This window comes from Rhincodon typus, chromosome 2, assembly GCF_021869965.1.
Source record: "Rhincodon typus isolate 14 chromosome 2, sRhiTyp1.1, whole genome shotgun sequence".
Taxonomy (NCBI): domain Eukaryota; kingdom Metazoa; phylum Chordata; class Chondrichthyes; order Orectolobiformes; family Rhincodontidae; genus Rhincodon; species Rhincodon typus.
Genome location: NC_063333.1, coordinates 73176097 through 73248185, shown reverse-complemented (window position 1 = coordinate 73248185; position 72089 = coordinate 73176097). Strand labels below are relative to the sequence as shown.

At 40.5% G+C, this 72089-nt stretch overlaps 2 protein-coding genes across 5 annotated transcripts in view; one reads left to right on the top strand and one right to left on the bottom strand.

The window, feature by feature from the left end:
- Positions 1-5575, top strand: part of col28a1a (collagen, type XXVIII, alpha 1a) — a 209970-nt gene extending 204395 nt beyond the window's left edge. Inside the window, exon 37 of the mRNA XM_048613944.1 lies at positions 1741-5575. The gene's annotated coding sequence lies outside the window, so the exon portion shown is untranslated. The remainder of the gene's footprint in view (positions 1-1740) is intronic.
- A 23947-nt stretch (positions 5576-29522) lies between these two features.
- Positions 29523-60550, bottom strand: LOC109910639 (glycoprotein-N-acetylgalactosamine 3-beta-galactosyltransferase 1). Of its 4 annotated transcripts, none has more exons than XR_007265100.1 (5): positions 60277-60550; positions 43024-43269; positions 41211-41878; positions 36511-36808; positions 29523-30371 (listed from the first exon to the last, which is right to left on the bottom strand). XR_007265100.1 is itself a non-coding variant. In XM_048613960.1 (5 exons), exons 3-5 carry the CDS (start codon positions 43250-43252, stop codon positions 36659-36661), a joined length of 1047 nt encoding a protein of 348 aa, XP_048469917.1. In that variant the 5' UTR covers positions 43253-43269; positions 47510-47645; positions 60277-60550; the 3' UTR covers positions 34721-36658. The 4 variants fall into 4 exon arrangements, 3 of the variants coding, with proteins under 3 accessions (XP_048469917.1, XP_020365443.1, XP_048469920.1); XM_048613960.1 differs by lacking the exon at positions 29523-30371 and adding an exon at positions 47510-47645 and having other exon boundaries at positions 34721-36808; XM_020509854.2 differs by lacking the exon at positions 29523-30371 and having other exon boundaries at positions 34721-36808.
- Between the last annotated feature and the right edge of the window lie 11539 nt (positions 60551-72089).

Sequence of the window (72089 nt, the reverse complement as noted above, 5' to 3'; positions counted from 1 at the left end):
TTGGGTACCGTGTCCCTATCAGAGGCCTGCCAAATTGTAATGTACTTCCTGCTTCCTGAGGTGTGACATTTCACATCTACCCCCGTCACCTCACCTCCCACATTCTCCCTTGACCTAGTCAGTAGTCACACGACACCAGGATATAGTCCAACAGGTTTATTTGAAATCACAAGCTTTCACAGTGCAGCCCCTTCGTCAGGTGCAGTGAGAGAGCATAGCACAAAGACAGAGAGTTTATAGGCAGACAGATCAAGGGCTGAGAAATCAAAAGATCATACAAATGGTGTGAGTGCCCACTCTCTAGAGGACACAACAACGCAGAATCGCCAAGCAGAGACTGATAGCTAAGTTCTATACCTATGAAGAGAGCCTTAACCGTGATCTTGGGTTCATGTCACCCTACATGTGATCCCACCACACTGTTCTGTATCTGTAAAATCTTCCTTACTGTCCTGTTTTCGCACCATCACCTTGATAAATTATTATGATTTCTGTACCTTAATTAGTTTGTACAGTTTTGAATTACTTATTACTTTGGTTAGACCCTTGGCATGTGACTCTTATAGCTATCATGTTATTCCAGTCATTTAGTTTGTCTCCAGCACCATCCTATTTTTAATTTTTTGTAAAGATCTCCTCACTTAATTGGATTGTAGGTCATCGCTTCACTGGTTATTCAGCTGCTGACACTTTACTCACCGTCTAACAGTCTTGGTCACTTGCAGAGACTTATCATCTGACACTCCACTCACACCAGTTGTATGATCTTTTGATCTCTCAGCCCTTGATCTACCTGCCTAAAAACTCTGTGTCTGTGTGCTCTTCTCTCTCACTGTACCTGACAAAGGGGCTGCATCCGAAAGCTTGTGATTTCAAATAAACTGGTTGGACGTGATTTATGACTTTGTCCACCCCAGTCCAACACCAGCACCTCCACATCATGGTTCCCTTGACCTGTCACACTTGGCACTGCCTTCTGCTGGAGCCTACCAGAATGCTAATCCTAAAACCTCGTCTTTCATCCTGGCTCCATCACAGTTCACTTCCATCAGGGCCTACTCACAGTCTCAGCAGTGATGCTCCCAGGACAAGGGAGCTCCCAGCCATTTGATTGACAACTGCTGTTACAAGTGGGGCTTCCTCTTGGATCAAAGCTGAAATCATGCCACAAGCCGATAAATGTCTTGATAGCTATCAAAAGGATGCAGATTGAGCTAGCCAAGCAGAGGTGGGCTCACCTTGCCCTTATTACACTGGGGTGAGGACCTTGACCCCAGTGTAAAATCCAGCCCAACATTTGTAAATAAGAACCTGCAGAAACAGAGAAGCACCTCAGCAGGAGCACCCACTGCTGAGTTGAACTATTCATCTGCCAATTTCCATAGAGCTAAACTACCACTATCATTTCACATTCAGCATTAATCCATAAAATTGATATATTTTTGAAATTCCACTGAATCTCCTAATGCAATCAATCCCTCAGTAATGACTGATACATACTGATTAATTTTCTGATTAGCAAATATTAATTGATTCTTATTAAGTAGACTAAGAGTTCCCTCTGTCTGCTGTGGGTTTTAATGCTGTTAATTTATTTGCATAATTATTTTCTGTCACTAATTCTAGCAAAGGTTTAACCATTCTTTCAGAACAAAATACATTTCATAGTGCACTTTGTTTCCAAGAATGAACTTTTCATCTGATCTGAATTAACATTTTGTTACTTTTTCCTTTTGAAAGTCCTCCTACCACAGACTTGACACATCCTCCTACCATTACTTGGTGTAAGTACAGATATCATGGGTACCTGGAGCTGACTTTTAAAAGAGAAACCCAAAATGTATCTGGACTGGAAGGCAGCAAAGCCCATTGAGGAAGAATCAGCACATCTCAGACTCGGGTAGAACAAATTGCTAAGAGTTGGACTATCATGTCATCTAATCAAACCATTTAACCTCATGAAGAAAAGTAAATTGAGCAAAAGTTCAAAATGCATATGTCAAATGTGTTCAATATTATGTAGTTCAGACAACTTGCCTTCTGTTGCATGACACCCTTGTTGTCTTAGTCATTCAGTTACTAGCTTGTTCTGCTTTGTTTTCCTCCATCCTTTTAACCTTCAGCCTTCTATAGGATTAATACTTTTCAAGTCTTTGTTGAAAAGTTTTCCTGAATACAACATTCATTTTTGTTAATCTCAGAGTTTATCCATATTATTAAATGAAAAGATGATATGGTCTTAGTTCTTCTTTAAGCCTTGTTCATCAATATCTTTGTCATTTACTTCCTCAGTCTGACAAAATTTAATAACCTGCTCATTCATATCTCAAAATCTGAAACCAAGTCGAATTTACCAGGTTGCCACTCTGAGTGGGGATACTTGCAACTCATTCCCCAACTCATTCCCACTGAAGCTCACAACATAGAAAAATGCCACTTAGTCCAGTCTGTCTGCATTTGCTTTTTGCCAAAGAAATCTTTCACTGTATCTCTGCCCAATTCCAGGTCTTCCTGCGGTTCAAATATTTATCTCAATCATCCCTCTCAAGTCAACTCCTAGCCGAAGCGAAAGAATGAAGAAAAATCTCCCAAACTCTGGTGCCTGCCTTAATTGTAATTTAAATTGATAATCTTCTGTTACTCACTTCCCCATCAAAGGAAATGGTAATTCTTTATTCACCCTACCAAAGCCTTTTGTTAATTGAAAAAAAATCAAATTAATTTCCTCTTAGCCTATTCCAGTGAAAACAACATTTTATGTCAAGTCCCTTGAACAATTTTTTTACCTCAGTATATACATTAATGGCAGGGCTGTTGTGGTGCACTGGCAGTGTCCCTACTTCTGGGCCAAGCAGTGCAGGTTTATGTAATACCATCTCTGGACATGTTGATTTTTATTCCAGGTATTCATTCTGGACATTTTCTAAATTGAGAAAAAGATGTTTCAAAGCCTTTGTTAGATCACATCTGGAGTTCTGAATTCAGTTTTGGGCACTGAATCCCAGGAAAGATATGTATTTGTCTCAGAAATAGCACAGCACAGATTCACTAAAGTAGTAGAATTAAGTTATGAGGACAAATTGTATATGTTTGTTCTGTATTCTCTCATATTACACGGCTGATGGCTAATCTAACTGACAGTTTAAAATTATAAAGAACCCAAAAAGGCAGATTTACTCTCGTGGCAGAATTCAGAACAAGAGGGCATAATCATAAAATTAGACTTAGGCCTTAAAGTGTGGAGAAAGAAAAATATTTCACACAAAATGTAGTGGAGATCTGAAATTAACTCGCCTAAAGACTTTGAATATTGATTCAGTTGAAACTTTCAACACTAATGCTGGCAGATGTTTTCTAGATAAAGGTACCAAAGGATATAGTACAAATGTCGGTGACTGGAACTCCGATACAGATCAGCCATGATAGGTTGAACAGTCTCAAGGAGATGAATGGCTTTTCCTGTACCTATGTCTTTATGAAAATTGGCATGTTACTGAATCTGCAATCAGTGATTTTTTATTAAAACTGAGTCCATATATTCATTTAAAACATAATTAGATAATTGAGTTCAAAAGAGAAAAAATAATGAATACTGGAAGTGAATAGTAGGGTGGGGTTAGACTAGGTAGAACGTTGAAGAGAAAAACACCTTGCAGACTTGATGGACCAAATGGGCTACTATAATTTTCAGTAATTCAATAAGATTCACATTGAGGTAATTTTAGGAGTTTAATGGATAAATGGAAGATAATACAATTGGGGTGATTCTGAGATTGAAGCCTCCAGAGGCAAGCAACATCCTGAGAAATTACAAGTGCCTGCACACCCATGATTTTCTGTCCATTGATTTTAGTAGGTGGAAAATATCACATTATTTTGTCTGCAGTTTCCTGAAATGTGCTCCCTTGAGTTCTGACCTGCTCACGGAATGGTTTGTAGAAAAAGGTTCACTATGATTAGCTCTCAAGTTTGATCCCTTTGACACGCTCTAGCAAATTGATCCAAGATTGAAATGCAGGATGGGATCTGCCTTCAGTAGTACAGGACTTGTGTGTTCCCCATATTATCAAAATTCTGCCACTAAAAATCAGTCCCCCACTACTCCCTCATTTGTATCTCAGTAAAAATCAGGGCCTAAAGGTCAGCTTGACTCAGTAGTATTCTTCTCTCTGGGTTGAAGGTTTGACACGTGTCACACATCTGACATGGAGCATGTCAGTTAATCTAACACATTGGCGCAGCACTGCGAATGTGCTAGACAAAAAAATAGATGATGCTGGTACAGGTGGATGATAAAGGTCTCATATCATTGTTCAAAGAAGAGAACTTTCCAAGCATCCAAGGCCAGTATTCTTCCTGTAATCTACAAAGCCATTCAAATGTTCCATTGGCTTTCAGTTATTGCTAAATGCTGGCATTATTCTATGCAAACAGCAGAACACTAGGAACTACGCAATGCACTTAATTCTGTGCGAACAGTTTTGGAGCATAAATGGCAAACATGATAAAGTACTAGATAAATATAATTTTCTTTCTTTTAGAATTACATGGTTAACATATTTAACCTTTAACGTCTGGGTGAAAAGGCACTTTAATGTGTACAAAGACAAATTCTGTAGCTAATAATTAATATTTGAAAATGAAGAGAAGACAGAAATGCTGTTCAGAAAAATTCTTTACTAAGCCTGAATAATATTCCATATTTAGGAGCCAAGCCATACGTTAGAATGTTAAGAGATTGATGTGGTTTAAAGTTGCAGGATGTAATGTACCTTGTCAAAATAAATCCAGAGATTTATGAGGCACTGAAAAGTCCCTGTTTTATGCTAACTGTACTTTCTATGGACTGTCTAACACAGAACAAAAACAATGGATTGAAAATGCTAAAGAAATTCAGTCATTTTGACAGGTCAAATGTAGCAATCTAGCTCTCTAGAATCCTTTGATGATAGTGAAGTTCATATTGTGCTGCAATTGTTCAAACTCAGAAGTGTGCTGTTTTCTGGCCCAGGTAATCGTTGTGTTCCAAACTTACTATGCGAAGAGGTCTACATCTTGCTAACTCTTTCTAAACTTTGAATATGGTTAATATAGTGTGTACTTGATGAACAAAATTGAAATTCCTTGGAAGATCTTTTTACCAAGTTTTTGTTTTTTTATAAACAGTTCTGCTCTGGCAGTTTTAGAAATCAGTCATGATATTTGGATTTGTTGCACTCATGCCAAAGAAGCTGTTTCAGTTAGCACATTTCATCAGTACATCAGTGTTATAATTCAGCAAGAGAGAAATGTCTTTCCAGTACCTTTTAACATTCATTCTGAATGAAGTTTGGTGCAATTATCCTGCTGAGTAAGGATCACTAACACAAAATTATACATTAGTACTCAAGATGTTAAAGTGCTGTTTCAGTCTTTTCAAGAATTGCAATTTTTTTTTTGTTCAATGCTTTTTGGGATATATTAGCCCAGAAATTTGCTTTCCAACAAGGACTTTCTGCTGAAGTGCACTCATTGTGCCAAAGAGTGATTCATTAATCATTAAACAGAGATAATAGTGGGCAAATCAACTTAGATACATAATTTCTGTGTACTCCTTATTGAGTCAATAAAATTTAAAACTGTGTGAAAGAAAGTCTGTGCTCTAACTGGTTTACAACACATTGACAAACCTCAAGGTAAATACAGTTCACAGGAAGGCAATTTGACATGGTGGTAGAGGTGACAGGAAATGGCTGTTTCATAAGATGCTGCATAGCAATTTTGGAAGTTGTAGTTTACTTAGAGTTTAACTACTGTACGCCAACATTTTCAGCCTGACGTTTTGCAGTTTCATCTCAGTTTCCATTCAATGCAATTGAAATGTAATTTTAAAATGGTGGTCGAACAGATGGAATGACTTACCAGAAGCACCATACCACTAATAATTCATAAACTTTGAAAGCATCAATTATTCATAAAAACCATTTGATAAACTGTAAGATTTGCTTCATTTGTGCTATTTTTATTCACCATCTTAACACATTTCTATAGAACTGCCATAAAAAATCATTTACTTGGATCAGAGTAAGTTAAAAAATGTAAAGTTTTAGTTAATTTCAGAATTTAATTTGAGACTTTAATAAAATCTCAAAAACACCTTAACTTTCATATATTTAGATAATAATAAAATATGTCCATATATATCACATCGCTTTTTTCCATTATATATAACTGTCCATGTTTGTAATGGAAATTACCTTCATAAATTGTTTACTGTAAGCAAACATCTCATTCCAGCCTTCCAACCCTCAATATGTCAGACCTTCTGCCCCTCTTTAACAATGCTGATTTTAATCACTTCAGCTACAAAGGCCCCTAAAATCTGGAATTCTTCCTCTAAATCTTCCATCTCGCTACCTCTCTATCCTCCTTTAAGACACTCTCCAAAACCTGCCTTGTTTAACAAGCTTTTGGCTACCTTTATATTTGCTTTTATGACTCAGGGTTCAAATGTCATTTTCTGCCACTCCTTTGAAACACCTTGGCATGTTTCACTATGTTAAGGGCATTATATAAATATTTCTTGTTAACTAGGAGGCCACCGGCCTTTCAATGACTGGAAAGTGTAATTACAGCACAATTTGATATGTACAGTTTTTATTATACATGTGGACATGGATATTGGAGGACAGGATGATGGACATGTGGACATAGGAATTTATAATGGCAGTGTAAAAAGGAAATATAAGCACATCAATTTATATGGGAGCTGAACTGTGTCTACATGAATTGGCCAATCTCTAACTTCAATTCAGTTCCAGAACATGCCAAGGGAACTGACCAGTCTAAAGGTAAATTTTACAAATTTATATTCATGGCACAGAGCTTTGGCATTTATTAGAATTCGCCACTGAGGTCATTGAATTCTGCAAGAATTATCACCAACAAAATGGAAGATGTAAAATGTAAACATGAATCTATCTGATCTCTCAAACTGCACTCTTGATCTGTACTTTCAATGGGAAAAACTACAGTGTGAAGTTCAAATTATAAAATAACTTGTAGTATTCAAAAGCAAACCAAAAAGGTGCATCACTCACTAATCTTAAGTTTAAAACTTGATATCTAATCTGATCATTGTGTTGCACATTTTATGAGTAAACACTGAAATCTATACTGCCTGTTTAAGTGGGCACCATGATCCAGATTCATAGAATCATACAGGATAGAAACAAGCCCTTCAGCGCACTATGTCTATCTGACCAACAAACACAAAGCTACACTAATCCCATTTACTTGCACTTGGTCCATAGTCTACTATGCCCTGGCAGACAAAGTGCTTGTCCAGATGCTTCTTAAATGTTATGAGAGTATCTGCCTCTACCACTCTCTCAAGCAGCACATTCCATATTTCTATCACCCTCTGGGTGAAAAAAAATTTCCCTTAGATCTCTTTCAAATCATTTGCTCCTCATCTTAAACTCATGCCCTCTGGTCTTAGACACATCAGCCATAGAGAACAGACTCTCACCATCTACCCTATTTATGCCTTTCATAATTTTGTATACCTCAATCAGATGCCCCCTCAGCCTCCTCTGCTCCATGGAACACAAACCCAGCCCATTCAGTCTCTCCTCATAACTTGCCATCCCAGGCAAAATCCTTGGGAATCTCCTATGCACCTCTCCAGTGCAATCACATACTTCCGATTGTGTGGGAACCAGAACGGCACATAGTATTCCATCTATGGCCTAACCAATGTTTTATAAAGTTGTAACAAGACTTTCTTGCTCCTATATTCTACACCCCGGCTAATCCCATATGCGTTCTTCACCTACCTGTGCTGATACCTTCTGGATTCTATAGACTTTTACACCAAGTCTCTTTGTTCCTCACTACTCTCTAGGGACCTACCATTCATTGTGAAAATCCTTCCCTTAATAGACCTCCCAAAATGCATCACCTTACACTTACCAGGATTAAATTCCATCTGCTATTACTCTGCCCGATTTACCAGCAGATCATTATTAGTCTGTAACCTGCTCATCAAAAATGTAGGCCTACATTGCCCACAATTTCCTGACCCATGGGTCAAAAAATCCAAAGCTTCATGCTCCAAGCAGTTGTGTGGGCTCCTAAAAATACTGTCACTACATGAAAAGTTCTTTGGCTGCTAAATAGCAGAAAACATTTTTGATTAACATGTTTATTTCAATATATTTTGCAATATTTTATATTGCCAAGAAAAGAATAGATTATCATCTGCTATTTTATTTATATAGAATCCCTACAGTGCGGAAAGTGGCCATTTGACTGATTATGTCTGCCCCAACCCTCTGAAGTGCATCCCACCCTATCCCCATAACCGTGCATTTCCCATGGCTAACCCACCTAACCTGCATATCTTTGGACTGTGGAGCAAACCAGACCACCTGGAGGAAACCCTCGCAGACACAGGGAGAATGTGCAAACTCCACACAGACGGTCACCAAGGCTAGAATCAAACCCTGGTCTCCAGTAGTTTAAGGCAGCATTGCTAACCACTGGGCCCCTGTGTCACCCCTCTGTGACATCTAAGTGCTTATTTTAAATATAAATTAATTTTAATTTACAAATATTAAAAAAACTAGGAAACACTAGAATCCAATCAGTCATCTAGATTGATTTAACAAATGTGCAAATTTTCAAATTGTAAAATTTACACTTTTAGATTAAAATGCTATTCTTTAGTCAGCAGTGTCAAATGGGTAGCATTCGCACGTCTGTGTCAGAATGTTACATTTCCAATAACACACCAGAGACTGAAACATCTGTGTTAGTTCAAGGTTTGAGTGTTCCTGTTAATGTTACTGAAAGTGACTTATCTAAGGTCATGCTCATGTTGAAGTATCAGTGTAAAAGCTGTTTAAATTTAGAGTATCTATGCTAATATACATGTTCATTTTGGATGATCAAAAGTTGGTTTTCCATCTCTTTGTTTGCAGCAATAAGCTGGATTTTCCTGCAGATGCCAAAACTCTGGTATGGATCTTATGCACACTCATATCTGCATGCCCATTAACACAATATTAAGAGGGTCTCAACATGGAAGCACCCTCAGTTGATTGCATAGAATTCATGAAATAAATAAACCTGAAGGCAGGACGGTCATTATGAAGGAGAGGGAACTATTCGATGGAATTAGTGGTGACAATACTGCAATCCATTCTTACTGCAGACCCATCATTAAGGAATGGAGTCTCCAGCTCCAGTGGCTCTCCAGCCTGCTGCCAGGAGACTGCCTTGATTGCGATTGTGCCCCCGATTGTGGCACACAGCTGATCTGGTTTCAATAATATAACTACTCCTATAGGAGTTTTGATTGAATTTAATGTCTGCCTACCTCCATGGAATGGAAAATCAATCCTACTCCCATATTGCTTCTGGAAAAAATCTCCTGGAAAGTATCCCCGGAGACAAGAATGATAAGCAAGAAAATATGTGAAATATTCAGCCCCTCGACATGCAGCATTCGAACAAGGAGGACCATTTATTGACTCATCTTGGCACTTTAACATAGGACCTTATTTCCAATGAATGCATCACCAGACATGTGGCAAAGAGATAGCAGCAGAGTGTATGTGCTGCATGAGCACTGATTCCTTCTCCTCAGCCCCATATCACCCACGAAAGCGTCACTGCATTTAAGACAGTCTTACAGTACACTTAGAGTTCAGCTGAAAAGGGAATCAATTCTGTGCTCCTCTGTATCCCTGGAGGTCTTGCATTAGCTGTATATATTGTGCCTCTTATAAGATCACCTTGATTACTTCTGCTTCACAGAGATGAACATGGTCAACGTTACTAATATGCAGCATTTGAACCCTCACCCTCATACTTGTACACCTTGTGCATTACAAATGATGTCAATGTGCATGACTAATGCGAATGCCCCTTGAAGGGCCTCCCATTGCACAGAAGTGCAGTCCGTAACTTTGGTTATCAGGCAGGCACGGACTCTGCCCAATTCAGACATGATCACAGTCATTTTCCATTTGTTGGTCACATTTAACAATCAGCAGATCATGGAAGACGCACAGGTCACACTGGGCATTGAGTACCAGGCTCACCCTGCACATCAGATCCTGCTCCTCACTGAACTTCCATATCCTTTTCTACTGACCATTCCCCGGACAGCCCATCGCAACTGAACCCCCTTGTGTTCCCACCCACCAATTTGAATTGAGGCTCCAGCTTTCTTCCTTACCCCTTGAGCTCTGTCACTACAGTTTGGTCACTGTGTTATGTCATGGTCACCCACTTCTCACAGCAGTCCACACCTTCCAATGCACTACCAGCTACACCCCCCACCCTCCCCCAACCCCGCCACCACCACATACAGCAAACTCTCCCTCTCACTGTCCTTGTACGCTTCACATCCCAAGCTGCTGCCTACATTCCCCAGCATTGAATCCTGCTGCCTGTTACCACAAGCATGCTCTGACATCCAGGCTCTCTTTACAGCTGAAATGCTCCATCCATGCACCATCTCAGTGAAATCCCCTCTACATCCCCTGCAGTGCAATCACATCTTTCCAATGCAAAGAAAAAGAACTGTTGATGCTGGAAATCTAAAGCAAAAGGAAAAATTGCTGTTCAAACTCAGCAGATCTGGCAGCATCTGTGGAGAGAAAGGAGACTTAATGTTTTAAGTCTAGTAACCCATTTCCTTCCTACAATGAGGTGACCAGAACTGCATACAGTACACCAGCTGTGATCCAACCAAAGTTCTGTATAGACCTCCCTGTCCTTATAATCTATGGGATGACTGATTAAGGCATTCTTAGCTACCCTATTAACCTGTCCTACTGCTCTCAGGGATCTGTGGACAAGTACCCCAAGATCCCTGTTCCTCTAAACTTCTTTGAGTCCTGCCATTCATTAAGTACCCCTTTGTCTTGTTCCTTCTTCCAAAGTTTATCACCCATGACATTAATTCCACTGATCCCCCAAGACTGACTATGCTCCAACTCCTGACTGACTTGAACAGACAGCCCTGACTGAAGACTGTCTAAACCCTGATTACTGACTATGAAAATGATGACCTGCCAAAACCCTGACTGTTTTGCACTGGTCCCGCACAAAACAAGGCGCATCTTTCCCAGAAGACTCTTGCCCACAGAAATACATAATAACAGAGGTGTTAATAGTCTTAGAGTCATTCAGCATAGAAACAGGCCCTTTGGTCCACAATGTCTATGCTGATCAACAGACACCAAACTATACTAATCCATTTACCTGCACTTGGACCATTGCCTACTATCTCCTGGCATTTTTAAGTGCTCGTCCAGATGCTTCTTGAATATTGTGAGAGTACTTTCCTCCTCCACCACCTTCTCAGGCAGCACTTTCCATATATCTGCTACCCTCTGGGTGAAAAAATATTTCCTCAGATCTCCTTGCTCCTCACTTTAAACCTATGCCCTCAGGCCTTAGAGACGTCTGCCATGAGCAAAAAATTCTCACAATCCACTCTGTCTCTATTTTGTATACCTTAATCAGATTCCCCCTTCAGCCTCCTCTTCTCCTAGGAAACAAACACAACCTGTCCAGTCTCTCCTCATAACTGAGACCTTTCATCCTAGGCAAGATCCTGGTGAATCTTCTCTGCACCCTCTCCAGTACAATCATGTCCTTCTGACAGTGTGGCAACCAGACTGCGCACAGTATTCCATCTGTGGCCACACTAATGTTTTATAAAGTTGCGACAAGATTTCCTTGGTCCTATATTCTATGCCCTAGCTAATTAAGGCAAGAATCTCATATTCCTTCTTCATTACCCTGTCTACCTGTACTGACATCATACTTCCTAGCATTCATTGTTTATGGCCTTCCCTTATTAGTCCTCCCAAAATGCATCACCTCACACTTATCAGAATTAAATTCCATCTGCCATTGCTCTGCCCAATTTACCAGTTGATCAATATCAGACTGCAACCTGAGACCTTTCTCCTCACTATCAACAATACCACTGATTTTCATGTCATCTGAAAACTTAATTATACCTTCTATGTTCATATCCAAGTCATTAATGTACATAACAAACAGCAAGGGTCTCAGCACCGATCCCTGTGTTACACTGCTGGTCACAGGTTTCTAATCACAACAACATCTCTCCACTATCACCATTAGCGTCCTGTTTGCAAGTCAATTCTGGATTCAATTTGCCAACCTGCCTTGGATTGCCTGGGCCTTTACCTTTTCAACCAGCCCTCCACGTGGGAGCTTTTCAAAGGCTTTACTGAAGACCACATAAATCACATCAACTGCACTAGCCTCATCAATACATTTGGTCACCTTTTATGAAAAACTCAATTAGTGGGACAGGAAATCTCTTTAACAAATCCATGTTGATTATCCTTGATCAATCCCTGCATTTACAAGTATTGATTAATTCCCTCTGAATTTTTTTTGAATATTTTCTCTACCACTGATGTCAGTAATTACTTGCCTTATCTCTGCTGCCCTTCTTGAACAAAGGAAACCAACATTAGCAATCCTCTAGTCATTTGGCACTCCATCTGTGGCCAGCAAAGTATTAAATATCTCTGCCAGAGCCTCAGCAAACTCCTCCTTTGCCTCCCACAGAAGTCTGGGATACATATCATCAATGCCTAGAGATTTATGCACCTATATGCCCTCTAAATCATTTAATGACTACTCCTTATTAATCTTAACATATTCTAGAACCTCACTGTCTCAACTGAAATCTCCAGCTACAATGTCTTTCTCCTCCATGAGTACAGGTGAGAAATATTTATTTAAGACCTTACCCCTCCAAGTCCACTGGCTCCCCGCTCAGGTTGTCCCTTTGGGCTCTAATAAGTCCCACTCTTTCCTGGTAATCCTGTTACTCTTACTATACTTAAAAAAGTCCGTGGGGTTTTCCTTGATCCCATCTGCTAAAGATATTTCATGGCCCTTCGCTCCTAATTTGCTTTTTAAGAACCTCCAACATTCTACACTTTTGAGGAGCCTCCCCTGTTTTTAATACGCTGTACCTGACATATGCCTCCTTTAGTTTCGTTATCAACTGCTCAATATCCCTTGACATCTGAGTTCTCTGGACTTGCTGCCCTTGCCTTTCACTCTTCAAGGAATACACTAGCTTTGGATTCTCACTATACTATTTTTAAAAGATTCCCTCTTTCCAAATGAAGAATGACCTTCAAGAAATCTTAATATTACTGTAATTTTTTTGTTGAAGGATCTCTTTTCAAATGCATTACTCATCACAGCCACCTCATCAAACTATGATATCACATTACACACCATTAAAGAGCATTTAAGAAAACAGGTTTATTTTTATCAGCACACAGTGAGATGGGATTGTCTGTTTTTTACTGCAGATTCTATCAATCCTGGGTGCGATGTTTGACAATGGCACCATAAAATAACTGTAAGCTGCTTGACGCTATATATTCTGCCAATGATTCATCTACCACCAATCAGAATCAGAGGCAAGGTCATCTTATAGGTTTTTTTAAAGAAACATATGTATGAGAGATTTTATATATTATAATAAATTAAAATGAATTTGTGATGGATGCAGCCACAGTTGATTTACTTGTTTAATATGTAAGGCTGATGTTTCAGAATCTAATGAGAGTCTGCCGACCCCGGTTTGAGCCTGACTGTTTCATCACTTCATCCAACTGGCCACATTTGACGTGTGAAAGATCAACAGTGTGTGCGCAGACTTAGAGAAATGAAATACGGGCAAAGAACCAAAACATAAAGACTGCCAGAAAGAGGAAGTTAATGGTTTAATGACCTGCATACCCTTCAATATAACAGGCGGATGAAACAAAAACTAAAATGTACAGCAAGTTAGCAAACATCTACGAACAGAAAAGGGTACATACCCTTCTTTAGACTGAAAGTTAAGGGACTGGTCTACCAATAAGCTATTATTTTACTCTCTTTACAGTTGCAAAAAGAAAAACGTGTTCCAGCATTTTATGTTTCTCCTTCAGATTTCCAGCATTTGGCTCTTTTTCATTTTTATTTTACTAATTTGATTAAGACCAGATGAGATGTTGCTGGAGGAGTCCCTCTGAAGCTGATAACTTCACACCTGCATGAAACATGGTATAAAATGTACAACTGTTCTTACATGGCTTGCCATCCACAGTGTATATAATTCCTGGGAATTCAGTGACTGTAATTCACTCTCAATGACTGCCTTTTTAGTTTGAGCATTTGCAACAGCCATTTTCACACCAATTGTCATGTCAGATTAAAGGCAGTGCTGCCTGTGTCTCTTGGGAAAAAGACTCCAGGCTCATGAAATCAATCTAATCTGCTTTCCCTATTCTTTTTAAAGAACTCGAAATGACATTTTGCAACGAGCAAGATAAATGTCACAAATAAATTTTCATATTTGTTACAGAACCAAAGACTTGAGGAAAACCATAGGACAATTTTGAAAGCACTTTAAAGAAATGAGAAGTGAAAAGTTATCAACAGGAAAGTTTAGTCAATTGAAAAAGAAAGAAACAAAGATGAGGACAGAGTCTTACAAGGCCCTGAATGACAGCAGCTTTGGTGAGAAATTGGGCAGTATTATGTCAGGTGTCAGGTGAGGTCTTTCTCAACATTGGGAGTAACAAGTCACATTTCCAGGCACCAAAGAGATTCTTGCTAAGGAGCAGCTGTTAATGTGGGTTATGGCTCATTATCACCCTCATTAAGACTGAATCTCACTTCATTAATATGCAGATTGCTATTATACTATGCATCAGACAGAAAATAGATGCCAAGAATTCCTGACATGAAGGCTCAGAGTGGGTACCTGGCAACTCCAGCTCACCACTTGCACTTCTGGACATCCATCTTGGACCAACATCTCAGGATGCACTCCTTTTGGCAGTAACAGCATGCATCCTACATCCATGGGTGTTGGCATCTGACTTATGCCAACTTCTTCAGACCATCATTCGCATCTCTGATCCACTTAGAGAATACTTCTGCATTTCAATGCTCCACTTTGGAGCAAAATGGCAAGTAACATTGAAAGACTGCTGCACACAGGGACAGGCAATCCAACTTACCGACTGAACCAGGCTACACCACCCAGCTGCTCACTTTCATAGTGCAAACTCACTCAAATCTTACTTGGACATTCACACCCCCCAGTGCCACCCATTTGTCCTCAGAATGATTTCTTCTTTCTTTTCTGACCACTACATTTTAGGGGCCTGAGGGAGAGGGCATGCAGGTTGGAGGTGGATGGCCCAGCCCCCTCTGAAGTGCCCTGAGGAGAGACTTCTGGGTGCTCTGTGTGTGGTTCTACTGCATATGTCTTAAATCAGAGTGGCAATAGAATGTGGCCCTTGATTGCTCAGTTAGGGGGTTCAATTGGGCCACGGACTGGCAGCCCAGCTTTGCCTCCTGGTGTTGGTCATAAAATTTGTGGTGGGGCAGCTAGGCCAGAATGGGTAGCCACTGGCACAGTGCCTAATTTACAGGTCAACATGCTTTGTTGCTCTCAGGTGGCTTTAAAAAATCGAGCCAATGTTTCCTGTGATGGGGAAGGATCACAACTGCTGGCCTTCAGTATACAATAATCATCAAGAAATCCCACAGTGAATTCAGAAGAAATTTCTTTAACCAAAGAGTGATCCAAATGTGAAACCTTTCTACCATCACTCATTCTATCACTGCACATATCCAGCCCATAAAACAAACCAGCAGTAATTCAATTGTGGAAGACATAAAACTTTCTGGTACAGGATTTTAAAAAACAATAATGTAAATATTACTTACGCAGGATTTTCATCCTTCTAGCCCTCTCAAACTGAAATTAGATTGAAGCCAAAAGCGTGTTAAATATTTCTGCAGCACAATAAAACAGCAAAACCAGAACAGATAATTGTATTTATTTTTTCAATTAATTCATAACGTTTTTCCATAATTTCCATAATTCCATGAACCATAATTCATAATAGTTTCCTTTAAGAAACGTGGCTGCTTTGAAATGGCTCCTGTAACAATAAAAAAATACTTTTTCTATCTTGGTTGAAACTTGGTGGCTGGCAACAGAATTTGTGTTGTTAAGAGTTCTCTCAGGTATGTCCCACATAGGACATCCTTTGTAAGCATGTTATCTTCATGTGATGTAAGGTGTATGATTTATCTATAGTTTAGTATAATTTAAGCTAGTGGCATTTGGGTTTTGGTCCATGTGTTTAAGGAGGTTTAATGATTGACTTGTAAGTATTTCTGCAGCCATGGCAACTTATTTAAAACAAAACAATCTGAGACAGAAAGCTCTTGGAGATTACTGGGAATTTGTTTACATTGGGAGAGTTTTTACAAGTGAACAGATTAAAAATTTATGCATTAGATTTTCAGTTTAGAAGGTCAAAGATTGATTTTTTTTCTTTTTATTAGGGAAAACATCCATAGCTGAAAAAAAAATTGGGTTTCAGTTTGGCAGGTTTGCAGAAATCTTAGCTGAAACTGGAGAGCAAAATCAAAGAATTCCTACAGTGTGGAAACAGGCCCTTCAGCCCAATAAGTCCACACCAACCCTCAGAGCATCCCACTCAGACCCTTCCCCCTATAACCCACACATCCCTGGACACTGTGGGCAATTTAGCATGGCCAATCCACCTAGCCTGCACATCTTTGGACTGTGAGAGGAAACCAGAACACCCAGAAGAAACCCACACAGACATGGGGAGAATGTGCAAACTCCACACAGACAGTTGCCCGAAGGTGGAATCAAACCCAGGCCTCTGGCGCTGTGAGGCAGCAGTGCTAACCACAAAGCTACTGTGCCACCCTAACTCTTGAGAAAGGGGAATAGTTTAGAACTGTTAAGAAAGAGGTTGTCTCAGTGTGTTTAAAAAATCCAGACCATAAGTGTTTGGTTAAACTCTGAAATGATTATCTGAAGCTGAGCAAGTCTGTGTTCAACTGTATGAAGGCTCAAGGAAGAAACTATCACATTGTTAGGACTAGAAAGTTACATAACAGTTAAGTCAACCCCTATGTGTGATAAGGAAAGGAATTGTGTTTCTGGTGTGAATACTGTAAAGGCAGGCTGTTGTGATTAATGGGATTGTATTTTGTCATGTTTCAAAATCTTTAAAGTTGTGTGATATGTAAAATAGTTTGTTATTCTACATTATCTTCCTTTATTTTGCAATATAAAATTTTGTTTCATGGTTAAAACCAACTCTGCAGCATTGTGTGCTGGTGTTACAGTGGACGATTACCTTCTAAAAACCAAAATAATAAGATCTATCAAGCCAGATTTCCATCTGGGATCTGACTTGTCTAGTAATAACATCAACTGGGATCATAACATTTGTGTTAAATATCCCAAAAGATACCTGCTGGCACTATCCATTCTCTGTAAATACAAGTTAGTTAATATCAGTAAGGTGGTTATTTATAGGCTTCAAGAAATGGATAGAAAAGTAGAGCATACACACATACTTTCAAAATTCTTCATTTCCACTAATGCTCTACTTTAAGTAGAAGCCATCAATAAGCTACATTCTATCCAAGACCAATAAAAACCTACACTTTATTCCATAACTCTATCACTGTACCCTAGAGCTCATATTGGTTGAATGTGACACAGCACGTTCTCAAAGTTCAATTTAACCCTTAGCTAAGTTTCAAACTTCAATTCGTAGACACCACAAAGACAAATTCCATCCTTCTAACATTACCTGCTTTTACCAATGCTAAAAAACATATCCATACTTTATCATTTCCAATGGTATCTTCATTTGTTCATGTGATTTTTTCATTTGTTCATCACTAGCTAAACCTGTATTTATTACCCGCCTGAGGTTTGTAGTGAGCAACTTTCTTAAACCTCTGCCATCCAGAGGGTGGGGAAAGGGGCAGTTGGTATGCCCACAATGTTGCTGGAAGGGAGTGCCAGAAATTTGACTCAGCCACAGTGAAGAAACTGATTTGGTTTCAAGCCAAGATGAGATGTCTAGCCATGGTGTCTAGCAGTGAGGAGAGTTTGCATGTTATAGTGTTTCCATTTCTCTGCTGCCTTTGCCCTTCTAGGTGGTCGAGGTTGTAGGCCCTGGAAGGTGGTGTCTAAGGAGTTTTGGTGAATTATTGCAATGCATTGTGCAGATGGTACACATTGCTGCCAATCAAGTGGGCTGCTTTGTCGTTGCTGGTGTCAAGCTTCTTGAATGTTGTTGGTGCAGCAGTCATTCAGACAATTGAGAGTATGACATCATACTCCTGACCTGTGGCTCGTAGATAGTATTCAGGGTTTGACATTCTGGCTGTGAGCTACTTGCTACAGACTTTCCAGTGCCTGACTTGCTTTTGAAGTCATGTATTTATACGGGTGCTCCAGTTCAGGTTCTGGTCAATGATAAACCCCAGGATATTGTTAGTGAAGGATTTAGTGTTAATAATTCCATTGAATATCAAGGTGCAATGGTTGGATTCTCTTGTTGGAGATAGTTATTGGCTGTCACTTGTGTGGCATGATTGTTATTTGCCAATTACAAACCCAAATCTGGACGTTATCCAGGTCTTGCTGTATTTGAATACAGAATGCTTTAGTATTGAGGTGTCATGAACGGTGCTGAACATTGTACAATAAGCAAATATTCCCATTTTCAAACTTATGATGGAAGGAAAGTCATTTATGAAGCAGCTAAAGATGGTTGGGTCTAGGACACTACCATGAGAAATTACTGCAGTAATGTCCTGGAGCTGACATGACTGACCTCCAACAACCACAACCATCTTCCTTTGCGCTACATATGACTTCAATAAGTGGAGAGTTTTCCTATTGACTCCAGTTCTGAGGAAGGGTCACCAGACCCGAAACGTTAACTCTATTTTTTCCTTCACAGATACTGCCAGACCTGCTGAGCTTTTCCAGCAACTTTGTTTTGTTCCAATTTCACTAGGTCTTCTTGATGCCACACTCAGAAATACACCCTTAATGTCAAGAGCAGTCATCCTTACTTCCTCTCTTGGTTCAGTTCTTTTGTCCATGTTTCAACAAAGACTGTAATGAGGTCAGACACTGAATGGGTCTGGTGAACCCAAACTGAACAGGTTATTGTTGAGAAAGTACCAGTTAATTGCATTTTGTCAAATCTCTTCCATCGCTTTGCTGAGATTGAAAGTGGACTCATGAGGCAGTAATTGACAGTGTTGGATTAGTTCTGCTTTTGCAGTTAGTACGTCAGCAATTTCTACATTTTCAGGCAGATGCCAGTGTTATAATCGTATTGGAACTTCTTGTGTAGGGGTATGGCTAAATCTGGAACATAGATTTTCACTCCTATTACCAGAATGTTGTAAGGGCCCATAACTTTTGTTGTATCAAGTTCCTTCAGCCATTTAGTGTCATACAGTGATACAGCACAGAAACAGACCCTTCGGTCCACCTCATCCGTGCCGACCAGACATCCCAATCTGATCTAGTCCCATTTGCCAGCATTTGGCCCATATCCGTCTAAATCCTTCCTTTTCATATACCTATCCAGATGCCTTTTAAATATTGTACTTGTACTACTTCCACCTCTTCCTCTAGCAGCTCATTCCATACTTTCACTACGTTCTGCATGAAAAATGTACCCCTCAGGTCCTTTTTAAATCTTTACCCTCTTCCCTTAAACCTATTCCCACTAGTTTTTGACTCCCCCACCTTATGAAAAAGACCTTGGTAATTCACCCTAGCCATGCATCTCATGATTTTATAAACATCTACAAGGTCACCCCTCAGCCTCCAACCCTCCAGGGAAATAGCCCCAGCCTATTCAGCCTCTCCCTAGAACTCAAACCCTCCCAGCAACATCCTTGTAAATCTTTTCTGAACCCTCTCAAGTTTAACAACATGGTCCTGTACAGCCGCAACATGACATCCCAATTCTGATACTCAATGCACTGACCAATAAAAACAAGCGTGCCAAATGCCTTCTTCACCACCATTTCTACCTGCGACTCTCCCTTCAAAGAATTATGCACCTGCATCCCATGGTCTCTTTGCTCGGCAACAATTCCAAGGCCCTACCTTTAATTGTATAAGTTCTGCCCTGGTTTGCTTACCAAACTGCAATACCTCACATTTGTCTAAATTAAACTCCACCTGCAAACTTACCAACCATACCGCCTACATTCACATCCAAATCATTTATATAAATGACGAAAAGCAGTGGACCCTGCACCAATCCTTGTGGCACACTTCTGGTCACAGGCCTCCAGTCAGAAAAGCAACTCTTTACTACCAATTTCTGTCTCCTACCTTCAAGCCAATTTTGTATCTAACTGACCAGGTTCCCCTGGATCCTATGTGATCTATTACTGACCAGTCTACCATGCAGAACCTTGTCAAATCTTTTGCTGAAGTCCATATAAATGATGTCTACTGCTCTGCCTTCATTAATCTTCTTTGTCACCTCTTCAAAAAGCTCAATAAGTCAGTGAGACACGGTTTCCCACACACAAAGCCATGTTGACTATCCCTAATCAGTCCTTGCCTTTCCAAATACATGTAAATCCAATCCCTCAGAATCACCTCCACTGATGTAAGGCTCATTGGTCCATAGGTCCCTGGCTTTTCCTTACAGCCTTTCTTAAATCATGGAACCACATTAGCCAACCTCCAGTCTTCTGGTACCTCACATGTTGCTATTGATGATACAAATATGGCAGCAAGGGGCCCAGCAATCTTTTCCCTCACTTCCAACAAAGTTCTGGGAAACACCTAATCAGGTCCCAGGGATTTATTTATCTTTATGTATTTAAGATCTCTTGCACCTCCTGCACCTCCTGCACCTCCTCTTCTGCAAATATGAACTCTTTTCAAGACATCACTATTTATTTCCCAAGTTCTCTAGCTACCATATGCTTCTCCACTGTAAATAGTGATGCAAAATATTTGTTTGGTATCACATCCATCTCCTGTGGTTCCACACATAAACAGCCATGTTGATCTTTAAGGGGCCCTAGTCTCTCCCTAGTTACTCTTTTGCCCTTAATGTACTTACAGAATCTCTTAGGGTTTTCTTAACTCTGTCTGCCAAAGCTACCTCATGTCCCCCTTTTGCCCTCCTGATTTCCCTCTTAGGTGTACTCCTACTGCCCTTAGACTCCTCTAGGGATTCACTCAATCCCAGCTATCTATAACTGACATATGCTTCCTTCATGTTCTTGACCACAGTTTTAATTTCTCTAGCCATCTAGCATTCCCTACATCTACCAGCCTTGCCCTGCACACTAAAGTGAACATACTGTCTCTGAACTCTCATTACCTCATTTAAAGGACTTCCCAACTGTTCCTTTATGTGCAAATAGCTCCTCCAATCAACTTTTGAAAGTTCCTACCTAATACTGTCAAAATTGGCCTCAATCCAATTGTTTTTGAAATCACACAAAGTGAATCAATTTGATTAAAGACTATTATCTGTGCTGTACTCGGCTCCTCTGGCTGACAATGCTTGCAAGCACTTCAGTCTTATCATTTACATTGATGTGCTAGATTGCACCATCATATGATGTTTGTGGAGAGTCCTCCTCCAGTGTGTTGTTTATTGTCCATCACTGTTCAAGACTAAATATACAACGACTGCAGACCTTAGATCTAATCCATTTGTTGTGAATTGCTTCGCTCTATCACTTTCTGTTTCTGCTATTTGGCACACATGTAGCATTATCGCTTCACCAGGTTGGCCCTCATTTTTAGGTATGTCTGATTTTGCTCCTGGCATGCCCTCCTGCACTCTGCATTGAACCAAGATTGATTCTCTTCATCATAGAGTTGAGGATATACCAGGCTGCGAGTTTACAGATTGTGGTGAATACAATGCTTCTGCTGCTGATTGTCCAGAGCACCTCACGGATGTCAAATCTTGAGTTGCTAGATTTGTTCAAAATCTACCCCATTTAGCATTGTGATGGTGTCCCATACAAAATTGAAGGGATCTGTAGTATGAAGATGAGACATTGGCTTCACAAGGACTGTGCGGTGGTCACTCCTGCTAATACGGTCATGGACAGATGTATGTGTTACAAGTAGATTTGTAAAGACAAGGCAATGGTCAGGTCCAGTAAAGCTGTTAGAAGAATGCTACAAAGACTTGGTGGCACCCAGCTCAGGAGGACAGAGGGATAGTGTGACAAGTACAGCACTTGACACTTGAAGGTTCAAAACTAGGTTCTGACCTCCAAATATAAAATGTGGTCACCTCATTGGATCTTCCTACCCCCACCCAATGCTAGTATTGGACATGGGCAACAGTATCTTCCAGAAGGGTACTAAATGGTGCAACCTGGGGCAACTGCCTCTCTCTGCTTTTTGCACCTTCTTCAACAGTATCTCCCGAGGGAACCTTTGACAATGAGCAGCACAGCGTCTCCAGCTCCTTGCATCTCGCGGTGAGCTTCATCAGACTGACCAGACCCAGAGAGACCACCACAGTGAAACAACAAGAACTAGCCCTAGTCAAGGAGGACAGGCCAAATCAATGACTGCAGATCCTGAAACATCAGCCAACCCTCAAAGACTGAGGAACAGCCTGTCCCAGCCTTAGTGAATGGTATTACCGGTCCTTTCAGACCAACAGTTCAAATACAGCCGTAGGGACCTGTGATGACGATGTAGCAAATCCTCAGAAGCGCTTGTCAGAAGTAGAGAGCAAGTGTAGATTTGAGACTGTTTACTGGAGAGTCCTGTGAAGAGATTGATTGAATTTAATTAAAATACAATAGTAGAGTCTGATAAATGTTGTTTTTCCTTGATAAAGTGTTCAATAAAGTTGTGTTGGACTTTCCCCTGACTCTTGTCCCCCTTGTCTATATCACTGTGTCACACACCTGAGTTAAAAAAAAGTTTACTGGAAACTGGTCAAGGTTGGTCAGGGTACATATACCACTTTTCACTTTGCAACAAAGGTCAAGCATATTTTTTGCTTTGGTTGATGCTTTCACCTGTGATGCTCATGATTCAAGTAGAGACTACATCAATATTTAAGAAATGCACAGGTGATTGAAGAATGGGGGAATGAAAGGATCTAGCAACAGTGAACAATGGGATTTGAGTAATTACTTAAGTGGAAGACAAAAACGGCACAAACTGGTTTCAATGATCTGGCATTCCTGCCTTGCAATTTCTATGAAAATTAATGGTGACACTTTGGAGTATTGTACAATGAATCATTCCTAATTCTTCGATATGGGCCAGACATATATTATAAAGTGACCTGGTGAAAAGCCTTTGTGTCCTTTGTGTGATTTGTAGGGGAATGTCCAGGTGGCTGTGTTCACAGGTATTTGCTGCCTTTGTGCGTCTAGATGGTAAATAACATGGGTTTCTAAAATGCTGTCAATGGACGCTTCAGGAATTTCTCGAGTGCTGTACATGTAAAAAATTGCATTATTTTTAATCAGTATTATATTCACATTATTTCTCCTTTGTATTGTGGGTCAGTTAGCTGGATGGCTGGTTTACAATGCAGAATGATACCAACAGTGTGGATTCGATTCCTGTACTGGCTGAGCTCATTGTGAAGGTCCCACCTTCTCATCCTCACCTGAGGTATGGTGAGCTTCAGGTTAAACCACCACTAGTCATCCCTCTCTGGGAAAGCCATTCTATAGGATTATAATGACTTTCCCTCTTTTTATTGTATCAATTAATTTCACTTACATAATCCTTAGCATTTAGAAAAACAGTGAGATAGTACAGTTTGATTTCTTATAGAGTAAACTACCAATAGATGTGATACTAGTGGTCCTATACGTCATCATGTAAGAGATAACTCAAACTTTTTAAAGCATAAGTTGGTTATGAAAGTCATGCTTTTCCTGATATATTGTCAAGTGTGAAGTTAATTGTGAGAGAGTCCTGTAAGTAAAAGACGGTCTTGTGGTGATAGGAAGATGGAGGCATGGAGGAGGGACTCTGACTGAAGATATCATTGCCAGGACAACAGTGACCATTATAATAAATACAGAGAGACACACACACACACACACAGAGTCAATTATTTCAGGGCATGCCACTGAGATGGGGATTTGCCAAAGTCTCCTTACCTACAGAAGTTGGCCTGGACAATGGCTACTTGGGTTTGTGTGAATGTTTCTTCCTACGCTGTCAAGACACAGAAATCACATCCATCAGTGACATACATCTAGAGACAATCCCTGCTGTGAGCAGACTATGACAATGTTGGGCTGGTCCCAGATGGCCAGAGTCAGGTTAAAACCCTATCAGATGACTTGATTTACATATTGCTTTATATGCCAAAGGCCAGGGTCAGGCAGGGGTATAAAGAAAGACCTTGAACATGTCATTTGTGCTAGTTGGAGCACAGGACTGATCACGTCTGGAACTGATAACCTACACTATTTTATCTGTATCTGGCAATGTTAATAATCCCTATACCTGGCTGAAGTATCATATTCTTAACATTTTGTTGATATTTGTGACTACAACGTTCCCTTTTAAAAGTGTTATTTGTGAGTTTTCCACTTAATTTAAAATTTCTCACTGCAAACTAGTTTATCATTAAATTTATGTACGGTTACTTAAGAGGGTTCTGCTACAGAAATCTGATCAATTACTACAAAGATGTGGCAGGAGTTTCATCACAGGCTGACAACTGAAATGGACCCTAGCCCAAAGGAATTCTCAGTAATCAGTGTCTCAGACATTGTTTTTTAATAAACATTACACATTGGAAAAAATCACAGTTTTGTGTGCCATTTCAATATCCAGAGTAAAACGTACAACTAGTAGTCTAGGACTATTGTTTCTACATTCTTGGGGCTGCCATAGAATAGCAATGGTGGAGATAGTGAATGTTTAAGGTTGTGGATTGAGTGGCAAACAAGTGGGTGCTTTGTCCCAGATGACATGAAGCCTTTTGACTGTGGCTCAGAGAAGTGGAGCGCATTTCATTAACTTCCTGATGTGCCTTCTAGATGCTGGACAAACTTTGTGGGGAGGCAGGATGTGAGTTACTCACCACAGAAGTTGCACATTTCACCATATTTATATGGTTGGTCCAGTTCTGTTTCTGCTCAATTTGCAACCCCCAGACTGTAAACAGTGGGGGATCCAGTGATGGTAATGTCATTGATTTTTAAGGGCAAGAGATTAGATTCTCTCTTGCCAAAACTTGTCATTGTCTGGCACTCCTGTGGCATGAATGCTATTTGCCACTTGTCAGTAAAACCTGAAAATTGTCCATGTCTTGCTGCATGCAGGCATGATTTATTATGTGTTAAGAAGTAAGAACAGAATAGGTGATTCAGTCTATCAATTCCTCTCCACCGTGAATAGAACGTAGAATAATCATCAGCAAACATCCCCGTGTTGACCTGTTTTTCCACTGGGATCTCGAATTTTGTGACAAATAAAGAACAGACAGCCAAATTAGAATGTAATACAACTTCCTATTTATTGGTAACTCTTTAGTTCTTAAAAAGCAAACAATAAATATTATCTGTTTCACTCCAATCTAGATACTACCCATGCATGATGAATTGGTCAGGTTCACTCTGACAAATTGTTGTCTTCTGAGTTCTGAATTCAGGGTCTCCTCTTTATGATGGTCAGTTTCAAGTTGTGGCTGTCGATGTCTTTGATGTCGCTTCTTTTGGATGTATTTTTCCCAGTCTTCCAGATTTTTCTATGTCCTGCACCTTGCAGAAAACCCTCATAATTCTAAGCTGATTTGTCCAAGAGTTATATAAACAGGAGACATTTGTATTCATGTCACGTCTTTATCAGGCTTGTTTTTTTCCCTTTTTGCAACCACAGAGTCATTGAGCCATTGAGATATACAGCATGGAAACGGACCCTTCGGTCCAACTCGTCTATGCCAACCAGATATCCTATATAAATCTAGTCCCATTTGCCAGCATTTGACCCATATCCGTCTAATACCTTCCTGTTCATATACCCATCTAGATGCCTTCTAAATGTTGTAATTGTATCAGCCTCCACCACTTCCTCTGGCAGCTCATTCCATATATGCACTACCCTCTGCATTAAAATGTTACCCCTTAGGTCCCTTTTATATCTTTCCCCTCTCAACTTAAACCTATGCCCTCTTGTTTTGGACTCCGCTGCCCTGGGGAAAAGACCTTGCCTATTTACCCTAGCCATGCCCCTTATGCTTTCATAAACCTCTATAAGGCATCAGCCATTTGCCTAGTCAGTAGTCTGGCTTTACTTTTTTCACAGCAAGCTGATCTGGTCTTTCTATAAAGTTAGCACAATTTCCCATCATGCTTATTAGGCTTCAACTCTGTCAGCCATAGAGCAATAGTTACCCATAAGATCACACCCACTTCTGAAGTTTTGATGGAGGAAGGGTCATTGATGAAGCTACCGAGGATGGTTATGAAGTGTAGGACCAGAATGCATCATCTCAGAAATAAGGGGCACTAATTTAAGACTGAGACAAGCAGGAATTTCCTTCTTCAGCAGCTTCGGAGTCTTTGGAACTCCTTTACAGAGAGCTGTGGGGGCAAAGTCCTTTAATATTTAAGGCTGAGATCAATAGGTTCTTGATCAGCAGAGAAACCAAGGATTATGGGGAAAATACAGGAACGTAGGTGTGAGGAATTCTACAGCAGCTGTGATCCTTATGAGTGGCAGAGCATACTCAAGGGGCCGAACGGCCTACTCCTGTTCCTATTCCTTTTGATCTTACAATGGCACTTCTGCATATCAAGTGAGGGTACAGCTCAGCAAAATGCTCTGAATTGCAGGAGAAGTTTCTAAATGATTCAACTTATTACATAATGTTGCAGCATGTGAATTGGCCTTAACTGATGAGCAAATTTTAAAGGTAAGTTTCACTGAAAATTGTCATAAGATTTTTAAAAAATTTCCCCCTCAAGTTGTTTAGAGTGCCTGTTGTATGAATGGTCATTTTTTAAAAATGGCTCCTTTCAGTTTGTACTTCAGTCTAGTTGCCAGGATGTGACCAACGTGGACGCTTGATTACGTAAATTCTGGTAACAAAAAAAAAAAAAAACTTTCCTTAGAGTAAAAATTATTTTTGAGTAATTTTTGGACATGAAATGATAGGTACATGACAAATTTTGCCAGAAGTCAAGACTGAACCTTGGATACCATCTTAGGCGAGTTGATCTGTCGCTGTTGCCTCTCTTTAGGCAATATGATCCAATTTGGGTTGGCAAACTTACTGGCAACAGCCTTATAATTTTGTGAAGGAAATAGAGCAGAGAATTCCAGTTTCTGCCCCCTTGTCTGTTTTTTCTTTTCACAAGTTTTGGGCTGCACGGCCTTACAGTGGTAAGCACTGCTGCCTCACAGCGCCAGGGATCCACGTTTGATTCCACCCTTTGTCTCTGTGGAGTTTGCACAGTCACCTTTCTCCCCATGTCTGCGTGGGTTTTCTCTGGGTGCTGTAGTTTCCTCCCACAGTCCAAAGATGTGCAGGCTAGGTGGATTGGCCATGCTAAATTGCCCGTAGTGTCCAGGGGTGTTAGGTTAGGAAGATTAGGCATGGGAACTGCAGGGTTACAGCGGAAAGGTAGGGGTGTGGGTCTGGATCTGTGTGGGATGCTTTTCAGAGGGGCAACGTGGACTTGTTGGGCCGATTGGCCTGTTTCCACACTGTAGGGATTCTATGATTCTTAGGGCCACAAGACTTCAACCACCTTCCTTCAAGTGAGGTGTAACTCGAACAAGCAGAGATTTCCTCCGGATTCTCACAGTAAAACAGAAGACAATGGCTTCTCGTTATCACACTCTTAAATGCTGCCTTGATGTCACGTCAAGGTAACTTTTACCTCATTCAGCTCTTTTGTCGATGCTTGGACCAAGGCTGTACTGTATTGAGATCTGGAGCGGAGTGATTTGACAAAATCCAAACTGAGCATTGACAAGTGGCCATTGATAGCATTGTTGATGACATCTTTAATCATTTGCTGATGATTTTGAGCAAACGGATGGGAAGTTATTTGGTAAGGTTACATTTGACTTGCTTTTTGTGGACAGAATGTAGCTGGGCAATTTTTCATATTGTTATTTGATTGCCATTGAAGTAGCTGTACTGGAACAGTTTATCTAGGATTGCACTAGTACTGGAATTTTACTCTTCAGGCCTACAGCAGGGATTTTGTCATGGTGTTTGCTGTAAACAGTACACATAATATCAAGAAACAGCGAAGTGAAGTGAATCAAATTGTCAACATCTGTGAAACCAGAAACCTCAGGAGTACCTCCTTGATAATCTATATTTAATCTTACTCAAGATCTTTACTGCCTCCTCCTCCATTGTCAATTTAACTGCATCTGTCTTCATAACAGGATGAAAAGTGCTCATTCAGTACCTCAGTGATGCCCACTACCACCCCAAGATTTCATTTGATCCATTTCCTGGATTCTAATTAGTCCCATCATTCCTTTAAATCACGTTTTTACATATTAGATGCTAACAGAAGTTTTGTTTTGACGTTTTTTGATACTGCTTTCTCAAACTTTGCTCTTGTTTCTCTCACCTTTTCCCCTTAACTCAATATTCTACTCGGTTCTATTGTATATTGAACCCAAGGTTTGTCAAAATTCTCTTCACCTCTTATTTTAAACCTGTTTTCTTTGTCATCAAGGAAGTTGTATCTTGAAGAGCCCAAATTAATATGTCTCTTGTAACAGTCCCTCTTGGGAAGCTACCCATTTTCCTGCCTTGGAAAGGACTGCAACTGAACCTGTACATAGCCATTTTAAATACAGGCAATAGTATAGGACCTAAATATACCATGGACCCTTTTAAATTAAAACTATGTCATTCACTGCAAGTGGGAAAAAAACTGCAGAAACATCTTTATTCTCAAATTTTTTACTGTTTGTTGAAAGCTAAAATGATATTCATGAACTAAAATTTAATTTTATTCAAATCAAAACATTTAGAGGCTCATTTTAGCGATTAAACACTTGTTTATAATGAAGTAATTAAATGCTAAATTCAAGGAAATATCCAATTACATCAGCAACTTACAACAGACTGACATAAGCAATATATTGTTACTTTATCTTTAAAGGCTCATAAAAAATAAACCTGAAAAGCCTCAAATTAAACAATGTTATGTCCCAAAAGACAAATTACCAATAACAACTCAGGTGGGATGGACTGTATTTTATGCATTCAGTGCTAATTTAAAGTCTTCAAAAACAAATGTCCTTTCATGTGAAATATTCTGAACTTGTTGGGAGTTGGAGTTCCATAAATTCATGAGTGTCTTTTGGATGATATGGTAATTTCTCATAAACAGAACTATGCAAAGCCCAGTAAAAGAATACCTCATCTAGAGCACTGCTCCACAATACAGTGCATTCTTGTTTACTCCAACAGAATAGTAGCTGTCAAAGCAAAGACATCTGCATTTGCAGTGAACAATTAATGTTTGCATTACAAGCCCCAGGTCACTGAAAGAATTACTGAAACTTGGATGGCTGCTGACAGTGACTGCAGGACTTTGATGGTGACTTACAGAGTAAATCCACAGCAATCCAAATATTCCAGTTGCAGCATTTGGCTTTAATAGTGGTTTAGCAGCTGACCCATACATTCCAATGGTGAAAGTATGAACGTGCAATAAATATCAAAGCACTGGCTAAAACTACTAAATGAGTCCCATGCTATACATGGTCAGACATAGCAAGAATGGGATACAATGCTACATTGGGAGAGGTTCTGAAATAAAGAGGCATCAGTGGTCATCCCTGCCATTGAAGCAAAAAGCTCAATCAAAATCAACAAGAGAAAAGGCTGGTGTTGACAGAAGTAATTAATTACATCATTACCAGAATCATATTGACATTTCACAATGCATATATATATTTAAACTAAATTTTAGGGCACACAAACTCTTAAATGCGCAATAATGCTTTGATCAAAGAATCAAAACATACTCAGTACAAAAGGTAACACATACACACACTGAAGCATACATACAACCTCTGATCATAGCTGTATCTGTTACAACATTTCCCCCATGAACATATTGGATATACCTGAAATCATATCAAACAGTAAATCAAACTGGTCTGTTTTATTAAAAAATGTCCATATGAAGAACTGGCAGGCAATATTTTAAATAAAAAGTGTTGCACATCGAACTGTTATGATATGGCATTCTACCACATTAAACTGCATCTGAAGCAGTGTACATATAAATTAACTTTCTATAAATTTAAATATTCTAAGTAACTTGCTTTGAAAATGCTGAAAATTATTTTTAAGCCTTTGTACTCTTTGTAAAGGTAACCATGTTTAGAATACGTATCAGTCCAATGGATTACACTATATTTTGCTCAACAACAGAAACAGAACGTTGCTGGAAAGGCTCAGCAGGTCTGGCAGCATCTGTGAAGAAAAAAAAATCAGAGTTAACATTTCGGGTCCATGACCCTTCCTCAGTTCTGATATTTTCTTCACAGATGCTGCCAGACCTACTGAGCTTTTCTAGCAACTTCTGTTTTGGTTCCTGATTTACAGCATCCTCAGTTCTTTCGGTTTATATTTACTATTTTTTGCTCATTTGGTTCTAAAGCAACATGTTCAAACATTAAATTAAATTGTTCTTAAGAAAACAGGCAAACATCACATGCATAATAATTTGCCTTTGTTTTTCAAGTGCTTAATATTGTACAATATTGTAACATTGTACATTTCCATAATTGTATCCTCGACCACTGAAATAGTATCCTTGGGGAACTTTAAATTTAAAGTATGCAAAGTTTTAATTGAAAAAACAAACTGGCTTCTATGTCAAAAGGAGATCTTGATTTTTTTCAAAAAATTCTTTCATGGGATTTGAGCATTGCTGACTAAGCCAGCATTTGTTGGCCACTCCTAATTGCCCTGAAGAAAGTGGTAGTGAGCTGCCTTCTTAAAGGACTGCAGTCCTTTAAGTGTAGGGACACCCACAATGCTGTTATGATAGTAGTATGGGTAATGAATCAACACCTAGTTTCATTCTTCTGCTCTCTCTATATATTTAAAAAAAAATCAATGCATTAAGTCTCCTGTAAAGAGCTGAGAAATTTCAAATTAATGCATTCACTATTATGTCTAGCATTTAACGGCATAATTTCAAGCACTTGTACAAACAAACAAGGTATTAGCTGTTTCAATATGGTATGGGATGATTTATTAATATCCAAAATAAATCAGGAGGCTACAACGGACCATTGTAACAAGTCATTAAAAGTGTAGATAAATAAAAATTGATATTTGAAAGTGCAAATTTGAACATTTTAGTTAACGGAACTCCAAATTGTCTTGCATCACCTTTAGAACACTTCAACAGCAGAACTAAACATAAAACTCTTTATATTGAGCCAAAGTCATGAACTGATGTAGATTTGTTAGTCTAGCACTCAATTCTCATTTGTTCTTTAGGTTTTGTTTGTTGACTTATTTTTCCCCAATCAATCTATTCAGACATTTTTTACAGACTTCTGGAGCAGGTGGGACTTGAACCCAGGCCTCCAAGTCCAGGTGTAGGGGCACTACCACTGTGCCACAAGAGCCCTTAGTTTGCTTTGTGTCATAATCTCAACCAAATGGACAGTAATGCATGGGAAAGGCCAATTAATACAGTAGGCACCAATTGATAAAACAGTACATCTCTGGCCGATGCATTTGAACAGGAAGTCAGTGTCCTTGATGTTATCAGTATGCATCTACACCACATTGGAACCAAAACCAGAAATAAGGCACTAGTTGCAAAACAGAACGAAACGTGACCATGTTGCTGCCTCTCCCTCACTGTCTCATTGATTGACTTCCTCATCACTGGCTGTCCCCCAGCCACTCCCCTCATAGGTGACCATTCCCCTGACTGTCCCAATGGGTGTCCCCTTGCTATCCTGCCAGTCACATTCCTTGCTGCCTAGCTCTCCAGTTCACTCGGTGGGGCAGCAAGGGATGCGGCGAGTGATGGCTCTTCCTGAATAGCTCTCTGGGTCAGTAATTTTCTAATTCTTTTCAGGGGCACCAAGCTTTTACATGAAAGAAACCTGGAATACAAAACTATTTTACAAGTCCAGTGATGTCGCTGGCAGTGATGCCATAAGGATTGAGTGCTTTAGCTGTGAGGGTACTTCAGTTTGCAGTGGCCGCAAATGCAGGAATTAATGAACTGTGCAGTGATATTGAACAAAGTTATTCATTCAGCTCCCAATGTGCATGTACAATACATTAAATAAGTATGCAACATAAAGAATACTTTTTATATTCTGCTTAAATATGCATGGTGCACAGCAAATACACTGTTACTCCAAAACATTTCATATCACGTTTGCCAATTCGAGCAAAATCAAACACATTAATTTAAAATTAACAAGTCATCTCCATATGATCTGTGTGAACACAGTAACCAGTTATAGAAAAAGTCAAATATTTTCCCTGAAGTTTCATATTTAAGTAGTGCATTTATGTAAAACACACTCCGCTTCAGTGAGAATTGAAACATCAGAGCCAGGTGTTAATTCCCAGCTCAAACCATTAGTTTATATAGTGATTCAAGTGGCTTTGACATCAGTATGCTTTTAACACCAATCTGTTACTTATAAACTGTATTGGTTTCCTTTTAGACAAAAGAACATGAACCACAATTTCAATTCAATGAATTATTTATCAACTGGTACGAAAACTTAAATCCTCATCATCACATGTTCATCCTACCCTCCCTCGACCTCTATCTCAAACCGCTGCCAAGACATCAATTGCTTGGACCTCTCCACACCTTTCACTTACTCCAACATCTCCCCAGTGGAATGTACAGCCCTCACTTCCCTTCATTCCAACCCCAACCTCACTACTAAACCTGCCGATAACGGGGAGCGCAGTGGTAGTACAGCAAACTGACTTCTACATCACTGAGGCCAGACGCCAACTCACTAACACCTCCTACTGTCCCCTCGATCATCGCACCACCTCTGATCACCAAACCATCATCACCTCAGGAGATCTCCTGTTCACAGCCTCCATCCTGATAGAAACAGGCGATGCGGGCTTGGGAAATTATTTCCTATCCAAAATCCATAAACCCGACTGTCCTGGTCAACCCATTGTCTCTGCCTGCTCCTGCCCCGCCAAACTTGTCTCCCCTCCTACCTCGCCTCCATTCTTTCCCCTTTGGTTCAGGAACTTCCCGCCCACATTCGTGACTCAACCCACATCCTCCACCTTTTCCAAAACTTTCAATTCTTCGGATCCCGACACCTCATCTTCACAGGGGAGGCAATGGCCTAGTGGTATTATCGCTGGACTGTTAATCCAGAGACCCAGACAACATAGTGGGGACCCGAGTTCAAATCCTGCCATGGCAGATGGTAGAACTTGAATTCAATAAAAAAAAAAAATCTGGAATTAAGGATCTAATGATGACTGTGAATCCATTGTCGGGAAAACCCATCTGGTTCACTAATGTCCTTTAGGGACGGAAACTGCCATCCTTACCTGGTCTGGCCTACATGTGACACCAGACCCATGGCAGTGTGGTTGACTCTTAACTGCCCTCTGGGCAATTGGGGATGGGCAACAAATGCTGGCCTAGCCAGCGATGCCCACATTCTGAATAAATTTTAAAAAAAACTCTGGACATACAGTCCTTGTACACCTCGAACCACCATAAGGATGGCCTAGAAGCCCTCTGCTTGCTCTCCCGTAGGTCCAATCAGTCCCCTTCCGCTGACACTCATTCACTTGGCAGTCTGGTCCTCACCCTCAACAGTTTTTCCTTGGATTCTTCCCACTTCCCAAGAGGTTTCCCAAGCAGTGGCCATGGGCACCCACATGGGCCCAAAGTTATGCTTGCCTCTTTGTAGGATTTGTGGAATGGTCGCTCTTCCACAACTACATCAGCAGCACCTCTCACCTCTTTCTCCATTATATCAATGACTGTATCGGTGCTGCCTTGTGCTCCCGCAAGGAGCTCAAGCAGTTCATCAACTCCGCCAACACCTTCTACCCTGCCCTCAAATTCACTTGAACACCTCCCTCCCCTTCCTAGACTCTGTCTCCATTGCCGGAAACCAATTCACCACTGACATCCATTTCAAACCCACTAACTCCCACAACTACCTTGATTACACCACTTCTCACCCACTCTCCTGCAAAAATGCTATCCCATACTCTCCATTCTTCCACCTCTGCTGCATCAGCTCCCAGGATGAGGCATTCCACTCCAGGACATTCCAGATATCCTCCTACTTCAGAGATTGTAGTTTCCCCTCCTCTGTAATTAAGGATGCCCTCAATCATATCTCCCCCATTTCTTCCCTCAAATCAACAATAAGAACCCCACCAACTTCCAAATCCAACACATCATCCTCAGGCATTTCCATCACCTACAATCAGACCCCTCCACCAGAAAGATATTTCCTTCCCCACCCACGTCCACTCTCTGCAGGGACAGTAGACTTTGCAACTCTCTCGTCAGCTCTACACTTGCCACCAACCTCTGCACCATATCCAGTATCTTTCATGCAACTGCAAGAGGTGCAACACCTACCACCACAACTCCCCACTCACCTCCTTCCAAGGCTCCAAACAATCCTTCCAGATCCAGCAGATTCATCTGCATCTCATCCAACCTGATTTATTGCATCCATTGCTCCCAATGTGGTCTCCTCTATATCGGAGAGACCAAACACAGACTCGTGAACCAGTTCACAGAGCATCTGCGCTCAGCATGCACCAACCAACTTGACATTCCAGTTGCCATCCATTTTAATTCCCCCTCCCCTGGCCTCCTCCACTGTCAGAGTCAGGCCAGACATGAACTGGAGGAACAACATCTGATATTTCGTCTTGGGAGCACATAGCTCAACGCCCTGAATATTGATTTCACCACCTTCAAAATCCCTCCACCCACAGCCTTATCCCATGTCCTAACTCCCTGACCTGTCCATTTTCCTACTCATCGATCCACTCTACCCTTCCCACTGACCAATCACTATAACCCCTTACATCCACCCATCATCATCCCACCTACCTTTCCTCAGCACCCCCCTCTTCCATTTATATCCGGGATACCCTCCCCCTCCCCAGATCTGACGAAGGGTTTCAGCCCAAAACGTTGACATTCCTGCTCGTCTGATGCTGCCTGACCTGCTGTGTTTGTCCAGCTCCACGTTTATGGACTCTGGCTTCCAGCATCTACAGTCCTTACTGTTTCCTAAATTTCAATTAAGTCCAAATCAAATTACTGAACAGAGTACAATTTTAAAGTAGAAAATCTGCAAATTTTAATTGAGCAATCATAAAGTAGATTTGCAGATTACATACTTACATGACAAGTTGCTTTAAAAAATAATTGTCTAATGTGTGGCATTAAAGGCAAATTGAAGAGCAAGGTTAGAATTTTTAATTCTGTGTCATAAATCCACATGGAAGCAGAGTCTATCAAACCATTTAAAATTAGTTACCCAGTATAGAAACATACAGGAATGCTAGAAGGGCATGAAATCTGAAAGAAATGTGGAATTAGACAAGGTAGCTCATGTTATAAAAAAAAATTGCATAGACAGGCAAAATGGCTCCTTTCAATACTATAAAGTCAAGCATGAATTCTTCTCAAGGCACTCAAGCTAGAGACCTAATTCCACAACACAATTATTAAACTGAATATAACACCTGCTACAAGTTTGACATTTAAAAACATAAAACAAGGTAATGCAAGGCTATAGGAAAGAGAGAAGGGGAAAAATTCTAATTGAATAACTCTGCCAAAGAGCCAGAGGTACAAAGGCTCAAAAATAAGGCTCATTTGAGGATAACGTTGACTTTGTGTGTCGAGTGTAAAATGAGTGATAGCAAGTTGGCAGCTCGTTTTACATTTATTTCCACTGAAGTTTAAATTTATCCCAGGTTTAATTCCAAATTTTCAAAACAAAAAAATGACTTATCATCAATGATGTATGCATAATCATTAAACACCACCTGGACACCATATGCAATGATAAGGTTTTTCTTTTAAAAATGGTTCCATCTTCAATTCTACCCTTTATTACTCCTTCTGGCTTAAGTCTTACAGCTCTGGAACAATATCAACTCTCCTGTATTTTTCCCAAAATGGTCATTTAGGTGATACAGCAGTTCCTGCGATTGAGGTGTTCCTCACCTACGAATGTCACTGCCTCATGTTATTTATAAAAAGTGTCAATGTATTTTTTTCCCCAGCAGGAAATGTGAAATAGTGAGAAACAGAAGCCCGAATGATTTTTCCTCTATCCTAGCCCAGCAAAATTGAAGCTGATTGAGGAAGTCTTGAACTTCCCCAGCCAAGACTGGAAATTAAATCAGTTACCTCTAACTAAACCAAGATACAAGGTAGTATTTTCGACTAAGTTATGAGGGAGCTACAAATGGTTCGTTGCAAATCTTTTTGCTAGTTAGTTGAAGTCAGTCATGAGAGAGAAAATACACTCAAAATAAAATTATCCAACTGATGTCATCAACTATTAACTTTCATTCATGTGAATTATAAACTTACATATAGTTCTGTTGTTTTGTAAGACTTGCATGGAGAGAAATTCCAAAATCGTTTTGATAATCAAAATCTTCATTCATTTGAAATCTTTGCACTTTTACAATTTCTTCATTGCTGTGTCTAACAATATTGTTACAGAAATTCATTTTCTCTACTCCAACTTTTTTGGGAGAGAATCTGGATTATATCTAAACTTGTAGCCATATGGTCGTAGATGGTAAGTCATGTATTCCAAATAGTACATGGTCTTGGAATCAATGTAGTGAAACGATACTGCCAGATCAGAGCAACATTCGGGTCCCTGAAAAGAAAATAAACCACATTAACAAAAAAAAAAAACACTCAAATGCATAAATCCAGTGCTAAATTTTTAAACAAGGTTCACTCAATAGATTCACGTTAAAGAACTTCTCATTTGATCTACAGCACAAACTCTACCATCTTCCTAATAAGAATCTAGCAATCAATGATTCCGACTGTTTTGCCTGCTGGTCACAGCAAGACTGAGCTGAGAAATCTTGTCAATATAATTGACTCACCATAGTGTTCCATCCTGTTGTCCGTAGATAGCAGGAGGGGGGAGATGGCTTTGTGACAGTACTTGCTTTTCCATCACAGAGGGTGTCGCACACAGCAGTCCTATTCATGGTTAATGTGGTTCAGAGTCTTACAGGTCACCAGTACTTTTTGAACCTTGAGGAATGAGTGTCATAGTGCACACTGGTTGTAATAGATTTCAACACCAATTTCACCTGCTAATCATTTTATTGGAAATTTAAGCCCCTTGCTGTTGACCTTTTACATCCTGGTGAGGATGCAGGGGACAAGGTGGTGTGGACAGGCAGGTTGGAGGACGTTCTTATGAGTCTGTTCCCTGGTCTGCCCTCAGTGGCCATAAACAGACTCAGGCGGCAGTAGTTGTGGTGGTGGGGTTTGGCCTGACTGCCGTTTATAGAGTCATATAGCACAGAGACAGACCCTTCAGTCCAACCAGTCCATGCTGAACATAACCCCAAGCTGAACTAGTCCCACCTGCCTACTCCTGGCCCATATCCCTCTGAACCTTTCCTATTCATGTACCTATCCAAAATGTCTTTAAACATTGTAATTGTATCCACATTCACTACTTCCTCAGGAAGTTCATTCTACACACAAACCACCCTCTGTAAAAAAGAAACCTGCCCCTCATGTCTTTTAAGGTGAGAGGAGAAAAATTTTTTAAAATGTGCCTGCCTGGTCTCAAAATCCCCCCATCCTAGGGAAAGACAACTATTTTAACTCTATCTATGCCCGTCACTATTTTATAAACCTCTATCACGTCACCTCTGAACCCCCTGCACTCCAGTTTAAAAAAAACCAAGTCCCAGCCTATCAAACCTTCTATTCCGGTAAATATCTTCTGGACCCCTTCAGCTTAATAATTTCTTTCCTTTAATTGGTCAACCAGAACTGGACACAGTCTTCCAGGAGAGGCCTTACCAATGTCCTCTACAACCTCAACATGACTTCCCAACTCCAATATTCAAGGGAGTGAGCAATGAAGGCAAGCGTGCTAAACGCCTCTTCAGTCACTATCTACATATTCCCTCTCTGCAGCTGCTTATTTGCCAGGAGATGGAGCACACCATTTCCACTGGAACAATCGAGGCTTTCTGCAACTGGTGTGGATTGTAGGGGCCAGAATATATTACCACCACCCACAACTGACAATTCAATTTACACTTTGGATTTTTATTGCAGCACTCTTTCGAAGCCGCTACCCTCTAATTTGATTCAATTTGTTTCAAAGCAAGTATGTAGCTGGTATCTGCTTTAAGATTGAGAATGCCAATCTTGAATATTTTCACTAGCATGCTGCTGAATTTTTTTTTTTAATGCTGTTTAACAATTAACAATAGAGAAGTGCCTTGTACAGAAGGACATAGCCATAGAAACAGGCATTTGTAACAAAAAAAAATTCCCAGTAATGAACAAAAAATAAATAGACTGCAACTCCACTATTCTCAAATGCCTCACCAAAAATTTCTGGTGAATTTGATCTTCGATATTTACCAGTTTGTAATCTAAGTCACTGTGATACTGCATAACTGTCACTATTATACCTGTATAATGTGGCCATTGTACCTTTACATTTAACTACGACACTGTCATAACAAGGTGACATTTGTACCATCATTAACATGGGGAGCAATGTGATCCTGACTCAGGTTTGCTCTTTATGGATTAAAAAGAGACAGCATTAGGTGTAGTTTAAACCAATATCTGACAGAGATTGAGTTAATGCTCGCAAATAACCGTTTCCAGGACCATTCCTTTCAATAGGCTTGAAGAAATAACCATATATAAATATTGAATAAATGATAAAGATTAAATCAAGAAAATGCTCTGTTCAAAGTTTAACCACATACTACCAGATTGTGAAACAATCAGCACTGCACCTCTTTCTACTTAAAGGAGATCTGCACCATGTGTCTGTTCAGTCTTGAATATTTCTAAATATAACACGCAACCTAACTTCCAGTGAGCATAGACGCATTCATAGAGGTCCATCCCACTGGATTTCTAACGTGCCCAGGGAAAATGCCATTTCTCCACGTTACTTAGCACTATCTGCGGTAGAATCATGTAGAAAAAAACAACAGAATTCTTTTTCAGATTACTGCAGCTCAAAAGTAGCAGTTGGAGATAGAGAAGCAGCCAGATTTGTGCTTCTTGGCATATTTAGAAAACAGACTTTAAAGTTAAGGAACAACTGAACTAAACTGATTAATATTGGACGCGGAGGTAGTAAAAGTTGTTTAATACCTCAGTAGAGGTCAAGTGCAACCCTTTTAAACAAAATAAAGTTGAGCGTGCAGAATACGCTCACACTTCAGATCAGGCAGTGCAGACTAAAATGAACATGATCCTGAAGGGAATCAGAAACAATAAGAACAATTTCTTCAAACCTCTTAAGGGGAAAAAAGATGAAGGGTTCATCGGATTATAAAACAGCAATCCCTCCATCAATGCTCAGTGGCAGCCATGTCTTTTATCTACAAGATGCACTTGACAGCACCTTCTAGATTCACGACCACTTCCATCTAGAAGGATGAAGGCAGCAGATACATGGGAACATCACCTTTAAGCTCCACTCCAAGTCGCTCACTATGCTGATTTGAAAACATATCACCCCACTGTGGCTGAGTCAAAATCTTGGAATTACATGCCCCCCCCCCCACCAAAGGGCATTGTAGGTGTGCCCTTGTACATTAACTGCAACAGTTCAAGAAGGCAACACATCACCACCTTCTCAAGGGCAATTAGTGATGGACAATAAACACTGGCCAGCCAGCGACATCCACATCCTGAGTTCTACCTTCAAATCAGATAGCAATATAGCATTGAGACAACAAGGTGCAGGGCTGGATGAACACAGCAGGCCAAGCAGCATCATAGGAGCAGAAAGGCTGACGTTTCAGGCCTAGACCCTTCTTCAGAAAGGGATTTCTTCCCAGTGCCTATGGGTCAATATTTATTTCTCAACCAAATTGTTTTTAAAAAAAAAAATGGAAACTTTGCATTGTTGCCTACACAAATTTGTTAAAACGGGCTGTCATGTTTCCCTATATACAACACTGGCTACTTTGAACATAGACATGTTGTTTGGGGAGATCACGGTTGATCAATTGTCACTACAACTCACTTTTCTACACAATATACCCTTTGATTCCTGCAGAAGTATTTAAAGCACACTTGAAATCCAGAGGCTGTAAAATGTTCTTTATGAATACAATGTTTTTCTTTCTGTCCAAATAAACCACTGAGTTAGGTTAAAGGACTAGGTCATTGATGTCGCAATGAACAGGATTGACAAGATGCTTCAGGCAGAGTCAGAACCAGTTAATCATGGTTTCTCAAGGTGTGGTCAAAAGCTGACACACACACTGTCCTGGGTGGTTTGCCCAGTAATAACCAGTTCCAGGGACTGGTAACTTACACTGGAAGTATTCTCCACTTCCACAATCACACCACCTCCCCTTCACTCTCAATTATTCCTCATAATCGAACCACTAATCCAAGTCCAAGTCCTCGCATTGCTTACTCATACTGTTTCATGTCCCTCAAACTTACTCAGTTATTTAAAAAACCACAAGTATCTCAAATACAATATTGCACGAATCCTTGCAGAATATGTTCATAATAGTTGAGTGGTATAGGTTTTGTTAAAATGGTCACAATTGATAGTAATGAATTGCAGTACTTAAACAATACAATTTATAGCAGATAACTTGCAAAAACATTGCACACATTAGGTACAGTGGGGAGCTCAAAGGACCTCATTTTTGAAAGAATAAGGAAGAAAAAATGTTCACTTATCAGATTTAAACTCAATTCAAGGGTACCTTACAAGCTACTGACTTCTCAATATTTGTAACCAAAAAAAAATTCAGAACTATAGACACAATTTCCAGATTAAGACATGGTTTAGAGTTTCTTCCTTTCCACTTATGATATGGAAACAAATTCTACTGTGTTTGGGTCATTGTGAGCACAGATGCCTCAATAATTATCATTGTCTCTTAATGAATCTTAAAGCAGTGTAACTTGAAATACAGTGAACTAAATTACATCTGTTTATCATTCTCTCTGTGAATTATACAACCTGTTTTGGGCCAATGTGTTCAAGAAAGATAATGAATCATCTATGTTTGATGGCTTACCTCTTTTGCAGGGTAAAAACAATAGTTCCAGTACCAGAAGGTTTTGGGTAGGTAGCTTTTTGATAAATGATGTTCTGGTGGAAAGGGATGAAATGTTTCTCTTTTATTTGTATCCCTGGAATCACCAGCTTCTACGTTAACAGTCTCCATACATCTCCCCATAGCTAAATCTTCAGTAGATGTAAAATGAGTGCACTTCCCGGTCTTAAAGGCATCAACAAATCTTTTCAGTGCTTCCTTGCTCAACACATATCCAGCTCCACCACTCATGTATCCTTGCTTAACATATGGTTTGAATTTTCTGCCAAAGAATATCGGTTGGTCAGGAGAGTACTTTGATAGCAGCCAGCGCAAATTGTCAACCACTACGTAAGTGTCATCATCTGCTTTCATAAACCAATCAGCATCATTCAAGTGATGTTCATGAACATACTGAAAAGCTTTAATAGTTTTCCAATATAATTGGTCCCTGCCTTCTTTAACACCCAGTCCCACTGTAGGGAAATCTTTATCTTCTTCTGAGCTCATGAAAAGCACGACATTACATTTTTTGCTCCATGTAGCTTTGACATGTTTGGTCTTTGTGGCAAGGTTCTGGGGCCCAGTCATCACCCAGCACAGGATTCGCACTGTCTTATATAGCTCATCTGCAACACTTCTGTTTTCATCTGTATTATAGAAAGTACATGCATTATTTAAAATCATTAACAAAATGTTATCCAAGAGAATTTGTTTAAAATATCAACTATAAACATTCAGAATATTCTGCATCCATATTGTTTCAGGCAAACTCTCTCTAATCTAGAACAATGAAATTATAGTTTATGTAGAGGTTCCAGTAATACCTGGCATTTACCCTTCTCCTGCTGGCAAATTGCCATTCTTTTCCAACTGGGAAAGATGACAAATTTTGAACTAAAGACTTCTGATTATTCAGCATCAACATTAATGGAAGTAGACTAACACACTTGCAATGGTTCAGCCAACGATTATTGCAGGTAGTTTGCATTCAATGTCTCAGTGCTTTTGATAAACTAAGCTCTGCAGTTTCAGTTAGAGAATAAAAGCATTATACCGCATGAGTGATTTAGAATAGATGGTTTCAGTGCTGCTTGTCACTGCATTACAGGGAGCATACGAACACACTGGAGAAAGTACGGTGGAGATTTACAAGGGTGTCTGACGCAGGATATTTTTAGCTTAAACGGAAAGACAGTAGTGTGTGTTGTCGTTTGCCACTTAACAATGGCTGAAGGACCTATTTTGCTTAACCGGTAGCATTCCCCTCTTAGGTATTTAAAATAATTGATAAAAGGATTAGAAAGGAATTAAGGATCTTTTTAAGGAGCTTTTATGTTATTTGTTATCAAAAATGTTGTCAACAAAACTGGCAGCAGATACATGAATTTGCCAAGAAAGAGACACAACTAATGTTAATCGTTTTCAAAACTGTTGCTAATACCAGTTTCAGCGTACATGGACTCAGAGTCGTACAACATGGAAACAGACCCTTCAGTCCAACTTATCCATGCTGTCCATATACCCTAAATTATAGGAGTCACATTTGCCAGCATTTGTTCTGTATCCCTTTCAACCTTTCCTATTCATCTACTCAGCCAGATGCCTTTTAAATGCTGTAATTACACCAGCCACCATCACTTCCTCTAGCAGCTCACTCTGTACATGCGCCTTCTTCTACATGAAAAAGTTGCCCCTTAGGTCCCTTTCTCCATTACATATCAATGCATATTCTATCAGGGTTCAAATGTCTATGAAACACCACCCAGAGTATCTCACAAAATTTAAAGGATACCTTGATGTTGACTGACGTCAGCATTGAAGTTCATCTCTCCTTGAAGATTTTGATGGTGTTGGTGATGGTGAGAGTCTTCCAAGTGGCCATGAGGGTCATTGAAAATCAGATGACTGTGCTGAGGTGCTTCTTTTTTTATTGCACTAATTGCTAGTCTGCATATGATGAATCCTAAGCCCAACCCACAACAAAACATGAGCAGAGAAATTACAGACCGTGAAATTGCCATTTCCTCGCAGTAATATGCTGGGGGGAGAAAAGAACAAAAAAGTGTCACCATGAACAGATTACAGACATAGCTCACTATAGGGAAATTTTTCAAATGTCAAAGCCAATCAAATGTTTGATTTTTTTCATTTAATTGTTCTTAAAACAAGAGAATAAAAGGGAATAAAACAGAATGCTAGGGAATAAAAGCAAAATACTGCAGATATTGGATTTCTGAAATGAAAACAAAGTGCTGAAGAACCTCAGCAGATCTGCCAGTACCTGGGGAGAGAGAAACAGTTAACATGACGACTTCTTCAGAACTCGCTTCAGGAAAGAGTGAAAACAAAAAGCTAAGGGAGTCTTTAAAACGAGATGGTTTGAATGTAAAAGAAAAGATGTTTTCCTCCAGTTACACAAAAGCCTTAGTTAAGCCACTTTATATTCATTCAGGATGAAAGCGTTCCAAGCTATGCTAGAATTTATTGCCCATCCCCAAATACCTCTGATGCAGGGGATAACATACCCAGAACTGTGCTAATACCCGAGAGAGAGAACATTGTATAGTAAGAATGTGCTGCAAATATGCCAGAATACATCAGGTCTATAGATGGTTAAATTATGAAGTGCAGTCATAAGAAAACAACCAAGAAAGACGTGCATTTACACAGTGCGTTTCATGAGCAGATTTCACAAAGCACTTTACAATCAATTGAGTACTGTAGATGTCAGCATACAAGTCATATTTTAAGGTTAAGGTTTAAATAAATTTTCCAAGAATGGGAGTCATCTTATAATGTCAAGTATATGTCACTGTACCAATCCATCACCAATTAAAGAGACAGACAATCCAACCACCGTCCCTTGACATTCAATGGAAATACCATCACTGAATCCCCCACTATCAACATCCTGGGGGTTATCATTGACCAGAAACTCAATTAGACTCACCACATAAAGTGATTACAACAGCAGACCAGAAGCTAGGAATACTACAGCGAGTAACTCACCTCCCGACTCCTCAAAGCCTGTCCACCATCTACAAGGCACAAGTCAGGGGTGTGATGGAAAACTCCCCACGTGCCTGGATGAGTGCAGCCCTAACAATCCAAGGAGCTTGACGTAGTCCATGACAAAAGCAGCCCGTTTGATTGGCGCTACATCCACAAACATCCACTTTCTCCACCACCAACGCAGCAATGTGTATTATCTACAAGATGCAGAAATTCACCAAAGATCCTCAGACAGCACTTTCCAAACCCACGACCACTTCCATCTAGAAGGAGAAGGGCAGCAGACATATGGGAACACCACCACTTCCAAGTTCCCCTCCAAGCCACTCACCATCCTGACCTGGAAATATAATCGCCATTCCTTCACTGTTGCTGGGTCAAAATTCTGGAATTCCCTCCCTAATGGCATTGTGGTCAACCTACAGCAGGTGGACAGCATCAATTCAAGAAGGCAGCTCACCACCACCTTCTCAAGAGCAACTAGGGATGGACAAGAAATGCTAACCAGCCAGCGATGCCCACATCCCACAAATGAATAGAGAAATAAAAACACTTTCTTCAGTGTGGTTGGTTGCCATTTTTGTCTTTTGCCATGTGCAATCTGCTCTGTGCAAGCATGTCTTAAACTCCCAACCATCTTCACAACCCAGCCTGTATCATCTGCTTGATCCCTTGTGCCCAGTTGTAAAGGTACTGAAACAGGATATGCATATCTAGATTAATAAATTGACGCTGACCATTAATGTGAGGAATAACGTACTATACCTGAAAAATGGGCCAACTTGTATGCCAGGTATCTGCAATGACGTGATTTTTGAACAAGGAAAATTGTGTAGTCACTGTTGTAATCACAGTTGCCAATTTAAGCAAAAATCCACAAACAACAGTCTGCACCTGCTTCTTGTGATGTTGAATGTGGGATAACCACTGACTAAATGGCTGGAGATAATTTCCAACCTCTTCTCCAAATAGTGCCCTGCGATCTTTTACATTCAGCCAAGTAGTCAGATGAAACTTCAGATGAATCTCCGATAGCTCAGCACTCCCCCAGTACTGCACTCAAGGTCAGTATTGATTTTTTATTTTGCTCAAGGCCTGGAGTTGGACTTCTGTTGCTTCTGGTTCCTTACTGAACTATTAACAATGCCACATCTGACACAAGATGATATAAATTAAGCTTACATTTCCTGCAGTAAAAATGCACAAGGAGTAATTCAGTTGACATTTTTCGGGATTTGAAAGAAATAGATGGAATCTTCTTACGCCGGTAGCAGGAAGTGGCAGATGAGGTAGTTGAGAATAATGAAAATGAAGTTAAAACTCAGATAGACCATTCAAAAGAAAAAAATTAGAAACATTTTGACACAAAGAATAGCAGAAATGTGTATATCCCACACAAAGGCTCAGAAGGTCCCCTCAGGATGTGAAGGAGGATGAGGATAGCTAAAAATCGAATGTCTTCATTGTCATTTCTTCAAGGTTAAAGCACAGCACAGGCTCTGCTGAAAAACTGTAGCTTCTGCTGCAGCAGGATTTGTATTCTGGAGAAGTGGGTGCCCATCAAGTTAACATCAGCACCTAATTTTTGTGGTTGGATTGTTACAAATATTCACTGGAACCCTGTGAGAAATCATCCAATCCCAAAACCACAAATGTATCAAGGACTTTGCCAATGAAATTTATGAAGGTTTACACCTCTTCTTCTCTTTTCCCCATGATTAGGTTAATGCTACAGCCAAGGTAGTGGTATTTTCCAATATCACTGGTCATCCCAGGTGCAGAACACCACCTGGTCACCACGTCCAGTTGCGAGTCCCATACTATAATGCATATAAATTAATTAACAGGAAAGGGTTTTGGCCAATCAATGTCTGTGATCACTGCTGCCATGTCTTAGGAGGTCAGCGCTTGGAACCCTGGTATCTGCCACGATGCGTACATTCTTAATAATCCTTAATTTCCTGCCTCATTCCAAAAGGCTGTGCTTACAGCAGTTTTTCGCATCAGAAGAATATGCTATGAGGCAGAACTTGATGTTAGGGAGCACTGGACATCACCCATCCTTGAATGCATGTACTCATAGGAGACATAGCTAAAGTGAACATTTTCACCCAGAAGCTTGCATTCATGAATGATCATGTAAACACATACACAAAGTGTGGAACATGAATGGAATCAAGAATCTATTAAGAGTGTTCACAATAGCTTTGGTCTCACATGGTCTCCTCATTGAAGTGTTAAGTCTTGGCTGCAAACTTGACCACAAAGGTTGAAGGATATCTAATATCTGCTGCTTTACAAGATGTTTTTCAGAGATGGGTAATGCCTCGTCACTATAACTTCTATCCTCCTTGGAATGCAAGGACAGACTTTAACTCTGCCATGTAACCAGATCCTACAGCTAAAATGACAGTTGATCAGATTTGTGACGAGTGAAGGTGCATTTATATTTACAGATGTAAAAGCATATTAACAAAGATGTGTCATTCATGTTATGCGCCCTCAGAGTATTTCTTTTTCTTTGCCCTCACACTACATCTAGGTGCAGCCCTGGGGTCTGAAGCTAGGGTAAAGGAGGCCTGCTTGATAACAAAATCTGTTAGCTTGAACGTTTTGGGCAAACAGCTCTGGGGGCATTTGTGGAAATGCATGTCCTGCGCAGATGCAGGCTTATTCTCTTTGGCCACAATACAACTGAAGGTTAAAAGGAGGTGGAGGGGCTGGGCACCTCTGGCATATTCTCACAGAAAACTTCTTTATGTGGTTTTTCACTTACATCTGGGTAACTGCTGGAACTACCTCATCTCCTTTGAGAGGAAGGGCAACCTTGAGAAGTTGAGGTCCCTCGTCTCCCTGTTGAGCATCAGCAGCGAGGCAATGTCAGTCGGCATGCAGTTCCAGTTGTCACTGAACGTTCTGCTGGACTTGGCACCTGCCAATCTGTCCATGGAGACAGTCAGGCATACATTTGCTGAAGTCAGTCCGACACTGATAATATTAGCAGACAAGTCCAATCTTCGATCCAATTTACTGAGTACCTATGACAAATCTGCTTGCTGCTTTTGACACTGTGCATTTGCACAATGTTACTAATGATTGACACCATGAGGTCATTGTCAGTGCGAGGCTAAGCAGTTGCCTGATCTCTGGCAGTCCTGAATGTCAACAACCTGGGACTATTCCTTCCTCTACCAGTTGCAGAAACATGCCAGTGATGTGCTCACCAGAATTGGCTCCCGAATCTAACTTAGAAAAACAGAACCCACCGAAGTGAAAATCTGAGCTGGTGGAGAGCGCAAGTCTTGCTGATATATTCTCAGGTCTGTGGCTGCTTCCTCAAGTGGAGGAGGAGCTGACGGAGTAGCTGCTTTGATGCTGAAGCTGCCTAGGTGCCACTGGTGCCTGCATATGAGAAAAGAGGCCATTAGTTGCACAATAAATGCCCAAGCATTTTAAGAACATGTTCACAGTGGTGACAATGGGAGAGCAGCGTAGCACAACACAATAAATATTGCTAGCTGTCTCAACATGGAGATCTCAGTATCCCCGAATGAGTGGTCATCATGGTCCTCTCCTGCTATTGAGGATTTTCTTCTCCTATAGGATAATCACACAAATGTCAGCCAACCCAGCCTGGGCAGGAAGGGCAGTAGTTCGAGAGGATGAGGTAGGTAAGAACCATTGAGTAGATAGTTGTAGACCATTGGTTGGTGGGAGGATTACAGAAGAGAGCAGAAGAGCATAAACCTTCTTACAGCATTGTTCAGCCTGGAGACCAAACAGACACAGGTGGCTGTCTCACTCCAGGCTGGCTGCGTGTGGTGGCATGACCTCGTTTGGCATTCTGGAGGAAAATGCCCCTCTTCTCTGCTGATCACCCCAGCCACCAGGACTTCCAGATCCCTATTAGAGAAATAGGGTGACAACTTCCCTTCTGGGCCATGTCCTTAGCAATGATGTTTGAGTACCAGAATGTAAAGGGCAGTACCTGGTCTGCAGTGTTTGAAGTGGTGAGCAAATAGAATTTCAACATGATAGCCATGGCATGAATGCCAGAGGTCTCAGTAGCAGTGAGCTCTTCCATCTCTGCTATTGCACAACTGAATGAAAAGCACCTTGAGCCCAGGTGCATAGTTAATGCAGTAAGCAACAGAAGACTGCATGTGAAATGTCACCAAGGGCCATGGTGGGAAACCCTCTAATAAACTACAGTACCTGAAAATAACAGCCAAGAATAGGAAAACCTCAGCTCAATATTACAAATATTTGAGTTAGCATTTACTACATGTTCTAATTGGTAGTCCTTTTGTTTTTGTCTGCATCCAAGTTATTCTGCTTACACACTAACAGGTTAGGCAACTATATTATCTCTCATTCCAATGTTCAGGGGTGTTTCATACAAATGGAATTAAAATTACACTATCATTTCTTGCTAACTTGCTCCTGATTGGTCTTAAGTTTCCAGATATGGCAGATAATGTTTCTTAAAGCTATTTACGCTTTGATCTAGGAAAAAAAAAACACACTTTTCTATAGATCTGCACATATTTCCTCATTTTTGGACACTCAAATTCATTACCAAAATGATTGGCTGCAAAGTAGAATGCATATCAAATTCATCATTTTAATTTTCTGTGTCTATTAAGTGTATGGGGAAGTTGAGATTGGGGAAGTATATTTTATATCTAAATTTGGCCACCAAGTGTTTCATTCTTATTTTAGGGCAAGTATCTTTTAAAAATATCAGTCCACACCAATTATTTTGAAAAAGCAGTGAGTATGAAATACATCTTGTACTAGCACCGTTCTCAACTATTAAGTGGAAGTACAGCACCTAGGGCTCAAATTTAAATTATGCTTTAAAAGAACACATTAACAAGTGCAAGACACTGCATATTTTTGACGTATTTTAAGTGTTTTCACTGAACTATGTCATCCAAGTGGCTTCACAAGGTTTTCAAGTTAGTAGAAGAAAAACGCCCAAATTAACGTAGCACATAAGTCAACTGAATAATTAAACACTCTATCCGTAACAGCTCAATTTAAACAGCATCATGTTTATAATCACAGGTTAAAATGTCAAACTTGCTCAGCAAAATCTCACCTCCATGCAAGTATACAGGAATCTATTACACTCCTGATTTATGTTTCTTTGATCATGGACAAGCTTTAGGGAGTTGGGAGGAGAGTACTCAGTGTAGAATTCCCAATCCCAGACTTGCTTAAATAGATGTTTTTTTAAATTAATCTTTGACATGTTATGACATACCTCTGGAGGATGTGGTACTTAAATATGGGTCTTCAGATCCTGTGCCCCAAGAGTCGATGACTTGGTTTTGTAGCTAGCTGGAATATTTATAATGAATAATCACCAGTTTCTGGTCAACAGTAATCCCAGGCATGGGGTTCAGTGATGGCAATACCACTGAAAGGCAAGGGGTGATGGTTAGATTCACCCTTTCTTGAGATGCCATTTAACCGAGGCCTGATTGATAAAGGTCTTGGAGCATACAGCTACAGACAGTTTCAATATAACAAGGAATTGTGAATATTGCACATTGAGCAAATATCAGAGAACATCCCCACTTCTGACCTTCAGATGGGACAGCCTTTTGAGCATCTGTTCTGACAGTAAATCACCATTTCAAATGTTTCCTTCCCCCATTCACAGAAGTAGAATCAGAATAGGCTTTATTGTCACTTGCACTTGAATGAGTGCAGTGAAAAGTTTGTAATGTCACCTCTCAGCATCATCTGAGGTACAGAGTATCTCACTGCCAGAGAGGGGATGAGAGCTAATGTTTGAAGTCTTAGTCCAGTAACAATATTGGTTTGAACAACTGGGTGGTGGTGTCGAATGGAGAGACCTAGGGGTTCAGGTACATAGTTCTCTGAAAGCTGCGTCACAGGTAGATAGGGTGATTAAGGCGGCGCTTAGCACACTTGCCTTCATTGCTCAGCCCAGTGACACAGGAGTTGGGGTGTCATATTGAAATTGTATAGGACATTGGTGAATACACTTTTGGAGGATTGTGCACAGTTCGGATCACCCTGTTGTAAAGAGGGTATTATTAAATTGAAGAGGGGTCAGAAAAGATTTACAAGGAATGTTGCCTGGAGGGTTTGAGTTATAAGGAGAGGCTGGATGGCTGGGACTTTCTTCACTTGAGCATAGGAGGTTGAGGAGTGACCTTGGAGGTTTATAAATTGAGAAGGGCATAGATAGAATAACAAAAGGTATTTTCCCAGGGTGGGGGGTTCAAAACTAGCGAGCATATTTATAAGGCGAGAGGAGAAATAATTAAGTGACCTGAGGGACAATTTTTTCCACACTAAGGATGGTTTGTATGTGCAATGAACTGCCAAAGGAAGTGGTAGACGCAGGTAGAGTTAGAACATTTAAAAGACATTAGATAGGTACATGAATACGAAAGGTTTAAGAGGGATATGGGTCAAGGGCAAGCAAGTGGGGCTAGTTTAGTTTGACAAGTGGGACCAAAGGGTCTGTTTCTGTGCTGTATGACTCTATAACTTCAAATTGTAGTTCCAATTTTCTCTTTGGCATCTCCTGTTCACCATTCAACCTCTTTCCACGGTTAATTTTTTTTTCTCCTTTATGCAGTTGTACTTATTTCCCCTTCCACTTGTTCTGTACTTTTTTGAAACACCATTTATTTATAATATCTTTCAGCTTTAAAGGAGAGGGCCAAATAGAAAACTTGTCTGTTCTCTCTCTGCTGGAGTTTCTCTGCTACTTCCAGGATTCTAGTGTACACGCTTTAGCAGAAATAATAGAGGGATAATTATTATTTAAATGGAGAAAGATTGAAGAAAGCTATGGAATACAGGGATTAGGGAGTCCTTGTCCATAAATCATAAAAAGCTAACATTCAAGTACAGTGGGTAATAGGGAAGGCAAATGGAATATCGGCCTTTATTTCAAAGGAAATGGAGTTAAAAAGTATATAGGTTTGTTTAAACTGTACAAAGTACTAGTCAGACCACAGCTGAAACATTGTTAGCAGTTTTGGGCCCCTTATCTAAGGGGAGATATACTGGCATTGGAGGCAATTCAGAGAAGGTTCACTCAGCCAATACCAGGTATTGTGGACTGTCCTACATGGAGAGATTGAGTAGATTCAGCCTACATACAGAGGAGTTTAGAAGAGTGAGAGGTGACCTTATTAAAACATACAAGATTCTTAGGGATAGTAGGAACTGCAGATGCTGGAGAATCTGAGATAACAAGGTGTAGAGCTGGATGAACACAGCAGGCCAAGCAGCATCAGAGGAGCAGGAAGGCTGACATTTCGGGCCTAGACCCTCCTGCTCCTGCTGTGTTCATCAAGATTCTTAGGGGACTTGATCTTCCCCTTGAGGCAGAGTCTAGGACCAGACAGCATAACCTCAGAGGAAGGAGTCTCACATTTAAGACAAAAACGAAGAAGAATTTCTTCCCTCAGAGGTTAGAGAATCTCTAGAATTCTTTACTGCAGTGTGCTGTTCAGGCTGGGTCATTAACTATATTCAAGGCCAAGACAGACAGATTTTTAAGTCAGTAAGGGAAAATGCAGGAAAGTGGAGTTGAGGATCATCAGATCAGCCATGATCTCATTGCATGGTGTAGCAGATTCAATTAGCCGAATGGCCTACTTCTGCCCGTGTCCTACAGCGTGAATTATTTTGTTTTCAAAATGACTTAAGTGTCTGTCCCTCGAAGCAAATTGTGAAAATGACATCTCTAATCCTTTAGATTGCACACAAAGGCAACCAATGATACTCAGACTTGTTACATTATTACATCATTAAAACTAGTCAGACTGTTGACGTGGTGGAATAAGAGAAACTTTCCAATAACAACTTGTGTTTACAATATCCTGAGTACATCAAAACATTCCAAAGTGCTTCACAGGCATGTCATCAAACTCCGTTATAAACATGGCCAATTTCAGCAGGCATGGCCTTATGAGCTTGAAACAGCATAGGAGATGGAAGGAAGTGCACATAAATTGATGTCTCACTTGCAGTGATGGTTTGGAACCATGTACTACAGTGTGGGAGGATCTTGATTAGTAAACTGGAGAATATCTTCACACCTAGTTCCACTTTTCTGTCCTGAAGGAGGATTAGTGGACCCGAAACATTAACTCTGCTTCCTCTTCACGGATGCTACCACAACTATAAGACCTTAAGACATAGAAGTAGAAATTAGGCCATTTGGCCCACTGATTAGCAGAGCAGATCAATCATGGCTGATAAGCTTCTCAACCCCATTCTCCCCATAACCTTTGATCCCCTTAACAATCAAGAACCTATCTCTGTCTTAAATAGACCTGCTGGGTTTTTCCAGCAATTTCAGGTTTTGTTCCACTTTTCAAACGTGTTGTTGTCTTGCCTTTTCCCAAAATAACCGGTGTGCACAATGGTGTACAAGGGCTTTTCTCCCCTCGACAAGATCCATATGGATCTTTCGGTCTGCCGTCAGGATTCTGGCATTTCTTTTGCATGTTAATCGTAATTAAGCAATTAAATTCTGGTGTTTTCAAAATGAAAATCTGTTTGTGCTGGAGTGACCAAACCTGTTCTCCAGTACAAAACAGAGTAATCACATTGCAAAATGATTTACTTGTAAGCCATTCCCATGTGAACCAGAACCAAACACATTACCACTTACTTGCTAAAGATCAAAAGATTAAATCAAAATCAATCAACCTGTTTGACACACTTGTAATGCAGGTGGGACTTGATCCAGACCTTGTGACCCAGAAGTAGGGATACGACCACCGTATCACAAGAATAACACAATGTTGATTCACTCACCCAATTATGTAGAATTTAGCAGAACTTTGCACATTTCTTAAATAACGCAAATATTTAATCCAATCTTAAATCCTGTCTACCCGAAATACTGCTTCTTCCATCACCAGTGTAAATGGTGGTCCCATTCCATATTTGTATTTGATTAAATGACCTCAGCAGAAAACATTTCCCCTGGTTAATCATTCATAACCTGCATATGTTTTCATTTGCATTAAAATGAACTTGAGTTGCAATTTGTTGAAACACTATTTCATTCGAGATATTCTATATTTAACCTCAACTGCATTGTAATGTCCATAAAAGTATGCTAGCATTTCTATGCAAAGTCACGAAAAGGAGAGTATTTATCTCTTAGTCTCAGCAAATCAATGGTGGCAGCTGTCCCTCAATTTGCAGATGACCTCTACTCAGGGTCATGAATCTTCATGTGACTGACCAGGCCACATCTTGATCGCAGCCCTTCAAGCACATGGATTAAGACATCATATAAAAAGGTAGTGGGTTCTGGAGAACAGGATTTGCTTCCATTCCTTACATTACGTGCTCCTGCAATGCATAATTTGGTGTTGGGACTCTGAACATGAAGTAATTCATTAAAGAATGATGTAATAAGTATGGAGATCATGCTGCAGCATCCACTCCCAAAGGAAAGAAAATTGATTATAGGATGTAGGTAACCCTCATGCAGCAATATTTTAAAAATGCCTACTGCTAATTGCCCCATGAGTCTGGAGCAGACTCATTAAGAATGGTCAATTCCTTTCCCTCAAGGCCAGAAGCAAACCAGTTAACTATGTTCTTTAAAATGACTAAATAGTGACAGTCAATTATTTTCTGATGCCTGTCCATAAAACCTCTAAAATTACTGAATTCAACTTGCCATAGCCACTGGGCTATCCTCACCAAATCAATCATGTTGATATTTGCGTCAGAGCTTGGTTAAATCACATGTCAAATGACCCAAAATATGTCATTTTCCAATTTATTTTTAACCATTGCAGCTGATCTCATATAGACCTAATGTATGAGTTCAAAAGTATTGACACTATAACTGATGTTAGAAGTGACATCTGAATAACTTCCAGACTGTTGCCACATAAGGAGACATGTTAAATCTAGATCAGCACTAACTATAGCTCCGATGAAAGGCAGCAGTCAGAATCACAGAAATATACAAGGTCACAGCATTGAGAGTCTTCAACCTATTGTGGTGATGTCATCAACACTAAATTTCCATTGACAAAAGCCCTGCATCCTAAATGCTTCAAAATATTATCCCCTTTTCTCACCTAAATTAACTTATCTTTCCATTTTCTCTTCTGGAAGATTTTAAACTGACACACAACTATCCAGGTCACAAACTCTTCATAATTTTAAAGTGTGCTTTTAGCCTGCTCTTCTCCAGTATAAAGAATCCTAGAATCTCAAGTGGCTTTCTCAAAGCGGAGTTCCTATTTCCCAGCAACATCCTAATGTACCTATGCTTATATACCCTATATAGATTCAGCATTTTTTTTCTGCAACAGGCTGCTAAAACTGCACAAATTACTCGTTATTGAAAAAAAAATGTATCACACCTCCAACCAGGTGTTTAAAGAAAAACTGAAACAGCTCAACTGCAATGCATTGTCATTTTCTTCTATCTTCTTCCTTTATTGGGGTAGTGGTGAATCTCATCACAGCAGATGTTCCACATGCACTTCAACTCTTTGAAGCCTTACTAAATTGAACTAGCAGGATACTTTTAATTAAATTTGTTTACAGTATCCATAAAAGTACCAGTAACTAAATATAAATATATAAAAGAACCAATTTAGTGGCAAACTTTGAAAAACTACCAAGTGATTGATGAACTTTTCTCTTCTCATTAAGTCTGTACTGCCAAATCTATACTACATCTACACCAGTCCCACTTTTCAGCACTAGGCCCACTGACATATTATGACATTTCAAGTGCTCATCCAAGTACTTTTTTTTAAAAAGATACGAGGTTAGCCACCTCAACTACTCTCCCAAGCAGTGCATTCACAACCCCAACCAACCTCTGGTTAAAATGTTTTCCTTAAATCGGCTCTAAAATGTCCTGCCTTTCACCTTAAAATCATGTCCCCATGTCATTGCCTCTTTGACTTAGGGGAACAGCTGCTTTCTTCTCACCGTCAATGCCCTCATAATATTATCCACATCTGTCAGGTGCCCCCTCAACCTTCTCTTCTCCAAAGAAAATAACCCAAGCTTATCCAGTCAACCTTCAAAGATAAAGCACTCTATCCCAGGCAACATTGTGGTGAATCTCCTCTGCAATCCCTCAGTGCAATCACAGGACACCTCTAGTGTGGAGATCAGAACTGCACAGTACTCCAGCTGTCGCCTATACAAAGTCCTCTACAGTTTCAATATAACCTCCGTACTCTTATAATCTATGTCTTAACTAATAAAGCAAGTGTCCCATAGGCACTCTTCACAATCCGACAAACCAGGCCTGCCACCTGTGGACTAACACCCCAAGATCTTTTTTGTCCTGAGCTTCCTGGTCCCCTGCTCCCTTGTCTTGTTACTTTTTCCAAAATGCATCACCTCACAATTAACAGGGTAGAATTCAGTCTGCCACTGATCTGCCCGTCTGACCAATCCATTTATAAATCGCCATTTTCCTCACTGTCAACCACCCTGGCCAATCTTTGCATTATCTTCAAACTTACTTATCACCAGCCCCACATTTTCATCTAAAGTCATTTAGATATATCAAGAACAATGTGGGACCCAGCACTGATCCCCATGGTACACCTCCAGTAACACAAACAGCCTTCTACCACCACCCTCTGTCTCCTGCCATTAAGCCAATTTTGGATCCAAAAGTTGTGTTCCTCCAGCTCCACACTGTTATCTCCGACTCCAGCACCTACAGTTCTTACTATGTCGTGGATCCAAAAAAAAAGTGTCTTTCTGAAATTTGTGTACTGAGTACAAAGTAAGTTTTACAGATTGAACTAAGCAATCGAATAAATTTGGGACCTTGCCACACTGACAATAGCCAACCTAACCCATGAAAGGACAGACTTGTCACAGGTAATATAAGAATGCTAGAAGAATACTGTGTTTCAGATTGCACAAAATATTTGATTAACTAAAGCATGTTTGACCAAATTGGGAGCAATTGCTCATTTGACAATCACCTGCTTTTATACTGTAGAGTAGAATATGCAATTCCAATTCACTTACGCATCAATTGATGAAAGGTGATTTGATTACAGTTTTCAAAATATTAAGGAAAGCAGAGAGGATAGATAGAAAGGAACTATTTCTGTTGGTTGGGGAATCCAGGGCTAAAGGGCAAGAGTAAAAATTAGTGTCGGAGCCCTGGAATGAAATCACAAAAACATTTCAAAATGTAAAAAGAAGTTTGAAACTACTTTCAACAAACAATTGATTCTTGACCAATTATTAACTTCAATTCTAATATTCATGGACTTTTTTGTTGCGTCTTCAGTTATCATAAGTTGTAAATAATGATTCACTGGGTGCCGTCAAGTACTAATGGTCAGAAAGACTGAAGAAATGCATGAAAAAGACAAGTATCCAGCAGAAAGCATGGGTGATATTATTGTTACATTCCCAGGTTATGTTGTTATTTTAAAAAGGTAAACATACAATTGGTGAGTCAATTCTCTCAAAAGCAAGATACTCAGGCCTATGTAAACAAACAATGCCTCTGACCTGAAAAGATAAGCTGGACTGGATGTAGCAGAATTCAATTTGTACCAATTAAAGGTTAATAGCATTTTCTATTTATAATTATTGGCATGGACTGCCAAATGATGTTTTGTTTTTAAAAAACCTGCCTTCCAAATCATAAGTCAAGCCATCTTAACAAATGGATTAGACTTACTTTGGGGTCTACATGAGAAAAATATCACAAGTACAAAGGCAACTTTAATATATTTATTATGCTGTTAGCAGAGGACCAAGAATGAGTATATGGCATTAAGAGAACAGTTCAGTTTACTGACACTTTTTTGTTATAATAACAAATCCTGTGATAAGCAACTCCCATAAATTCAACTTGCCACTTTTCCTCTTCATCACAAGTACATTTGGCAATTTGCTTGCATTGTTCTGCTGTTCTGATTATCTTTGCCAATGGCTAATTACTTTAAATTAATTAGACCATGTTTTTCAATTTAAATGCTCCAGAGTATCACCACTTTTCACCAGAACCCTCAGATGAGGACTTCTATAGTTCTGAAGTTATACTGGATGCAAAAGGTTAACTGTTTCTCTTCCCATACATGCTGCCATAGAACATAGAACAGTTCAGCACAGTACAGGCCCTTCGACCCAGTATGTGGTGCCTAACTTTTACCCTAAACCTAAGGTCTATCTAACCTCCACCCCTACCTTATACTATCATCCATATGCCCAACTAATAGCCGCTTAAATACCCCTATTGAGGCCAACTCCACTACCCTCTCCGGCAATGCATTCCACGCCCTTACCACACTCTGAGTAAAGAGAATGACGTCTCCCCTATATCTACCTCCACTCACTTTAAAAGTATGCCCCCTCATAATAGCTACTTCCACCCTAGGAAAAAGTCTCTGGCTGTCTACTCTATCCATACCTCTGATCATTTTGTACACCTCTACCAAGTCATCTCTCATCCTTTGTCATTCTAAAAAGAGAAAAGCCCTAGCTCTCTCAGCCTTTCCTCATAAGACCTTCCCTCCATTCCATGCAACATCCTGGTAAATCTCCTCTGCACCTTTTCCAATGCTTCCACATCTTTCCTGTAATGAGGCAACCAGAACTGGAGACAATACTCCAGATGTGGCCGAACCAGGCTTTTGTATAGGTGGAGCATAACTTCACGGCTCTTGAACTCAATCCCTCTGTTAATGAAAGCTAACACACCATACGCCTTCTTAACGACTCTATCCACCTGGGTGGCAGCTTTCAGGGAACTATGGACATGAACCCCAAGATCCCTCTGCTCCTCCACACTGCCAAGAATCTTTCCGTTAACACTGGCAGACCTGCCAAATTTCATCAAAATTTTGTTTTTGTTTTTATTTCAGATTTCCAGCATCCACAGCATTTGCTTTTGTTTGAAGAATTCAATATTGTAGTCGAAAGAAGGTAGCTAACGTCAACATAAAAATAAATGTTAACATATTGAAAAATCTTCCAAAGACCTGGCACTTAGTCAAGTGGCACAGAGGCGTTCAGTACCACATTAGTACCATGCTTTCACAAAGCTTGATCCATCCTTTCCTGTGTGGAAGCAGTAGCCAATCCCTTTCCACCAACAATGCAATGTTTGATGGCTGATGCCACAACATCCATCACAGCGCAAGCAGAGCAATCCAATGTCAGGACACCTCAGTAGAAGCTCATACTGCCACCATCATGATTGTGTATTACAATATGTAAAGGGGATTGCAGAGTAACAATACCTCTACAGAATGTGATCCTCCAGTCTTTAGTAAAACCACCATTCATGATCCCATTCTAGCAATGCTGCCAGTGCACTTGCTGACCTAGTCAGCCAGTCCATCAAGATACCTGGTGACAATGCTAATGATCACACACCAGCTGGACATCGACTGAGTGGAATCTGTTTCAGTTCCAGTAACTGACAGAGCTGTCATGCAGAACCCAATAAGAAATGTGTGCACATTGAGGGGATGTCTGTAATTCTAGCAAAGTTCTGCTTGTTTCTATCTAGCAAGAGGAATGAAATTATGTTAACGTACATTGTACAGGGAGCCTCAGTAACCATATTTGATAAGTGAATAAGATTTTTGAGGTATTTCAAATCCTTCAGCATGGAAGGAATCAGCATAATTCAATACCACTATCACCTTCTCAGCCAGAAGCAATTCTCTCTCAATCTGCTGGGAGGCTGAGCAGGAGACATTTCAATTAAGTCATCATTGCTGAAATACATGTCTCACTGGAATTCAAGCAGAAGAATTGCTGCCCGAAAACTTAGTGCGGGTACAGACTCCTGTTGACGACCTTCTACCGTTCTACTTCTTCCCCTCTCCCAACAGGTTATCTTGCACTGACTACATAATCTCAACCGACTCTCCCAGATATGTTGTACTCCAACGGGAATACTTCCGTACCAGGTCTAGGAGTATATAGCTCGTGGTAATTCATTAAAAAGTACTTCAGAAACAAGAGCAAAAAAGTACTTCAGCACCTTCTCCACTATTTCCAACAGACTTTTGTAACTTGAAACAGCTCTAGAATAAACGCCAACATGCACAGAATCATAGCAATAACTAGAATAAAACAACACGGAAATAAAATGCAAATAGTCCATAACCCCTAGAAATATCGCTGATATCGCACAAGGTTAGACAGCGCGTTAACCTAAGTGCGGCTCAAAAACGGCAGAGGCGGCTCAAATTAGCTTTGCATACGAACTGACATCAGGCTCTGCACATTTCCAGTGGGCACTCACTAAATACACCTACACCTTCACTGAATATATGCTGTCCGGAGCGACTGGCCCAACACTGTGCAAGTTACACTCTCTTTATTTGTATCCCCATATCCTGGCAAACAAATCTCTCAGATAACAAGGTGTAGAGCTGGATGAACACAGCAGGCCAAGCAGCATCAGAGGAGCAGGAAGGCTGACGCTAACCCTAACCCTCCTGCTATCTCTGAAACAAATCTCTCAACCGACTAGTCCTCCCCTGGATGATTGCTACAATCCATCATCTATCGCTGCCAAAACCGATTATTTCTGTCAACTTTTCTACCAAAAAGAAATTGAAGCAGCGGTAACACGGTGTGGAGCTGGAAGAACACAGCAGGCCCGGCATCAGAGGAACAGGAAAGTCGACGTTTCGGGTCGGGACCCTTCTGTGTTCCTCCACACTGTGTTATCTCGGACTCCGGCATCGGCAACTCTTACTATCTCTGAGTGAGCTATAACCCCACACTGAAGCAGCGGGCGTTTGAACAAAATGAAATCATTTGGACGACACACTGAACAGTCGAGCCGCCGGTGATTGCAGACTCGTCAATGCAGCGGCTTCACTTTCTATTCGGCTAAGAACGCGATTCCTTTTAAACATTAAACCCATGCGCCGTCTGAAGAAACAAGATGGGAAGATATCTCGAAAGCCGCTTTCACGGCGCCAGTTTGCTCACTGTCTTTCCTCGATTATTCTTTAAACACGAGACTTGAGCTACCGACCTGTCTTGATGCGATCCGGAGCTGTCAGTGAAAAGGCGCCGCGACATCAAAGTCTGGCTCCTCGTTACTTCCGTGATGCTTGTTGCCCCAAAGAGCAGGTTTTAAACCAGGCCACGGGTCATCCCCCCCCGCACTACCACCCTGTCACCTCGGTGAAGCGCACAACAGCCTAATTCATAACGACCGAGCGACGGGCTCCATCCAACTGTCACCGCTCAAGGTGAACCGGCACGAGAAGCACATCTGACCCTTTACCCGGGGGGTGGGGTTCGCCCTCGCCTCGCTCCCGGCCGCGGGGCTCTCACTCGGAATCTCATTGGCTGCACCGCCGCGAACGTGCGCGCGCGAAAACGTCACCACGCAGCCTCTTGTTTGGGGGCTGTGTGGTGGAACGGGGGGCAGAGGTATTGGCAGTGAAAGTGGACGTCTGCTCCAAATTACAAACTACTGTTTATTTGTTATGGAAATTCGCTAACTCCGGACCGCTAATGCCAATGTAATAGATTTGAGCGTGTGTTCCACACCACTGGTGACGGAGTTTTGATCGCAGTATTGGGCCTACAGTGTCCCAGCGCGACAGTGGTCAAGCCCACTTGGACCAAATGTGGAGCCTGTATGAATGAAGGGTGGGCCCACAGTGGGTATTTTATTAGTGGTGACTCATTAAAAGGCAACCGACAAAACCAACATGCAATTAAAGATAGACCTTGCTTCTCTGAAGCTGCTGGCCCAAGTGGATGTAGCCTGAGCAGCGCCCACTTCTGAAGCTACAGGAAGGAGAGACGTCTCGATGTTGAGATGGTCTCAAAGGAGCAAGAAGAATTTTTTTTAATGCCCAGGCAATCAAAGGGTGATCTCTCTAGCAACAGAAACACAGCTCTGAGGCAACTGTTGCACCTTGGGGAGCTCACTTCATGAGGTATAAATCCTCCAATCCCAAGAGGACACCTTCTTGTACCTGACAAGACTCCTCACTCACTGGAGGAAAATGGTGTAACTATTCTACCACTGGTCAAACGTACTCCCTAATGGCATTGTGGGTCAACCTACAGCAAATGGACTTCAGCAGTTTAATTAGGCACTTCAACACCACCTTCACAAGGGCACCTAGGAATGGGCAATAAATGCTGACCCAGGCAGCAATATCCAGATCCTATTAATAAATAAAATAAAATCCAAAAGGACACCTTCACGTACCCAATGGTATGGTGTGGGGCTGGGGTGGGCAACCACTGACATCGTAAACTAATTGTTAATAGGCTGCCATTCTCACTTTTGGAAATATTTCGATAGGAGGAGGACATCAAACTTTTCTTCCCTATGCCTTCTAGCCCATCATCTATGGCCTGACAAATCCTGGATATATAGTCATACCTTATTTCTGTACAATTTCATTATAAATCTTTGATTACACTTTAGTAGTGTAAACTTATGCTATAATTATATTTCCATGCCATAAACAGTGGAAGGCAGAGAGAAATATTAGGTTATGTCAGTTGTAAAGAGGATAGAGAGTTGGAATAATGATGATTGGAAAAATGACATAGGGAGGAAAGCTCAAGCAGGAAGAGTAAATTATACAGACTCTGAATAGTTCAGTAGGGTGGAGGCAATATACAAGATCATTTTTATATCTCTTGGTTCTCAGCTAAATGGCACAATTCATAATTCTATTATGCTAAATTTCAGTTTTGTAAACTGGACAATTGTAATTTGGAATCCATTATGAATCATGCATAAATTCCCTTTCCTTTAACTGTGAAAATACATGTTTAAGGGCCACAAGGACTGGAATATGAAATTGGTCATTCTGGCTTTAAAAGAATTTACCAAGAATTTGAAGGGACATGTGATTCCTGGAAAAGTTCATATGTAATATGAGCTGATAATTACTGAAAAATCAAATGTGAGATGTTAGTGAAGAAATTGCGAGGACCCTAGCAGAAATATTTGTATCATTTATAACCACAGGTGAGGTGCCAGAGGACTGGGATGGCTAATGTTGTGCCTTTATTTAAGAAAGGCTGTAAGGAGAAGCCTGGGATGTAGACAGGTGAGCCTGACATCGGTATTGGGTAAGTTGTTGGAGGTGATTCTGAAAGATAGGATTTCTAAGCATTTGGAGAGACAAGGACTGATTGGGGATAGTCAGCACAGTTCTTGTGTTAGGAAAATCATGTCTCACAAACTTGATTGAGTTTTTTGAGTAAGTAACCAAAAAGATTGATTGATGAGGGCAGAGCGGTAGATGTTTATATGGACTTTAGTAAATCCGTTGACAAGGTTCTGCATGGTAGATTAATTAGTAAAGTTGGATCACATGGGATTCAGGGTGAGCTTTCCAGTTGGATACAAAATTGACTTGATGGTAGGAGACAGAGGGTGGTGGTGGAGGGTTGTTTTTCAGACTGGAGGCCTGAGACCAGCGGTGTTCCACAGGGATTGGTAATGGGTCCACTTTTGTTTGTCATTTATATAAACGATTCAGATGTGAGTATAGGATGCATGGTTAGTAAATTTGCGGATAACACCAAGATTGATGGTATAGTGGACAGTGAAGAAGGTTATCTAAGATTACAAAGAGATATTGGTCAATTGGGTCAATGGACTGAGGAATGGCAGATGGAGTTTAATTTAGTAAATGCGAGGTATTGCATTGTGGTAGAACTAACAAGGACAGGATTTATACAATTAATGGTAGGCCCCTGGACAGTGATGTGGAACACAGGGACCAAGAATTTCAGATACATCATTCTTTGAAATTTGTGTCACAGATAGGCAGGGTGGTTAAGAAGGCATTTAGCATGCTTGTCTTCATTGCTCAGACTTTTGAGTATATGAGTTGGGACATCAGGTTCAGTTTGTACAGGATGTTGGTACGGTTCTTTCAGTTCAACTCATCCATGTCAACCAAATATCTTAAATTAATCTGGACCCATTTGCCAGCATTTGGTCCACTTCCCTCTAAACGCTTCCTATTCATATACCCATCCAGGTGCCTTTTAAATGTTGTCATTGTACCAGACTCCGCCACCTCCTTTGGCAGCTAATTTCATACACACGCCACCCTCTGTGTGACAGAGTTGCCCCTTAGGTCCCTTTTAAATCTTACCCGTCTCACCTTAAACCTATGCCCTCTAGTTTTAGAATCCCCTACCCTGGGGAAAAGACCTTGACTATTCACCCTATTCATGTCCCTCGTGATTTTATAAACTTCTATAATGTTAACCCTCAGCCTCTGATACTCCAGGGAAAATAGCCCCAGTCTATTCAGCCTCTCCCTATAACTCAAACCCTCAAACTTGGCAACGTCCTTGTACATCTTTTCTGAACTCTTTCAAGTTTCACAACATCTTTCCTATAGCCGGGAGACTAGAATTGAATGCAGTATTCCAGTGGCCTAACCAATGTCTTGTACAGCTGCAACATGACCTCCCAACTCCTATATTCAATGTGCTGTCCAATAAAGGCAAGTGTACCAAAGACATTTGGAGTACTGGGCAGTTCTGGTCGACCTGCTACAGGAAGGATATTAAAAATTGGCAAGGTTCAGAAAATATTTACCAGGATGTTGCTGGGAATGGAGGGTTTGAGTTATAAAAATAGGCTGGGAATTTTTCACTGGAGAGTAGGAGGTTGAAGTGTGACCTTGGAGAGGTTTATAAAATCATTAACCATGTGAGAGTTGAGAAGACAGAACCTGGTGAAGAAGGCACTTTTCAGCCTTCCAGATAGAGTCCAGTTCATCAAAGCTAATTTTATAGGAGGTTTGCCTGAATGCATGCGAAGCTAGCTTCAAGAAGGATCCCTAACTGCACTTCATCGAGAACCGCCAAAATGGCATTGGCTATCTTAATTTCTCTGCTTCCTTCACCTGCACTAACTTGGCTCCCTCTGAACTCACTGCACTCCATTCTTTCATGATTAACCTTGACTTTATTATCAAACCTGTTGTCTGGTGCACCAACCTCTTCTTGGCCAAGGCTGAGAACCAACTCTCAGACACTTCCTCCAATCTTCCCCTGCGCTATGACTTCACAATGAGCATAAAACTGTGACTTTCAGGACTTTTACTTACCTCATTTCCATGGGAGATCTCAATCTGTAGTTTTTCACCTCGTAATCTTTCAACCATGTCCACTTCTACCTTCTTCCAATATCCACAAACAGGACTCTCGGCAGATGTATTGTTTCAGACTGTTACTTACTTAACTTTTTTCTTCCTGCATCGACTTTTATTTTGTCCCCTTCATCCAGTCTCTTCCTACTGACATTTGTGATTCTCCGGAGACTTTACATCAATTCCACAATTTTCAATTTTTTCTCTACGACCATCTCCTCTTCATTTTGGATGAGTAATCCAACTATACATTCATCTTCCATCAGCATGGTCTGAAGATACTCTGCTTTTCCCTTGAAAGGAGGCGTAAACCGTTCCCATTCTCCTCCTTCACCTGGTTGCGCTCATTTTCACTTTGTAAATACTTTATCCTTTAATTTGTCTTACTTCCTCCAAGTCAAAAGTGTGTCACTGGGCATCCACATGGGTTTCAGATATGTTTGTCTCTGTGTTTTATCTGTACATTCCCATGTTCCTTCTATTTGAAATGCCTCCACAAATCTTTCTCCTGTGCCCTGATGACATCTTCCTTCTCTAATCTGGAATTGGAACAAAATATTCAATTTTGATTTCAATTTCTGTCCTCTCACCTTCAGCTAGTCCAGCTCTGACTCGTTTCTCCCTTTCTTTGACTTCTGTTATCACTTTTGAGGATAAGCTGTCCATTAATGTATATTGCTAATCCACTGACTTCCACAGTTACCTTGACTATACTTCCTCACAACTGCTTCCTGAGACAATGCCAATCCTTCCACCCATTTCTTCATCTCGTCTGGTGTAATGATGCCACCTTCCACAGGATGCCTCTGACGTCTCCTTCTGTTTCCTCAACCAAGGATTTCCCCACACAATCTCTCAGTTATGTCTGATCCATTTCCTGCACTTCTGCCCTCAACCTTTCCCCTCCCTCCAGAGCGATTGTTTTTCCTTCAATGTTTGTTTTCCATCCCACCAACCTGTACATTGAAAGGATCAGTCTCTGTCATTTCTGCCACGTTCAAAACATCTTCCCCCACTTGTAAGCTTTCCACCCTCATTCACTCCTCTATGACTTTCAACACTTCCTCACCACCCAATGGCACCTTCTTGTGCAATCATAGAAGGTGTAACACTACTCTTACCTCTTATATCCTCTCTGTTCAAGGCTCCAAAGATATCTTCTGGGTGAAGCAGCAATGTATTTTTGCTACTTTCAATCTAGTCTATTGTGTTTATAGTTCAAAATGTGGTCTCCTTGCCACGACTAAGGGGTGGTTAACCGCATTTTGGAATTCCTCTGCTCTGTCCGTAAGAATGACGTTGTTGTTTGCTGTTTCAATATCTCATTTTACTCTCAGGTTAGTATTTTTGTTTTAGGTCTGCTTCAGTCCTCAGGCAAATTCCAACATAAGCAGAAAGAACAGCATCTCATTTCTGTTTAGGCATTTTACAGCCTTCAGGACTCAACATTGAGTTCAACAACTTCAGAGAATGAACACTGTCATTCATTTTGCCTTTTGCTCTGGGCACCCTCACCATCTCTTCCACTCACTCCCCCTTCCATTTTGTGAACAACATAAAAGATCATCATTTTCCAGTGCCCTTCATTTCAGTCAGATCATTAATTTTGTTTCTCCACAGATGCTTCCAGACCTGCGCAGTTTCTTTGGCATTTCCTGTTTTTATTCAAGAAGCTCAGCATTTGTTCAATGATTCTCTCATTGAATTCTGAAAATGAGGTGGAGGCATTGCTGACTGAATTTCTCTAGCTCTCTTGTGTGTCATTGTTACATAGTTCCAGATTTCGCTTTTAGTTTTAGCATTAATGATACAATCTAGAAGGATAGTTTTCTGCCTTTTCAAGCACACGGTAGCACATCCTGGCAGCCTGTGCACCCTTTAGAGTATAAGTTTCAAACTAGTGCATAACTCTTCCAGACCTACCAACTAACCATGTATCCTACCATAATTCACATTTAATACTTTAACCTATTTAATGCCTGAGCAAGTACAAAATGTACATGTTGTAATACACACAAATGATTTAAGTATAACAGTGCTTGACATCAATATACCCAATGTGGTAGTTTGTTCAAGCAGATATGAATTGTATTTGGAGTGGTACGTGACATTTTGTATCTTCTGTTGTTTTCGACACAAAACCAGTCAATACTTGATTATGTTCTGGTGAATGATGATAATTCAGTTTAAGTTTAATAAATCGTAGCTAACAGTATCAACATCTTGACAGCTGCATCTGACAATTCAGCACAAATGGAACTTAGCTCACGTTTGACCGAAAATTAGTTTCCCCTAATTGGACACATGTTCTCACTAAGTTGCAAACATGGGTATTTTATTTATTCTTTCATAGGACGTGGGCATCACTGGCAAGGCCAGAACTTGTTGCCAATCCTAAATTACCTGACAACTGAGTGACTTGTTAGATCATTTCACAATGCAGTTAAGAGTCATCTATATTGCTGTGGATTTGGAGTCACACGTGAATTTAATTTGCCCAACATCCGTCACCTCACTCCCTATGACGCTTGCCTTAGTGGGAGAAGACAGAGACCACTGGTGTGATGATGCCAAAACATCCATGACGTTGCAACCAAGTGAGATTCATTGTCAAGTTCTGTGATCCTGTCAAGTACCACCACTGTGAATATATTGTTAACATGCATGAACTTTAAGTCTTTTTTGCAACTCATTCTCTCCTTTGTCTATTGTGGATTCTAGTGGCATCTGCCTAGTAATCACCCTCAGGATAGCAGCCCCACCAGATCCCCACTCATCCACATCTGAAGAAGAAAAACAGAACCCTCAGAGAATGCACCAGCAAGGGTTTCCTCCTGCACCCTCCACCAGCTCAGATAGTCTGTGAGTATGTGAGCTAGTTTAGAGTTGGGAGCACATTCTGGTGAGCAGAGCAGATCTCTGCCATTCTTCACAGCTGGTCAAGGAAGAAATCTGGTAGGTTTCTGGCATTTTGAGACTGCTGGAGATCAGGCACTTGCTTGAGGCAGTTCAGGCCATTCATAACATCATCCAAGTGCACAAGCACTAATGAGAGCTACAGGTAGGTTTCTTGCAGGCACTGATTTGAAAGTTAAACATCACTATGAATACTATCTGTACAATGCCGTCTCTGGCATGTGAGTGTCTGGCTGCCTTCATGGACAGGTTGCAATACAAAGCCAGGTCCAGCACACTGAGTGCTGAATATGCGGACAGACCTGCACTCCATTGCTCTAGTCGTAGGTGCTCAGCATCAATTGCAAGGCAAGAGGGGCTCAAGGGAATTGACATCGCTCCAGGTGTCTCATTCTCACAAGGAGATAAGTCAGTGATGGTAGGCACCAGCCTGGGGTAGAATCAAAACAGATCTCTGGAAGTCACATCTCAAGGCACTCCAGTGATGTACTAGGCCCTCCACCTATAACTGCCTGTCACACTCAGACCTGTGGGAAGTTCAAGACAAGAAGAGAGAAGCTCTATCTGGTCACTCTGCAACATTTAAAAGGCATCTGGATGGGTATATGAATAGGAATAGTTTAGAGGGATATTGGCCAAATGTTGGCAAATAGGACTAGATTAATGTAGGATATCTGATCGGCATGGATGAGTTGGACCGAAGGGTCTGTTTCCATGCTTTATAGCTCTATGACTCCACCTTTAAATGGCCCTTCTTTATACCTGGTCCATCTTTGTACTGATTCTTGTTCTTTGAAAAGTAACAAGTTAATTTGTTAAATTAACCTATGTAGTCCAAATTAGGAAGTTGACTGTTACCTTACTAGGTCAGGGTGAGTGTTAGCACCATCATGTTAGCACCAAGTAAGCTGTTTTGTGCACATACATCAGAGGAGCCATACTGGTAGAAGCTGCAGCATCCACCACTTAAAGGGCCTGAAACATTGTCTCCTGCTACACTATAGTTCCAAATTTCACACTTTAATCATCTAAGAATTCCTCCAAAAGTCCATATTGTTAATTTAGTTTCACTATATGTATTTTAATGTAAAGTTCCATCCTGCTGCATATTTTTAACAACTGCTTTTTACAGTTCATCTAATTTCTTTTTTTGTCCCATACTTCAATTTAATACTTATTTTAATCTTTGTAAATTAAAATACAATATATTAGCTTAAGATGATTGATAATTGATGACGCAGCAGCAAAAGGGCCACTGTAGTCATAGATTTGATTATAGTGTTTACAATTTATTTGGGGTTTTGACTAAGTAAATAAGGATGAACTGTTTCCATTGGTGGGTGTGTCAGGAACTAGAGGATGCATAATCAGAGAAGTTTACAGCACAGAAGGATTCCTGCTGGCCTGTCATTCCCAAGTTGACTCTTTGAAAGAGCCCTCAAATTAATCCCACTTGCTTGTCCTTTTCCCATCAACCTGCAAGTTTTTCCTTTGCAAGAATATTTCTAAGTCCATTCTGAATCTACTTTTCAGGTAGTGCTTTCTAAATAATAATAATCATTGTAAAAAATATTCTCCTCAGCCCATCCCATTCTTTTGCTAAGCATTTTGAATCTATATTCTCTGGTTACTGACCTGATATCTTTGCATAGTTGTAAAAATAAACATAACTAAGTTATGTTTGTTCTTAAACTGTAAAAATATTTCATCATCTGCTTTTACAATTATTTCAAACAATGAAGCATGCAGAAATTGTTTAAAGATTGTGAATCAGAAACATGAACTAAATATTAAACTAAAATATAACATTAATTCAGAGGTTATCATGAATATTCATGGATTAATCATTGCATTTTGAGAAGATAATCTTATTTAGAGAGCTACTTTTACTTTAGTAGGTAGTCTTGTTTACACAACAAACATCATAGCCTTCCAAGCAGCTACTATTCAATAGAAGTACTTCATAATCTTGTATCCTGTTTGGAAAACATAACCACAGTAAACACACTCTCCCTTGTTCACTGGGGACTTTAGCAGTTTTTGACCATATAGTAGATTGAACCAAAACAAAAACGTTTGCACTCAAAATTAACATGAACTTTTGTAGAATAGACCACCTTGACCAATTGTCAGATCCATCAATGCATGTTTTCAACAGTTTGCTCTGTCAGCAGTTTCCTACAGGTCTTGTTTATCGTAGATAGGATTTCAGCCCTTATCGGAAGAGCTACGTGTCTACAGCTGGCTGTATTCAACACAAGAATAAAAAGTCAGAGCAGAAGTAGACATTATGATCCTTCAAGACTACTCTACCATCCAGTGTAATCATGAGTGATGTTCAACTCAACTCCATTTACCTTCCTAATACTCATTCCTTGATTCTCTTCGAATCCCAAAAATCGATCAAAATTAGCTTTGCATATATTCAACAATTGAACCTCCACAACTTTGGGGTGGAGAATTCTGGAATTCCTCCTCATTTGCCCAGGAACATATGATACATTGCTGACACAGGCATGCAGGGTGTCTATTCCCTGGCAGACCAATGGCATTGACCCTCTCTGATTGTTATACTTCCTTGTTGGCATCAGAGCTGGGGAGATTCCTACGTTTCCCAGAAAGGAGTACTCACACCTTTTACCCATGTATTCCCTTGTGTGACAGACAAAAGGCAGGGAACCAACCTACAACATCCTTTATTTAATTCTTTAGGTACCAATACTCAATATAAAATATACATTCATTGCAACATTTACTTCTTATTTCATCTAACTTAATTTTGACATTAACTCACTTCATTTAACTTCACTTTACCTTACTTTATTTAATCCATATTTAATCCTAACTTTAATTTTAACTCTATGAATTTGGTTTGAATCAAATACTACCCCAATTCAAGTGAAGTGGCCAACTGTGTTCTCCATGTAGGTCCCACCTCATGGTTCTTTATCTTGTCTAAAAATTACTTCAGGGCTCATGCTTCTCATATGTGATCTTGAAGGCTTCTTTTGAGAAAATTTCTTTGTTCTGGTAACTTATCTGAAAATGTGCCCCTTTCCAGAAAGATCTCTGGCATTCTGCCAATGAATTGATCAAGGCCTGATCACATTGATCGATCCCAGTCAATGGAGTTTACTGATAAACAACTCCCAAATGATTACACCAAATTGTAAACAGCCACATTCCATGCTCCACATACACAATAGGGGTGCCAGTATGTCTACAGACCACCATGATTCTTGTCTTGTTTGGTCATCACAGGAAACTGCAGGTCACAACATAGATAACACAGTGTGGAGCTAGAGGAACACAGCAGGCCAAGCAGCGTCAGAGGAGCAGGAAAGCCGACATTTTGGATCGGGACCCTTCTTCCCAACCCGAAACATCAGCTTCCCTGCTCCTCTCATGCTGCCTGGCCTGCTGTGTTCCTTCAGCTCCATGCTGTGTTATCTCTGACTCCAGCATTGGCAGTTCTTACTATCTCTGAGTGGGTCACAACATCGCTTGGCTACAGTTTTAACTGAGGTCAGAGTTTAAATTAGGTTGACCAAAATTCTCAGCATGCTTGATTGTAGCTCTTCGCCAGTCTCATGGCTATTTCTGTTGCTGGCCACCTGACAACACCTCAGATATACATTCCTGCACACACAGTCAGCTAAACAATTAAGGTGGGGTTGTTTAAGGTGTCAGAGAGAGCCAATGGCATGTACACATATTCCACTCCCACAAGATGAAATTGGTATTCGTCATAAACCCCTAACTATTGCACCTCATTACTGCTGAAGGAGTGGTGCCTTGTGGCGCTATATTTCATCTAGTCCCTACACACAAACATGGACAACTACATAAACAGTGAAAAACTAGCTTTTATCAACAAGCTATTGACAACCTGACAGGCATAGCCCTCATACACCCTCATTCTCCTCTCCCTGCCGCTGTGCCTCACTGACCTAACTTGTTGCAAGGATATGGAGCCTGATCTGTACTGGAGCCCAATGGCCCCGGAGGTTGGGTCTGGGGCTCTGGGGGTGGGGGTGTAGGTGGAGGAGAGGTGCTTTGTTCCAGACATGCAGAGGGTCTTCTAGACACAGGCAAGTTTTCTCCTTTACAAGCCCAGACCATCACGGAAGCCAACCTTCCATCCATGGACTCTATTTACATAGTCTGCTGCCATGGAAAGGCAACCAACATCATCAAAGGCCCATTGCACCCTAGTAGTGACCTCCTACAACCTCTTCCATCAGGCAGAAGATACCGAAGCCTGAACACACGCACAAGCAGGTTCAAGAACAGCTTCTTTCTGGCCGTTATCAGACAGTTGAATGGACTCTAGTCTCAAATAATGTAACCTGCAATATAACCTGTATGCTTCTATGTCTTTTTGATCTGTACATTCTTTGCTTGCTGTGATCTACCTGAACTGCTCGTAAACAAAGCTTTTCACTGCATTTTGGTACACGTGACAATAAAATCAAAATCAAACTTCCAAAGGTTGGAGACGGGGCAGGCAGGGCGGAGATGGAGGTGAAGGGCCCAGACACCTCCGCTGTGTCCTGATTGGAAATTGCCAAGGGGCCTGTTTGTGGCTGCTCCTCCAGCTGGCTGCCTCCTGTCACTGTTCCGTTTCTGTGAGGATGGGGCTTCTGGATTTGGGTCAAGGCTGGGAAAATGGAGTGTGAGTGGATACAACTCGCCAGATTTCCTCAGGGTGCTGGGCCTGTCTCTCCATGGCAACCACCATCCTGTCCATGGAGGAGACAGATTACCTATTCTTGGA

Bases quoted from the DNA above. Each gene is read 5' to 3' on its own strand.
- LOC109910639 (XM_048613960.1), bottom strand. From the start codon at position 43,252: ATGGCAATTTCACGGTCTGTAATTTCTCTGCTCATGTTTTGTTGTGGG. The intron at 41,879-43,023 runs GTATCCTTTAAA...TCTATAATACAG, and splicing joins TGACGTCAGTCAACATCAAG to ATGAAAACAGAAGTGTTGCA. The intron at 36,809-41,210 runs GTAAGCCATCAA...TTTTCTTTTCAG, and splicing joins GTTTTTACCCTGCAAAAGAG to GGACCCGAATGTTGCTCTGA.